This window comes from Sapajus apella, unplaced genomic scaffold (genome assembly GCF_009761245.1).
Source record: "Sapajus apella isolate SASKATOON/1434 unplaced genomic scaffold, GSC_monkey_1.0 scaffold1, whole genome shotgun sequence".
Lineage (NCBI taxonomy): Eukaryota > Metazoa > Chordata > Mammalia > Primates > Cebidae > Sapajus > Sapajus apella.
Window position 1 is genome coordinate 43,000,130 of NW_022436941.1, and position 72,089 is coordinate 43,072,218.

Below are 72,089 nucleotides of genomic sequence, written 5' to 3' on the forward strand. Positions count from 1 at the left end.
CCAAAGCATAATCGTGGGAGACTTTAACACTCCAATGACAATATTAGATAGATTATCAAGACAGAAAATTAACAAAGATATTCAGAACCTGAATTTAGTTCAGGGTCAAATGGACATGATAGATATATATGAACTTTCTACCCCAAAACAGAAGAATATACATTCTTCTCACCAGCATATGGTAGTGCTCTAAAATCAATCACATAATCAGAAGTAAAACACTCCTCAGCAAATGCAAAAGAACTGAAATCATAACAGTCTCTCAGACCACAGTACAATCAAATTAGAACTCAAGACTAAGGAATTCACTCAAAACCACACAATTACATGGAAATTGAATAACCTGCTCCTGAATGATTTGGGGGTAAATAATAAAATTAAGACAGAAATTAAGAAGTTCTTTGGAACCAATGAGAACAAAAATGCAACATACAAAATTTTCTGGACACAGCTAAGGCAGTGTTAAGAGGAAAATTTACAGCACTAAATGCTCACATCAAAAAGTTAGAAAGATCTTAAGTTAATAACTTCATAACTAAAACTAGAAAACGAAGAGAAAAAAATTTTGAAAACTAACAGAAGACAAGAAATGACCAAAATCAGGCTGAACTGAAGTAGATAGAGACATAAAATACCATTCAAAAGATGAGAAAATCCAGAGGCTGGTTTTTTTTGGGGGAGGGAGGTGGGGGAGAATCTAATAAAATAGGCTGCTAACTAGAATAATAAAGAAGAAAGAAGAGAATATTCAAATACACAGAATCAGAAATGATAAGATAGATATTACCACTGACCACACAAAAATGCAATTAACCATGAGAGAATATTATAAACACCACCATGAAAATAAACTAGAAAATCTAGAAAAGATGAATAAATTCCTGAACACTTACACCCTCCAAAGTCTGAACCAGGAAGAAATTAAATCCCTGAATGGACCAATAATGAGTTGTGAAATTGAAGCAGTGGTAAATATCTTACCAAAAACAAAAACAACAACTAAAAAAACCCAGAACAAGATGGATTTACAGCTGAATTCTATCAGATGTACAAAACAGAGTGGGTACCATTGCTGCTGAAACTGTTCCAAAAAATTGAAAAGGGAGGTACTCCTCTCTAGCTCACTCTATGAGGCTAGCATCAACCTGATACAAAAACCTGGCAAAGCTACAAGAAAAAAAGAAAACTTTACTCAAATATTCTTGATGAAAATTGATGCGAAAATCCTCAACAAAGTACTGGCAAACAGAATCCAATAACACATCAAAAGCGTATCCACACAATCAAGTAGGCTTCATCCTCAGGATGTAAGGTTGGTTCATTTGCAAATCAATAAATGTAATTCATCACGTAAACAGAACTAAAACAAAAAAGCCACATGATTATCTTAACAGATGCAGAATAGGCCATCGATAAAATTCAACACCGTTTGGGTTTAAAACTCTCAATAAACTAGATATTGAAGGAAAAAACATAACTCAAAGTGATAAGAGCCATCTATGACAAACCCACAACCTCCATTATACTTACTGGGCAAAAGCTAGAAGCATTCTCTTGAAAACCAACACAAGACAAGAACACCCTCTCTTACCACTACTTTTCAGCATAATATTGGAAGTTCTGGCCAAAGCAATCAGGCAAGAGAAAGGAATAAAGGGCATCAAATAGGAAGAGAGGAAGTCAAATTATCCCTGTTTCAGATGACATAATCCTATATTTAAAAAATCACATTACCTCAGCCCAAAAGCTTCTTAAGCTGATAAGCAATTTCAGCAAAGTCTCAGAATACAGAATCAATGTGCAAAAATTGCTAGCATTCGTATGAATCAACAGTGAAGCCAAGAGTCAAATCATGAATAAACTCCCATTTATGGTTGCCACAAAAATAATAAACACCTAGGAGTACAGCTAACTAGGGAGATGAAAGCTCTCTACAAGAAGTAGAAACCACTGCTCAAAAAAAATCAGAGATGACACAAACAAATGAAAAATCATTTCATGCTCATAGATAGGAAGAATCAATATTGTAAAAATGGCCATACCGTCCAAAGCAACTTACAGATTCAATGATATTCCCATTAAACTACCATTGACATTCTTGACAGAATTAGAAAAACATTATTTAAAATTCACATGGAACCAAAAAAAAAGAGCCTGAATAGCCAAGGCAATCCGAGGCAAAAAGAACAAAGCCAGAGGCATCACACTACCCAACTTCAAATCATACTACAGGTCTACAGTAACAAAAACCACACAGTATTGGTACAAGAAGAGACACATAGACCAATGGAAGAAAATAGAGAACCCAGAAATAAGACTGCACATTCTACAATTATCTGATTTTCAACAAACCTGACAAAAACAAACAATGGGCAAATGGCTCCCTATTCAATAGATGCTGCTGAAATAACTGGCTAGCCATACACAGAAGATTGAAACTAGACCCCTTCCTTACAACATATATAAAAATCAACTCAAGATTAATTACATACTTAAATGTAAAGCCCAAAACCATAAAACCTTGGAAGACAGTCTAGGCAATACCATCCTGGACATAGGAACAAGCAAAGATTTTATAATGAAGACATCAAAAGCATTTGCAACAAAAGCAAAAAAATGGTAAATGGGATCTAATTAAGCTTAAGAGCTTTAAACAGCAAAAGAAACTATTAACAGAGTAAACAGGCAACTTACAGGAGAAAATTTTTGCAAACTATGCATCTGATATATGTCTAATATCTAGCATCTATAAGAAACTTAAACAAATTGACAAGAGAAATAAACCATTAAAAACAGACAAACGACATGGACATACACTTCTCAAAGGAAGATATACATGCAGCCAACAAGCATATGAAGAAAAAAGATCAACATTACTGATCATTAGAGAAATGCAAATCAAAACCACAATAAGATACCATCTACACCAGTAAGAATAGCTGTTTTTTAAAAAGTCAAAACATAACAGATGCTGGTGAGGATGTGGATAAAAAGGAACACGTATACACTGTTGGTAGGAGTGTAAATTAGTTCAATCATTGTGGAGGACAGCATGGCGATTCCTCAAAGACCTAAGGACAGAAATATCATTTCTCCCAGCAATTTCATTACTTAGTATATACTCAAAAGAATATAAATTGTTCTCTTATAAAGACACATGCTTGCTTGTGTTCACTGCAGCACAATTCACAACAGCAAAGCCATGGAATCAACTTAAATGTCCATCACTGGATAAAAAGAAAATGTGGTACATATGCACAGTAGAAATACATATACACACACACACACACATATATATATATATATATATATTTGAAATACATATACACAATGGAATACTATGCAGCCATAAAAAACAATGAGATCATGTTCTTTGTAGGAACAGGAATGGAACTGGAGGCCATTATCCTTAGCAAACTAACACAGAAACAGAAAACCAAATACCATATGCTGTCATTTATAGGTGGGAACTAAATGACAAGAACATAGGCACACATAGAGGAAAACAACACACACTAGGGCTTATCAGAGGGTGGAGCATGATGGGAGGGAGAGGATCAGAAAAAATAACTATTGGGTACTAGGCTTAATACCTGGAGAATAAAATAATGTGTACAACAAACCCCCATGGCACACATTTATCTATATAACAAACCTGCATGTGTACACCTCAATTTAAATAAAAGTAATTTTAAAGACATAGAGTGGCTAAATGGGGAAAAAAAAAAAGTCCCATAGATCTGCTGCCTAAAAGAAACTCACTCCAACTATAAAGACAGACATAAACTAAAAATAAAGAAATGGAAAAAGATATTCCATGAAAATGAAAATGAAAAAAAGGGCAGAGTAGCTATACTTATATCAGACAAAATAGAATTCAAAACAAAAACTATAAGAAGAGACCAAGAAGGTACTATATAATTATAAAGTGCTCAATTCAGTAAGAGAATATAAAAATTTTAAATATGTGTGCACTAAATACTCAACCACCCTGACATACAAAGAAAATATTATTAGAGCTAAAAAGACAGGTAGGCCCCAATACAATAATAGCTGAACACTTCAACATCCTACTTTAACAACTGAATAGATCTTCCAGACAGAATATACACAAAAAAATTGAACTTAATCTATGCTATAGACCAAATTGTTCTCATAAATATTCACAGTTCAACACTTACAGAAAATACATTTTTCTTCTCAGTACATGGATAATTCTCAGTTAGAATGGCAATCATTAAAAAATCTGGAGACAACAGATGCTAGAGAGGATATGGAGAAACAGGAACGCTTTTACACTGTTAGTGGGAGTGTAAATTAGTTCAACCATTGTGGAAGACAGTGTGGTGATTTCTCAAGGATTTAGAAATAGAAATTCCATTTGATCTGGCAATCCCATTACTGGGTATAAACACAAAGGATTTTAAAACATTCTATTATAAAGACACATGCACACACATGTTTATTGTGGCACTGTCTACAATAGCAAAGACCTGGAACCAATCCAAATGCCTATCAATGATAGACTGGACAAAGAAAATGTGGCACATATATACCATGGAATACTATTCAGCCATAAAAAAGGATGAGTTCATGTCCTTTGCAGGGATATGGATGAATCTGGAAACCATCATTCTCAGCAAACTGACACAAGAACAGAAAATCAAACACCACATGTTCTCACTCATAGGTGGGTGTTGAACAATGAGAACACATGGGCACAGGGAAGGAACATCACACACTGGGGTCTCTTGGAGGGTGGGGGGATAGGAGAGGCACAGCAGCGGGTGGGGAGGTTGGGGAGGGATAACATTGGGAGAAATGCCTGAGGTAGGTGATGGGGGGATGGAGACAGCAAACACCATGACATGTGTGTACTTATGCAGCAATCTTGCAAGATCCGCACATGTACCACAGAACTTAAAGTACAATAAAAAAGGAAAAGGTCATTCATTATGACCAAAATGGGATTTATCCCTGGGATGCAAGGATGGTTCAACATATGCAAACGAATGAACATGATGCATCCTAACAACAGAATGAAAGATAAAAACCATATAATCATTTCAATCAATACAGAAAAAGCATTTGATGAATTTCAACATCCATTCATGATATAAACCCTCTAAAAACTGGGTATAGATAAAATATGTCTCAACATAATAAAAACCATATACAACAGACCTGCAACTAGTATCATACTGAATGGGGAAAACCTGACAGCCTTTCCTCTAAGATCTGGAACAAAACAAGGATGCCCACTTTCACCACTGTTATTTAACATAGTACTATAAGTCCTGATTAGAGCAAACAGACAAGAGAAATAAATACAGGGCATCCAAATTGGAAAGAAAAAGTCAAATTATCCTTGTTTGCAGATAATAAAATCTTAGATTTGTTTGAAAAAAACTAAAGACTTAGTCAAGTAAAAAAAGTATCAGAACTGATAAACTCAGTAAATTTGCAGAATACAAAATAAACATAAAAAGTCAACAGCATTTCTATATGCCAACAGCAAGCAACCTGAAAAAGAAATTAAAAAGTAATCCCATTTGCAATAGCCATACATAAAATTAAATATCTAGGAATTAACGAAAGTGAAAGATCTCACAAATGAAAACTGGAAAACACTGATAAAAAACATTGAAGAAGACACCAAAAAATGGAAAAATATTTCATGCTCATAAAGTTGAAGAGCCAATATTGTTAAATGCTCATGCTACCCAAAGCAAACTACAGATTCAATACAATCCCTATCAAAATACCAATAACATTCTTCACAAAAATAGAAAAAAAATCTTAAAATTTACACGAAACTAAAAAGGACCGAGAATAGCAAAAGATAGCATAAGAAAAAAATAACAAAACTGGAGGAATCACATTATCTGACTTCAAATTATACTACATAGCTATAATAACCAAGACAGCATGGTACTGGCAAAAAAACAGACACAGATCAATAGCACATAAGAGAGAACCCAGACACAAATCCACACAATTACAATGAACTCATTTTTGACAAAGCTACCAAGAATATAAGCTGGGGAAAAGATAGTCTCTTCAATAAATGGTGCTGGGAAAACTGGATATCCATATGCAGAAAAAGGAAACTAGACTACCTTTTTCCATATATAAAAGTCAAACCAAAATGGATTAAAAACTTAAATCTAAGAACTCAGACTATGAAACTATTACAAGAAAACATTGGCGAAAATCACCAGATCATTGTTTTGGGCAAATACTTCTTGAGCAATACTCCAAAAGCACAGCCACCCAAACCAAAAATGGACAAATAGGGTCACATCAAGTTAAAAAGTTTCTACTCAGCATTGAATACAATCAATAAAGTGAAGAGACAATCCACAGAATGGGAGAAAACTTCTGTTAACTACGCATCTGACAAAGGACTGATAACCAGAAGATATAAGGACCTCAGACTGTATAGGAAAAAAAATCTAATAATCTAATCAAAAAATGATAAAACATTTGAATAGGCACTTCTTAAAAGAAAACACATAAATGGCAGACATATGATAAACTGCTTAACATCACTGATCATCAGAGAAATGCTAATCCAAACTACAATGAGATATTATCTCACCCCAATTAAAATGGCTTATATCCAAATGACAGACAATAACAAATGCTAGAGAGGATATGCAGAAAAGGAAACCCTCATACACTGTTGGTGGAAATGTATATTAGTACAACAACCATGAAGAACAGTTTGGAAGTTTCTCAAAATCTAAAAATAGGGCTACCATATGGTCCAGAAATTTCACTGTTGATAACATACCCCCAAAAAAGCAAATTAGTATATTGAAAAGATATCTGCACTCCCATGTTTGTTGCAGCACTGTTCACAATAGCTATTAATAAAATCTGGAAGCAACCTAAGTGTCCATTAACAGATGAATGGATAAAGAAAGTGTGGTACATATACACAATGGAGTACTATTTGGCCATAGAAAAGAGTGAGATCCTGTTATTTGAAACAACATGGATAATACTGGAGATCATTATGTTAAGTGAAATAAGCAGGCATAGAAAGACAAACATTCCATGTTCTCACTTATTTTTGGGATCTAAAAATCACAAAAATTAAACTCATGGATATAGAGAATAGAAAGATGGTTACCAGAAGCTGAGAAGGGTAATGGGGGTAGGGGAACAGTGGGGACAGTTAATGGGTACCAAAAAAAACCCAGAATGAATGAATAGGGCGTGGTATTTGATAGCACAACAAGGTGACTATAGTCGAACAGTAATTGTAAATTTAAAACAACTAAAAGGGTGTAATTGGATTGTTCATAACACAAAAAATATTGCATTCTCAATGATGTGATTATTATACATTGCATGCCTGTATCAAAACATTTCATGTACCCCACAAATGTATACGTCTACTATGTATCCGCAAAAATTAAAAATTTTTAAAGTTTTAAAAAGAAATGCTGTGTAATCTTAGTAAAATGAAATTTAGAAAACCAAACAGTAATCATAGAACAAAAATACCAAAGAAAAAAGGAAGAAATATTTGCCTTGATATAAGACTATATCCATAGACCCCACCTGTCTCACATAAACACACATGCACAAAATACACACACATCCCAATTTGGCACTGCCAGTCCGAATGCACAGGTTGGAAGATAATTCTAATAGATAAGCCTTTTTAAACAGGTAAACTGCTTCCCAACTTAAAAGAACTAATTGAAAAGTGACATTAGCAGAAGAAAATGACTGAGACATATGTAATCTAATGTCTGTTCTTTCCTAAGTCCATTTGTGATAGTAGCACGAGACCCATTGATTTATAGTCAAGAACTTAACCTTATCATGTTTCACTTCTTGTAACTCTCTTGGTAATGCTTGTGAGGGTCACTCTGGGTCTTTCAGTTCTATGGTAATTATTTTTTAACACTATAAAGAACTGATTGGAATTACCAATTTAAAAATTCCAAACCTGAATGTAACCTCACCAATCAGGAACCAGTTTCTAATTTCTCTTTATTGAGTTAAATACTTAACTCATGAGGACAGTGAGCAGACACATAAGAGAGAATGACTAAATAGGACAGTTCACTAGGTTATAGATAGACCTTCTGCCTTAGATCAATCTGAAAAGTATACATATGAATCACCTTGTTTAGGTAACAGAAGTTTGTTTTCAAAACGAAAACATGCAACTATGCTTAGAGCATAGTTATGAGGAGAAAAGTCTACCTGTATTACCTGGCAAGGAGAGAAGAGGTCAACTACCAAGGCCAGAACGTAGTCCCTATGACGCCTGTCTTAGGGACTACGTTCTGGCCTTGGTAGGAATTAGTAAGGAAGTACAAGCATTCCTTATTAATTCCTAATTAATAAACCTTAACTATTAATAGATACCCTATGGACTCAGCTTTCAATTATATGAATATTACCAAAACTGTTTTTATAAGTCGGTAACATTCTAATTTATTTGGCTTTTATTTAACAAATATTTATTAAATATCTACTCTTTGCCAAGAATATTGTAGGCAGACAAGAAGCCTTTCTCCCACTTAACTGGGAGTGTTAACGAAGCAATATATAAGTAGGCAGTTATGAACTGGATCCTATCGCAACCCTCAATAACTCAAGACTTTTACTCCTCTTGAGATTGAGAAACCTTGACATACACTCCTTGGCCACATTTTCTTCAGCATACACATTCACTTTCTTGGTTTACTCATCCAGTCTTGGGACTGTAAAATTTACATCTCAGGCCAAGAATACTTGCTGAACTCTAGACCTATATATCCAGCTACCTAATTAACATCTGCACTTGGATGTCTAGTAGAAATCTGTATATATCAAGTCCAAAATCTTGGACTGATCTTTTCTTTCAAACCTGAAATCCCATCCATCTGCCCATAAAACCTAATCATCCTTGACTTTCTCTCTCTCGCTCTCGCTCTTTCGCTCTTGCTCTCTCTCTGTGTCTCTCTCAACATTTAATTTGTCAGAAACTCCTGTTTTCTCTACCTTTAAGACAAATCCGGAATTAAACAACTTCTCACCACCTCCACTGTTACCTTTTTATTTCAAGCTACCCTCTCTCCCTAGTCTCTTTGCTTCTACCATTGCTTCTCTTTATTCTTTGTCTTGGAGCAGACACAGAGATCACTTAAAACTGGATTCAGACCATACCTTTCCAGGCTGTTCCAGCCTTCCAATACCTCCCCATTCCCAGCATCAGCCTTCTCAAATACTTCTCAAATGTGGCAGTGCTGCCTCCACCCTGGGTTGTTTGTGCTCTATTCTCTCTGCCTGGAATGCTCTTTCATTACATAACAGTATGACTGAGAGGAGAGTGAACTCCTCCTAGTACTTCCAGTATTTACTCGAAGGACACTTTCTTAATGAGGTCTGTCCTGAGTAATGGGGTTTTTTTGTTGTTTTTGTTGTTGTTTTTTAATTTTTTTTTCTGCCGCCACTGCCTCCCGAGTAATGCTTTTTAAATTGCCAAGCATACCTACCCTTTGCATTCCCAATCCCCCTTACCCTATCCTTTTTAATCATTTTTTTCCTTAGCATTTCCTTAGTTAAAAGGTGATAACCTTTTAACATACTATATAGGATTTTGTTGATCATCTGCCTCACATTACTGGAAACTAAGCTCCATGCAGGTAGGTATTTTCGCGTCATTTGTTCACCAAAGCACCTACAACAGTTCATAACACATAAGAGGCACTCTATAATTATTTGGTAAATTAATTAATTAATTAATTATCCCCTCTCTCTCCTACAAAATCAGGATTTTTTAACTACATTCTACATCTACAAACTAAAAGTACAAAGATGTTGAGTTTTTATTCCGTATGCGATGGGGAATCACTGAAGGAAGTAATGGCATGACATGAGTTGATCCATATTTTAAATAAACTACTCTGATTTCTTTATAGAGATAAAATTTCTAAGAAGCCTGAAACTGGAGCAGAAAGAGGAAGTCCAGAAACCACTATTAAATAAGCATCAGAATTATGTACATTGAACCAAAAATCCATTTGGAGAATATATTGACAACAGACATAGCACAACAAATGTGACAAGTTGCTTTTATTGGTATTTCGTATTATGCCAAATTTTGAACCATCTTTAACAATAATGATAATAGTACAACTTTAATGCTTATATCTGGCCATTGCTTATTGTTAATGAACATGTAAATATATACCCTTCTATATATTTCTCTCCATAAAGCAGATAAACTCTAGACCAATACAACTAAAAATGGGGCACATGTTACTCTTTGAAATACTGATGACAAAATATTTTCTTATATTCATATTGAAAGTATATTGCATTTTCATATGTCACTAACCTTAGGACTATTTTAGAAGTCAGTCATAAACACGAAAAAACATAAATTCTAATATGGAGAAATTAGTCCTTAAATACAAAAACAAAATGCTAAAAGAGCAATTAATTCTTTTTTTAGTTCCTTCTTTACTTTTTTACTCAGATTTCAGCTTCGAAAAAGTATTTCAACACTTTTAATTATTCCAACACAAAGTGATCATTTTTTCACAGTTGCTAATTATAAAATGGAAGTAGGAAATACTATGTACAGAAGAAATTATTTTATGGTTTCAGTGTCAAAAGATTTCTGGAGTGAAGGAGGGAGGAGAAGGGTTTCATGTGCTATTGTGTATTTTTCCTCATTCACTTATTCACTGACCTTTACTCAAAACCAACAGCAAGAGGAAACAAAGGTGGAAACAACCCCAGGGACACAGACAGCTTGAAAATAAAACCCCTGCATAATCTTTAGATATGCAAGTAACTTTCAAGCTACAAGCACCAGGAGAATAATAAAACATTTTCTATGCAACTATATTATTTAGCTATCAGATACACATATGCCTAATTTACCGAAGCAGACCAGGCAAAGCATCTGAAAGGAATGGCTGATGAGAGCCTGCAACAAAAGAAGCATGTCACAGAGGATGCTCAATCTGGATAAAGACAATTTAAGATGAGTTCAGAATGTTGTCATGTGATTAAGATTAGTCTTTTATGAAAAAAATAAGTCATTATATAAATCATACATACTAGAAAAATACTTTCTGCTATGATTTACACAAATATAGGTGCTCATATTATTTAAAAATTAAGTCTGTTTTATACTAAATGAAAGTAACCTAGTTATCCTTTTGTATATTTTAAATTCATGCACTTAGAATTTCTTCATACAATAAGGGGGTCCTATTTAAACTTACAGAACTTAGAAGGGAGTTAATCTAAAATTGTATAAACAATGCAGGAGTTTGTCTAGTGCCGATTTTTGTAGTTTTGCTTTTCTGTGTTTGTTATCAGACACATTACACAACATTTTTTTTCCTGGCAAAGATAAGATGCATTTTCAAAAGACAGGCAATTTTAGGAAGCGCATTTCCACATCAAGGATTATAACTAAATATGGTCCACCCTAGAAGCAAAATGAGGTCCTCAGTCTCTTGCCGGGACCTTATAAATCCACCTATTTGTCTCCGTAACTTTGTCCTCTTATCCTTTCAAAAACATATTTCACATTGTTTTCCTAAAAAGAACTACTAATACTAATCAAGAACTTATTAAAACTTGGTTCACACTGATTTCACATTCATTGATCTTCTTTCTGAATGACTTTCAAATTGAAATGCCCTGAAAATGGGAGGAAATGAGAACCACATCATCATGGCCATAAAATTAGTAGAAAATGAAGTCATATACTGCTCAGGTGATGAATCCACCAAAATCTCAGCAATTACCACTAAAGAAATTATCCATGTAACCAAAAACCACCTGATCCAAAAAAAATTATTGAAAAAGAAAAAAAAAAAAAACAAGAAGCCCTACATGATCTTAATAAATATATATTTCAAACAGGATGGAGACTCAAAGCAAGACACCAGCTATGTAAAAAAAAAGTCTCTTCACCAGTGCTTTCTCCTCTACACACTCACAGGTGATTTTCAGTGAAGTAGTTAAAGAATCATGAGATATTTTAATATTGTATATGGTTTCATCTCACTCTCTAATTTCACATCTATTGTTTCTGGATACTTAACTGAAACTTATTTTAATTCCCTTCAATTTGAATATCTTCTCTTTCTCTCTCTCTCACACACACACACATGCACATACACAAGTGACTAAGAATGAAGTTATCTTTTGTTTATATCATCCAGAGATGACTACAATTCATTTGAATTAAGATAAATTATTAGAAAATGTTGACTTTTTATACAACCTTGGTACTGAAAGTTCCCTGATGCAAATAAATAAATAAGTTAAAGAAATAAATTGAAGAAAGAAGATAAAGCTTCTTAAAGGACATAGAATTTCATGATAAACTAAAGTGGATTCAAGTCATATTTAATCATTACTTTTCTTGGATAATCTATTATGTCTATTTAAGAATATTTAATAACATTTACACTGGCTGAGCACTATCAGCATATCAGTTTTCATAGTAAATTTATAGAAGACCTGACCAAGTCTTATTCTCATGTCTATTTAATAAATATTGACTTCTTGTTTAGGTATCAGATAAGATTTATTGACATGACAATTCCTTATTTTCTGAGGATTAAAATTCTTATTAAGCCCCAAAACTAGAAGGCAGTATCAATACTAGTCTTGGTCACACTCATTTATCATAAAATTCATTCAAACCACAGATTGAGGTTTCCATAAAACAATTAGTCCTGTTTCTCATTCCATGCAAATAGGACAGACAGAAGCTATTCAAACATTCTTTCTCAAACCAGATATGAACACAGAACTCTTGAATCTAGATGCAATGTTGAATTTAGTAACAGTGCACCTAAAACCAGTCAGCTCTCTCAAAAGGCAAGGTGAGATGGGGGAGAGGCACAGCAGTGCAGTCACTGTGCTGCCAGGTGAGGATGGGGATCATCACCAAATGGCCCACTGTCACATTGTCAAAGTGGAAAACACTAAATTAACTTGCACACATGAAGATTCTCTCTAGATTTACATGCAACTGTCATCTAAGAGATAATAAAGGACAATATGAAGGGATTTTGCTTATGTATCTATTTGTTTGCTTTTTCCCACCTAACATAGAGCAAAAGGAAGAAATCGAAGGAGGCCCTGAAATATAATCTGAAACAATAACCAATAATTGGATTGCTTAGAGAAAATAAGGATCCACAGATGAGTGCACCTGAGAAAAATAAAGCCACCTTAGGCTTTTGTTGATTTGTTTATTTCCTTTAAATAATATATGCAAAGCTTCTACATAACGTCAGCATATATTAAGTAATTAAAAGTATTTAATAATTGAGCACTGTTATTATGATTGATATTATTATAATGAATTTCTAGCAAAAGAATATTTGCAAAGTAAACATTCTTGATAAAGACACTATACGCAAGTATGCTGAAAGAATAAATAATAGTTTGCTCCTTATTGAAACATTATTTTCATTATATTCTCTTGTTAAGAGGGAAGGAGAAGATAGGGACAGGTAGGAAGAATAGAATACCATATGTATATATCATCAGATAAAGACTAAGCTAAAACTAATCCATTTTTACTAATTAATAATTATAGGCTTTCACCAAAGCCAGAAACCAGATATTAAGTGCATATATATGCACTTTACATAAATATATTTGGTTTGATATGCTCCAGATGAGCTCCCATATTATTCAACCCAGAAGCTAAAAATCAAAATAATTATTATGCATTCAGAAATTGTCATGGCCTTAACCTCAGAAAAGTAAAGTTTTACAGAAATCCCCAAAACAATAACTTGATTATCCTAAGTTATCAACACAACAGGTACTTTCATGGTATCCTAACGAAACAATTACTTACCTACAGCACTGCCTGGTATAGAATAAGTGCTCAGTAAATATTTGTTAAATTAATGAATGAACCAGAGGAACAATGTAATGGCATTTTGCCAATGATCAATAAATGTATTATTTTTTGAATAGAATAACTCTGCTTAAACATAAGAGGTATAAAATCAGTCAAGAAAGGGTCCTAACATAGTCTCTTCAAAATACTGTTTAATCTTAGAGGGTCAGAGAGTATTTAACTCTGATATGTTTTGTGATATAAGCAGAAGTATCAAAACACATTTACAAAATTCTATATGAGAACACCTTGGTTCATTTCCCTCTCTCACCAAATCAAGTCATTAAAGATCACTTTTTTTGTATTATGGAAACTTATCCTTATCTAATGATAGATACATATACATAAATTCTTAGAGGAAAGGTGACACGGTTTAATAATTAGTCTTGAAAACTACTTCTCAAACAAGACACAACCCTGAAAAAAAAAAAAAAAAAAGACTAATGAAAAAGATTGCTTTTATTCACTACTTGTGTGTTATCCAAGGAAAATACAGACAGCTTTTAGGTGTCTGGGGGAAGGCTGTTTGCTTAGAAAGGCATTTTTCAGGCAAAAAAGGTAGATAAATGACAGATGTTTTACTTCAAACTCTGTCATTTATCAATTTGGAAAATTAACTTGAAGTATAGGTTGCCATTTTGTACAAACATGATAAGGTTAACATTTGCTGCTAGGTGGCTTCAAAGTTTAGTAATCTCAGAATATGGCAATGTAAGTATACATAACTACAAGAATATATTACTCAATGCAATTTAAAATGTAAATGGTGATTTTATTTAGGTGTATTTAAATGTAAAGAATCAAGTTTACTTCTTTTTTCAAAAGTATCTTTAATGGCTTTAGTCAGGTCAAATCCACTCCATATAGATAATCTATCATTAAAATCAAAGGGTGATAATTTTGGTCTGAAAAATAGCACCTTTGAATTTGAAAAGTGTATCTTGTTTTTGGAATCACTGCTGCTATATCCACATTTTATCTTTGCAAGAGAAAGATAAATATATAAAGATCATATAATAATTTGAAGGTCATTATAAAACAACACACATACAAAATTTGTATCTGTTACTAAGAAGAGTTAAAATTTAAAAATAAAAATTGGAATTCTTTATACTTAAATTTAACCTATAGAAAATACATAAAATTCTTCAAAAGAAAATAAAAAGGGATATTTTGAAAACAGTTTCCAGGCAATGCTGATAATCTTCCCTAACTAGAAAAATCTCAAAATGCTATATAACCACAATATAGTATTGATAATTATATTTTCCTGTTTCATTTGGGTACCAGGTATTTCCTTCTCAGTGTCCAGCCATAGTCTTCAGATCTTACCATATCCATAGCTAAACTTATCTTCCTTCCCCATCTTTAATCTATTGTCTTTCAGATAATCTCTATCAGAGTTAACAGCATGGGAATAGCATTCTCCTAAACTATAAATTTTAGTCTTTCTCAAGGGACTCCTTTCTTCTTAACACTCTATGAATCGGCATGATCTTTCAATGCTCTCTCTAAAATTTCTCTCAAATCTGGCTGAGCTTCTTGCCTTCGTGTTATTAAAATTGCTTCATCATCTTTCAGCAAGACTAATGCAACAATCTCCTAACTGCAGTTCCTGTCCCGACTTGCTTTCAATTTGGTCCACTGCGTAAGGTGCTCCCAGAATTACATTTATTAAGAAGTATTTATTATATAATTATATCTCTTCTCTTATTGAAAACTTCTTTCAGCTCACTACGGTCTTTAAAACAAAGTTTCAAAATCCTTTTTTTTTTCTTTGAGACAAGGTCTCGCTCCGTCGCCCAGGCTGGAGTGCAGTGGCACAATATCATCTCACTGCAGCCTCAACCTCCCAGGCTCAACTGGGGCTACTGGCACACATCATCATGTCAAGTTAATTTTGTTTATTTTTGTAGTGAAGAGGTCTCACTATGTTGCCTAGACTGGTCTCCAACTCCTGCACTCAAACAATCCTCCCACCTCAGCCTCCCGCCTCATTTGGGCACATGAGCCACTTCACACACCCAAGTTTCAAAATCTTTAACATGTCATATATTACTCTTCAAAATTTGACTACGCTTTACAGTATCAACTTCTACTTCCCAAACCTCTATACCTAATAACCTATGGAATTTCTCACTTATGGGTTTAAGGCTTATGGGGGGTTATACATGCTATTTTTTTCTTCATGGTTTGCTCTTTTCTAGAAAATTTCTGCACATTCCCCAATCCCAACTCAATTTTTATTTCCTCTATGAAATCTTCCCCAGTTCCTCCACAGTAAGACACTGTTTCCTTTATAGAGCTTTCATTGAAACAAGGAAGTTCACCATGAAAAAGGAAGACAAGATTCTGAAAATAGGAAATTTAAAATCCAGAGGAGGAAAAGGGAATTTCCAGAAAGATGCTGAAAGGAATTTCCTGGAAGATAACTATGCAGTAAGCCAGCGGGAAAACCAACAACTTAAAAAGCAGGAAATGGACATTGGCTGGAGTCAAAAGAAAAAGCATGCTATCAAATTTTGAGGTATCTCAATCTATTGAGAAGAAACTTCAGGTTTTTTTTGTTTTTTTTGTTTTTCAGATAATTCCGAAGAAAATTAGAGATAGCCACCTAGAAAATTTCCTCCCCCAAAATAATGAGGCTCCTGTTGCATCCAGGATAAATTAAAATTTGTGTAAGAAAAGGAATGTAATCAGTTTCTATGAGACTCAGCTCTGGACAATAGTTACTAATGAGAGTAACATAATCCCTGAATATTAAATAAACAAAAATGTGTTAATCATAGCTATATGATCCCTGAATATTAAATAAACTTAAATGTGTGATATAATTAAATTGGGGGGAATTTATATGACAATTAACTCTTCATCTTCCTTAAGAGGATGGGATGATATGTAAGACTGAAAAATCAAGAAACAGAAGTACACTCACATGCTTTTTAGATGTAGGAGGTGAAGGCCAGAAGAAACTGCAAAAGATCCCTAAGGACCAAGCAGGATCTCTGTTTCACAACTCCAGGGGCATCATTCAGATTAGGTTCTCTGGAAGTGGTTCCCCAGCTTTGTGAAACTTAAGTAAAAATGTAAGCTTTCAATGAAAAGTTAAAATTTAAACTATGACAATTTTGTTTGGATGCAGTGTTTTCCCTACAGGCAGGCTCCTCCCTCAGCCTCAGGATATAAACCTGTATCAGTCTCAATCATTTTAGCAAACTGGTTGAATAATGCCATCATTTAAGGGTGGGCATGTGATGCAATACTGTTCCCTGAGGCAAGAGAAAATCTGCCAAGGAGTTATATGAGGCCCTTCTCCTTGATGATTGGAGAATAAGATATAAAGAGAAGCTGTGCCACCTTCCATTTGCCCAGGATGATGCCACCTAAGAATGGAAATTTGGTTCGATGAGAGCCACATTGCTACTCAGAGAATCTCAGAAAAGAGAAAAGTCCAGAAGACCTGATCATCCTTGACATGTTAATTCATCAAACCGGAAATAGTCTAAGCATAAAATTCTTATGTAAAATAATTAAATACTTTTATTGTTTGAGTACTTTTTATTAAGAAATTATATTCCTTGACTATGAACACATTGTAACTGATACAGACATACTTTAAATTTTAACTTTTCACTGAAAGATTAAATTTTTACTTAAGTGGTCATTTGACACAGGGTTGGGACCTTTCCTTTGAGTACAAGTCTTGTGATTAGAATTCTGCTCAGTCTTTCTTTAACAGGGAACTAAAACATAATGACTTACAAAACAGTCTGAGAACTTACTCTTAGACTTTTACAGTGTTCTTTTTAATCATTAATGTTTTTCATACATACCTACCATAATGATAGTCTTTACTGACTTGCCTTAATCATTTTCCAATGGTTTTAATGTATAATTTTTATTTTCTTTTATCAGAAATATTGTACAGATTATGTGAGAGATATACTCAATCTAAAGATGAATAATTTTTAGATGTCTAATATAACCCATCAAACACACACAAAAAAGAACATTACCAGGAAGTTTGAAGCCTAGGACTAGAATTGCTGGCTATGAAGGTATGCATGAACATCATCAACTTTACCAGATGTGTACAGCTGTTTTTCAAAGTGCTTTTACCAGTTCATAGCCCACCTGCAATGTAGGAGTGGTTCTCTTGCTCCGTATTATTCTCAAGATTTAATGTTGCTAAACATTTTAGTTTGTGTCAATCTGGTGGGTGTGAAATGGTATATACTGTTATGGTTTTTAACCTGATCTTCATAAAAACACAGATTTTTACACTTATTTAGTTGTTTTACACAGCATATAATTATAGAGGCAAGCATAAAAAGGTTTAGGAAAAGATAATATAGACTCTCTTGGTAAACAAACAACTCAACCAATGGGAGAAGTTAAGCAGGCACAATGTAGAAAAGTCTAATAGTTATGGGTATTTATCATGCCATGGACATCAAGTTCTCAGAAGGAATGGAGAATCCTGATTAATCAGATTAGTCCATTAAGTTGAGATCAGTTCAGAGAGCTTCCCCTGTCATTTCCAAACAGAATCCTGCTATAATTGGGATGTCATTTCTAGGCTGATGGAACACTGCTCACATGCAGTGTGCAATTGCTTCTGTTCTTAAGACCATATCTGTCATTTTTGTCTTCTACTCTGGAGAATTCTATTTTTCTTTTTTAAAAATGATGAAATATTTTTAAAATACAGTAAAATACAAATAAGAATAATCTTAATATATGCTATGTTTGCCATGAATCTTTTTTTTTTTTGAGAACCACAACATTACAGATATAATGGAATCCCTGTGGATCCAGAACCAATCACATATTTCACATTTGCCCCATGATAAACACACTATGAATTTAATACTTACTATTCTTTTATTAGTCAACATCATTCAAGAAACAGCACAGTAAGAAGGGCCCACTGAAGAAAAGTTTAATGAAGAGACAATTTCATGGTATGGACAGGGTTTAAATTAATAAAATATGGGAAAGCACCCTAACAGTAATAAGAATAGAAAGGCTTTCCTAATCCTAGACCTGAAAGATAAACATATACAGTTCCTGGGACCCTACACAAAGTTCATCTGTCAGAGAAGACTTCTGACAGAAACTGGTCTGGAGAAATGTGCCACACCCAATGAAGGTCTGGCAGGGCACCGAGTAGGAACTGCATTCCCAATGGCAAAGTGCAGCTGGAAGCAGTAGGATAAAAATAAAGTACTTAAAAGCAGATACTAGAGGTACTAAAAAGCAAAAGAAAAAAAAAAGATTAGAAGAAACAAAAAAAAGATGGAAACCACTAATTTTAAAATTTTGTTTCTAGGAATGGCCAGAAAGTAGGGTAAAAATAACCAAGAAAAGGAATTTTATACTGGATTTGCTATAAAATCAATTGAAATGTTTATGATACACAAGAGGACAGAGTTAATGTGCTATAATAGATTATTCCTCGCTATTTATATTTCATTTAGTCATTTCAATACACTGAGGTTAGAGCTTTAAAGTTAGAAATTAAATTTTTTGTTTAAACAAAAACTTTCATAGCATTAAAGAAAGGACTGTTTACATTATTGTCTCTTTCTGAAACTGAATTTATAATGTTACACATGAACATTTTAAGTTTCAATATAAGTATATACAGCACTATATTATAGTTATGAGTAACCTTAAATAAGTAACTAAATTTTAATAAATAATATGAATAAATAATAAAATTAATAACTTTTCTAAATAATAAAACCACCGACACACAGAGCATTTGTTAGTATAGTTTACTCCAAAAGCAAAGTCTTAGTCAAGGACTTGGATGCAGCTGATTTATTTGAACAACTAATCCCAAGAAGCAGAAGGTAGCAGACAACACAAGATATGAAAAGAAAAAAACTGTAAGGAAGACAATAAAAAGCAAAATAACTTTAGGGGTTCACATTCATTTATCCCACTTATATAAGACACAAATAGCTATAGAACATTTAATTTCATATTTATATCACTCGTAATTTATCTACAAGTTACCCAGAATGCAATGTTCAAAATAAGAAATTCAATTACATAATTTGAAATACTAACTGAAATAAAAATGACATGACGATTTCAATTGATTTTTTAAAATAAATTTAGGTAAGTAAATAGTTGTTTGATAGAAATTTTAAAAGATGAAGATGGCCGTTTAGGAACAGCTCAGGATTGCAACTCCCAGTGAAAGCGCAGAGGGTGAGTGGACGCGGCATTTTTATTGCCCACAGACTAGGAAATTCCCAGGTGGAGGAGCACTACGGGTCGCCAGCGCGGCTGTTTCGGCCAGCGCGGCTGTGCTGGCCGGCGCCACTGCTTTGCCCGGCGCGACTGCTTTGTCGGCGCCCCGGAGCAGCGGTTCTCCATACAAAATACCCCGGTACGGGTGCCCTTTTGGCTGGCGATTGGAGCCATGGGAAGTTGCCCATTTCTCTGTTTAAAAAGGGGACTGAGCAGGGAACCAGGACAGTAGATTCCAGGGCAAAAAAAAGCACCACAAATCTCATTGCTGCTGTTTAAGCCAGCTCAGTGAGTTGTTGCATGGGAAAACACAAAGACCGCGGCACCTCTTCAACAGGCGACTGGAACACCAACTTAGGAAAAAAAAAAAAAAAAAAAAAAGCTCTGAGACAGGGAGCCAGGCGATCAGGCTCAGCTGGTCCCACCCCAACAAAAGAACAGCAATCAGAAACTCTGGATTAAGAGTTTCACAGCAAACGCAGCTGAACTCGGGACAGTCCAGCTCTGTGGGGGAGGGGCGTCCACCATTACCAAGGCAGCCCACCACTACGGAGGTAGTCAGTCAATGCTGAGGCAGCCTGCCATTGCTGAGGCAAAGTGCCATTGCCAAGGCAACCCGCCACTACAGAGAGACTCCACCTTAACAGAGGCAGGCCACCCTTGCCGAGGCAGTTCTAACTACACCCACATAAACAGGACTGCAGGGAAGTTCACTCGGCAGCTGGGCGGAGCCCACAGCAGCTCAGCAAAGCCTCTACAGGCAGACAGTGACTAGGCTGCCTCTTTGCTGGGCAGGGCAGCTTTGAAGGAAAAAAAAAGGAAGGCAGCAGCATAACGGAAACTGATAAAACCCTAAATCCCTGGGTCAGAGCACCTGGGAACAAAAAGCAGTTTATGAGTTCTGCTGCAGCAGACCTAAACCTACCTGCCCAGCAGCTCTGAATGATCAACAGAGCTCACAGCTCAGCATTTGAGCTCCTATAAAGAAGAGACCGTCTCCTCAAGCAGCTCCCTGACCCCTGTATATCCAAAGAGGCACCTCATAAAGGAGAGATCAGATTGACACTAGGTGGGTATCCTTCTGGGACAAAGATAGCAAAAGAAGAAAACTGGTAACAACCCTTACTGTTCAGCAACTGCTGCAGGTGATCCCCAGGCAAGCAGGGCCTGGAGTGGACCTCAGCAGACCTACAGCAGAGGGGCCAGACTGTCAGAAGGAAAACCAAGAAACAGAAAGAACTTCATCATCAACAAACAGAACGTCCACTCAGAGACCCAATCTGAAAGCCAGCAAATACAAAGACGACAGGTGGATAAATCCATAAAGATGGGAAGAAACCATTGCAAAAAGGATGAAAACACCTGAAAACAGAACACTTCTCCTCCCACAAGGGATCACAACTCCTCACCAGCAAGGGAACAAGGTTAGATGAAGAACGAGTGTGATGAAATGACAGAATCAGACTTCAGAAGGTGGGTAGTAAGAAACTTCTGTGAACTAAAAGAACATGTTCTAACCCAATGCAAAGAAACTAAGAACCTTGAAAAAAGATTTGACGAAATGCTAACGAGAATGAACAAAATAGAAAGGAATATCAGTGAATTGATGGAGCTGAAAAACACAACACGAGAACTTCGCGAAGCATGCACAAGTATCAACAGCCAAACTGACCAAGCAGAAGAAAGGACATCAGAGGTCGAAGATCAACTCAATGAAATAAAACGGGAAGGCAAGAATAGAGAAAAAAGAGTAAAAAGGAATGAACAAACTCTCCAAGAAATGTTGGACTATGTGAAAAGACCTAATCTATGTTTGATAGGCTTACCTGAATGTGAAGAAGAGAATGAATCCAAGCTGGAAAGTACTCTTCAGGATATTATCCAGGAAAACTTCCCCAACCTAGCCAGGCAGGCAAATATTCACGTCCAGGAAATACAGAGAACACCACAAAGATATTAGTTAAGAAGAGCAACCCCAAGGCACATAATCATCAGATTCACCAGGGTTGAACTGAAGGAGAAAATACTAAGGGCAGCCAGAGAGAAAGGTCGGGTTACTCACAAAGGGAAGCCCGTCAGACTCACAGCAGATCTCTCAGCAGAAACCCTACAAGCCAGAAGAGAGTGGGGGCCAATATTAAACATCATTAAAGAAAAGAACTTTCAACCCATAATCTCCTATCCAGCCAAACTAAGCTTCATAAGTGAAGGAAAAATAAAATCCTTTGTGAACATGCAAGTACTCAGAGATTTCGTCACCACAAGGCCAGCTTTACAAGAGCTCCTGAAAGAGGCTCTACACATATAAAGGAACAACCAGTATCAGCCACTCCAAAAACATGCCAAATGGTAAAGAGAATCAACACAATGAAGAATCTGCATCAGCTAATGGGCAAAACAGCCAGCTAGCACCAAAATGGCAGTATCAAATTCACACATAACAATATTAACCCTAAATGTAAATGGACTAAATGCCCCAATTAAAAGACACAGACTGGCAAATTGGATAAAAAGCCAAAACTCATCGATGTGCTGTATCCAGGAAACCCATCTCACATGCAAGGATACACAAAGGCTCAAAATAAAGGGATGGAGGAAGATTTACCAAGCAACTGGAGAGCGAAAAAAAGCAGGAGTTGCAATTCTCATCTCTGATAAATTAGACTTTAAAGCAACAAAGATCAAAAGAGGCAAAGAAGGACATTACATAATGGTTAAAGGATCAATGCAACAAGAAGAGCTAACAATCCTAAGTATATACACACCCAATACAGGAGCACCGAGATACATAAGGCAAGTTCTTAATGACTTACAAAGAGATTTAGACTCCCACACAATAATAGTGGGAGACTTTAACACCCCATTGTCAATATTAGACAGATCAACCAGACAGAAAATTAACAAGGATATCCAGGACCTGAACTCAGACCTGGACCAAGCAAACCTAATAGACATTTACAGAACTCTCCACCCCAAATCCACAGAATACACATTCTTCTCAGCACCACATCACACCCACTCTAAAATTGACCACATAATTGGGAGTAAATCACTCCTCAGCAAATGCAAAAGAACGGAAATCACAGCAAACAGTCTCTCAGACCACAGTGCAATCAGTGCAATCAAGTTAGAACTCAGAATTCAAAAACTAACCCAGAACCGCACAGCTTCATGGAAACCGAACAACTTGCTCTTGAATGTTGACTGGATAAATAATGAAATGAAGACAGAAATAAAGATGTTCTTTGAAATCAACGAGAATGAAGACACAACATACCAGAATCTCTGGGACACATTTAAAGCAGTCTCTAGAGGAAAATATATAGCAATAAGTGCCCACATGAGAAGCAAGGAGAGATCAAAAATTGACACCCTATCATCAAAACAAAGAGCTAGAGGAGCAAGATCAAAAAAACTCAAAGTCTAGCTGAAGACAAGAAATAGCTAAGATCAGAGCAGAACTGAAGGAGATAGAGACACATAAAACCCTTCAAAAAAATCAATAAATCCAGGAGCTGCTTTTTTGAAAAGATCAACAAAATAGACCACTAGCCAGATTAATAAAAAAGAAAAGAGAGAATAACCAAATTGATGCAATAAAAAACGATAAAGGGGATATCACCACACATTCCACAGAAATTCAAACCATCATCAGAGATTATTACAAACAACTCTATGCACATAAACTAGTAAACCTGGAAGAAATAGATAAATTCCTGGACACTTGCCTCCTCCCAAGCCTAAACCAGGAAGAAGCCGAAACCCTTAACAGACCCATAACAAGGTCTGAAGTTGAGGCAGCAATTAAGAGGTTACCACCCAAAAAAGGCCCAGGTCCAGACAGGTTCACAGCCAAATTCTACCAAACATAAAAAGAGGAGCTGGTACCATTCCTTCTGAAACTATTCCAAACAATACAAAAACAGGGAATTCTTCCCAAATCATTTTATGACACCAACATCATCCTGATTCCAAAACCCGGCAGAGACTCAACAAGAAAAGAAAACTTCAGGCCAATATTCATGATGAACATAGATGCAAAAATCTTCAATAAAATACTGACAAGCCGATTGCAACAGCACATCAAAAAGCTTATCCACCATGATCAAGTAGGCTTCATCCCGTGGATGCAAAGCTGGTTCAACATACACAAGTCTATAAACATAATTCACCACATAAACATAACCAAAGACAAAACCACATGATTATCTCAATTGATGCAGAGAAGGCCTTTGACAAAATTCAACAGCACTTTATGCTAAAAACCCTCAATAAGCTCGGTATTGATGGAACGTATCTCAAAATAATAAAAGCTATTTATGACAAACCAACAGCCAATATCATACTGAATGGGCAAAAACTGGAAGCATTCCCCTTGAAATGTGGCACCAGACAAGGATGCCCTCTCTCACTACTCCTATTCAATATAGTACTAGAAGTTCTAGCCAGAACAATCAGGCAAGAAAAAGAAATAAGGGGTATTCACATAGGAAAGGAGGAAGTCAAATTGTCTCTATTTGCAGACGACATGATTGTATATCTAGAAGACCCCATCGTCTCAGCCCCAAATCTCCTGAAACTGATAAGCAAGTTCAGCAAAGTCTCAGGATACAAAATCAATGTGCAAAAATCACATGCATTCCTATACACCAATAACAGACTTAAAGAGAGCAAATCAAGAACAAACTTCCATTCACAATTGCCACAAAGAGAATAAAATACCTAGGAATACAACTAACAAGGAATGTAAAGGACCTCTTCAAGGAGAACTACAAGCCACTGCTCAGCAAAATAAGAGAGGACACAAACAGATGGAGAAACATTCCATGTTCATGGTTAGGAAGAATCAATATCGTGAAAATGGCCATACTGCCCAAAGTAATTTACAGATTCAATGCTATCCCCATCAAGCTACCAATGACCTTCTTCGCAGAACTGGAAAAAACCACCTCAAACTTCATATGGAACCAAAAGAGAGCCCACATAGCCATGTCAATTCTAAGCAAAAAGAACAAAGCGGGAGGCATCACACTACCGGACTTCAAACTATACTACAAGGCTACAGTAATCAAAACAGCATGGTTCTGGTACCAAAACAGAGCTATAGACCAATGGAACAGAACAGAGGTCTCGGAGGAAACACAACATATCTACAACCACCTGATCTTTGACAAACCAGACAAAAACAAGCAATGGGGAAAGGATTCCCTGTTCAATAAATGGTGTTGGGAAAGCTGGCTAGCCATGTGCAGAAAGCAGAAACTGGACCCCTTCCTGACACCTTACACTAAAATTAACTCCAGATGGGTTAAAGACTTAAACATAAGACCTAACACCATAAAAACCCTAGAAGAAAATCTAGGCAAAACCATTCAGGACATAGGTGTAGGCAAGGACTTCATGACCAAAACACCAAAAGCATTGACAACAAAAGCCAAAATAGACAAATGGGACCTAATCAAACTCCACAGCTTCTGCACAGCAAAAGAAACAGTCATTAGAGTGAATCGGCAACCAACAGAATGGGAAAAAATTTTTGCAGTTTACCCATCTGACAAAGGGCTGATATCCAGAATTTACAAAGAACTAAAACAGATTTACAAGAAAAAAACTAACAAGCCCATTCAAAAGTGGGCAAAGGATATGAACAGATACTTTAAAAAAGAAGACATACATGAGGCCAACAAACATGAAAAAATGCTCATCATCACTGGTCATCAGAGAAATGCAAATCAAAACTACATTGAGATACCATCTCACGCCAGTTAGAATGGCGATCATTAAAAAATCTGGAGACAACAGATGCTGGAGAGGATGTGGAGAAATAGGAACACTTTTATACTGTTGGTGGGAGTGTAAATTAGTTCAACTATTGTGGAAGACAATGTGGCGATTCCTCAAGGACCTAGAAATAGAAATTCCATTTGACCCAGCAATCCCATTACTGGGTATATATCCAAAGGATTACAAATCGTTCTACTATAAGGACACGTGCACACGACTGTTCATTGCAGCACTGTTTACAATAGCAAAGACCTGGAACCAACCCAAATGCCCATCGATGATTGACTGGACAGGGAAAATGTGGCACATATACACCATGGAATATTATGCAGCCATCAAAAATGATGAGTTTGTGTCCTTTGTAGGGACATGGATGAACCTGGAAACCATCATTCTCAGCAAATTGACAGAAAAGCAGAAGATCAAACACCGCATATTCTCACTCATAGGTGGGTGTTGAACAATGAGAACACATGGACACAGGGAGGGAAGCACTACACACTGGGGTCAGTTGGGGGGAAATAGGGGAGGGATGGGGGGGGAGCTGGGGAGAGATCGCAAGGGGAGAGATGCCAGATGTAGGTGATGGGGAGGAAGGCGGCAAATCACACTGCCACGTGTGTACCTATGCAACAATTTTGCATCTTCCTCACATGTACCCCAAAACCTAAAATGCAATAAAATAAATAAATGGGAAAAAAGAAAAGAAATTTTAAAAGATAATAATAGAAAGTTATTTGTTCAACATAAAAAGCAGAATTAATAAAAAACTTACTCTTATTAGTATACCTAAAAGGCTTCTCGAAAAATTCCCTTTAGAGTGGGAATACATATTAGTACCCATGCATAAAGTTCCTAGCCTAAGCAATAATATAAAAAATAGAAATTAATTTCAAGAATTTTAAAAACAGGCCGGGCGCGGTGGCTCAAGCCTGTAATCCCAGCACTGTGGGAGGCCGAGGCGGGTGGATCACGAGGTCAAGAGATCAAGACCATCCTGGTCAACATGGTGAAACCCCGTCTCTACTAAAAAAATACAAAAAAAAATTAGCTGGGCATGGTGGCGCATGCCTGTAATCCCAGCTACTCAGGAGGCTGAGGCAGGAGAATTGCCTGAACCCGGGAGGCGGAGGTTGCGGTGAGCCGAGATCGCGCCATTGCACTCCAGCCTGGGTAACAAGAGCGAAACTCTGTTTCTAAAAAAAAAAAAAAAATGAAAAAAGAATTTTAAAAACAGAGCTAAGGCTGTTCTGTTTTTCTTCAAATGTTTTCATTTTCTACGTGCACATAAAATTCAAGAGAATTAACAGATAAAGTGATATAGCTATAATGCAAGTTCAGTTTGGTACAACAATTATTAGGAAAGCAGAAATAATGCTTTCACTGAAAAGCAGAAATAATGCATTAGAAAATGTAATATTAGTTTATTCAACACATTTTAAGAGCCTACTATGTGTCAGATCCTATTCTAAGTATTAGAGATACAGCAGTGAACAAAAGAGACAAAAATGCCTGCCTTCTCAAAGCTTACATTCTAGCTAAAAAGTAGAAATTACAGCAACATTAGAAAAAAGGAAATATCTAATTCACTATAGCAACAAAAACTGTGAGGTACCTAGCAATGCACCAAACAAATATAACACCATAATAATGGAGAAATATGACGTGTTCAGAGATTGAAATAGTATCATAAAGATGTCAATTGTTCTATACATGAAATACAATTTCATTCAAAATACAAGTTGGAAGGGGAGGGGTGACTTTAAAATTCCTGTGAAAGATTTAAAAGTGCTGAGAATAAACAAAACAATGTTTGAAGAAGAAGTCGGGTATCACTTCAAGAAATCAAGGCTGATATGGTTTATATCTGTGTCCCCACCCAAATGTCATGTTCTATTTTAATCCTCCATGTTGGAGTGGGGCCCAGTAGGAGGTGACTGGATCATGAGAGCAGTTTTTCATGATTTAATGCAATCCTCCTTGGTGCTGTCATCACAACAGTGAGTTCTCGTTTGGTTGTTTAAAAGTGTGTGGCAACTCCCCCATCTTACACTTTCCACTTCTGCCATGATTGAGGTTCCTGAGGCCTCCCCAGAAGCTGAGCAGATGCCAGCATCATGCCTCCTGTACAGCCTGCAGAAATATGAGCCAATTAAACCTCTTTTCCTTATAAATTACCCAATCTCTGGTATTTCTTTAAAGCAATGTAAAAACAGACAAATACTAAGACTTTACTGAAAAAATTATAGTTGCAAAAACAATATTGCTTTGGTCAGGGATACAAAAATGAGCCAATTGAAAAAAATAGAAAGTACAGAAATAGACTCACATATACTCAATAAATGGCTGAAGTTATATAAAAATCAATGGTGGAAAGATTCACTATTCTATACATGGATCTGGGTGAAATAGACTGATCTACATGGGGGAAAAAATGCCTGTAAGGGTCAAATGTTTATTATCTTGAGGTAGGAAAGAATTTCTTACACAAGATATTAAACACCCAGACAACAAAGAGAGATACTTGATACATTTGACTTCATTAAAATTACAAACTTGTGCACAACAGACATTATAAAAAGAGAAAAAGACAAGCCCACCTGCCAAGAGAAAACATTCACAACATTCAAGTCATTGGCATGCAGCATATTTAAAGTACTCAAATCAACATAATAAACAATTCAATGGAAAAATGGGGAAAAGATATAAACAGGCAATTATCAGAAGAAACATAAATAACCAATAAAAGAAAAGATGCTCATACTCACTAGTAGTCAGAGGAACAGGAAATAAAATAGCACATCCGACTGGCAACAACAACAAAATAACTGTTTAAGTATCTCTCAATAGCAAGTGCTGGTGAGGATGTAAAGCAAGAGGAACTTACAGTCTGCTTGAAGAAGTGTCAGTTGCTAAAACTACTTTGGAGAGAAAGTTGGTATTATCTAGAAAAGTCATAAATATTCATCATCCACAACCCATAAATGCTAGTTCTAGGTACAAAAACTAGGAAATCTATTACCGAGGTTCACAAGGAACCACAGATAAGAATAATTATTTTAACTTGTTCATTCAAATTGTTTATACAGTTTGGGTGTGTTGGCTCATGCCTGTAATCCCAGCACTTTGGGAGGCTCAGACAGGAGGTTCACTTGAGCCCAGGAGTTCAAGACCAGCTCTCCATTTTAAATACATTTGTGTAAAATACACATCTCTTGTGAGTATGATAATGCCTTTGTTGTTCCCACATCCATTCCCACAAACATTTTCCCACCCCTCAAATTCACATTTTTGTCTTTGTGAGCTCTTTGTATCCATGCCTGTTAACTCAGCAGCAAGGTTTTAAGATATGACATAAAAGCATTGTGTCAACTATGAAATAAGCAACAGTTGGAGCCAAACTACAGTAGATACTGATCTTTCTTCAGGGTAAAGCCCCGCCATTCCCAGTCCAGCTATGAATGCCCTCTGCTGATAAAGCCCTTGGCCACAAAGGCCTCACCCAATAATGTTAAGATATAAAGGCCAAGTCTCTTGTCCCAGCTTGTAACAACTCTAAAGAGCCAACACAGTTCAAGGATACCCCAGCCTCAGCCTCATTGGATCCAATCAGGTCTCAGTTGCTAACATGTTCTCCTGCCTAATTTGACATCCCTCACTTCTTTACACATCTCTTTCCCAAGGGCACTCACCAATACATCTAGATGCAACTCTATCTCAACATCTAAATTTCAGCTAATCCACTCTAAGACAAAAGTTCTCCAAAATAAATACCGTCTTCTTAAGAAATTACATTAAGAAGAAAACACTTGAAAGAAATGTGCTTAATATATATCAACAGGTTCCTTATTGAATGCTATTCTAACTTTTTCAAAAGATATCTATGGTTCTTCAGTGATATAATGATAACATACTAGCATCTAAGCATAAGTCTATCTAACCAAAAATCTGGGATTGAAGAAATTTCTAAATAGTTTGAGAAAACTCTCCTATTCATTTATGTGAAATTCTCCATTTCAAAAGCCTAAAAATTTTACATTTTGTCAATAATTGTATATTTAGGAAATGAAGTATTGAATATCTAGCCCAGCTTTTTTATATAAACATACTTGTTTAAACTTTCATGAAAATTAATATTTTCTTAATTACAGTATTTTTTAAAATTTAAAATTTGAAATGAAAATAGCACTTTAAATCTAATAGTATTGATATAGGAGTTAAGAAGGAATTACTTAGGCAAATAGCAAGGGCATGGGAGCCCTCAGTAAGGTTTTTTTGTTTGTTTGTTTGTTTTTTTAATGAAAAGCAGCCCCAAATCATTTTCTAACAAAGAGTACCCTGTAAAGTCAGGCTGCAGACATAGACAAGCAAGCTGGGAGCTTGCAGATATGAATACCAGCAGGAACTAGGGACTAGACATGTTCAAGATGGCAGCTTCATCTTCCCTTTTCTTTGTCAGCCAGGAGTACAATAAAGAGTAGACAAGATGGTGTCAATCAACTGGAAAGCCTGTTGGCATAAAAAGATTATGGTGGGGCAAAACATCAGTCTTCCCTTTGCACTATGTAAATGTCATATCTGATAGAACCAATCTGTGAGCCCTACTTACATTGGACACTGCCTTCTCCAGTCTGCCTATAAAATTTGCTGCAATCCACCACCTCCCCAGTTTTTTCAGACATGTCTCTCTTTCACAAGGATCTGCTCTCCTCTCTCCTTTCTTGTGTCTACTAAACTTTCCATTCCTTAACCCACCTACATGTGTCTTTGTCCTGAATTCTTCCTCAGCACGAAACAATGAACCACAGGTATATATCCTAGACAGCATAGCCGCTTCAGTATTAAATATCATTTAATAAAAAGTTTATGTGTTAGAGAGACAAAAGAAGGCACAGCAACATGGCCAAATAGAACTCTCTAGTGATCACCCCCTGCAGGAACACCAAACTAAAAAACTACTCCCACAAGAAAGCACCCTCATAAAAACCAAAAAACCAAAAAACCTGGTGAGTGATTACTGTACCTGGTTTTAACAAAATATCAAGGAAAGAGGCATTAAGGAGGGTAGGAAAGAGAGTTTTGCATTGCCTATACCACCCTTCTGCCACTTCGTGGCTGCACAGTGCAGAGAATTAGTATGCTTCGGGGAGGCAGAGTGGAATGTTGGAATTTGCATTGGAACTCAGTGCTGTCATAGCAAAACACAATACAGAGCAAAGAACTTTGCTGATATCCACAGAGGAAATATTTAGACCAGCCCTGGACCAGAGGGAAACTCTCAGCCCCAGCAGGAGGAACCCAAATCACAGCTGATTCCACCACTGGCTGACTAATGTTACCTAGGGCCTGGAATAAAATTGAGTGAACATCAAGCCAAAAGGACTACAGTCCTTGGCAAGGCCTGGTGCTGCACTAGTCTCAGAAGCAATCAGACTTGGGGTGCATGTGACCCAGTGTGACACCAGCTGTGGCAGCTAAGAGATTACTCACGTTATCCCTCCTAGAACTCTTCGCAGTACAGCTTGGGGAGAGATTCCTGCTTGGGGAAAAGAGAGGGAAGACTACAGAGGACTTTGTCTTGCAAGTTGGGTACCAGTTTACCACAGTAAAATAAACACCAAGAAGAGCTCGCCCTGACTCCAGGCCCTAGCTCCTCAACAGCATTTCTAGACCTATGCTGGGCCAGAAGAGAACTTGCTGACTTGAAGGGAAAGACACAAGCCTGGCTAGGCTCACCATCTGCTCACTAAATTGCCCTTGGCCCTTGATAAACATCAGTGTTAGCCAGGCAATAATCACCACAGACCTTGAGCAAAACCCAGTACTGTGCTGGTTATAGGTCAGACCCAACAGAGTCCTAGTCATGATGCCCACAGGCATGCTTGTGACACCCCTTTCCAAACTCCAGGCAGTTCAGCACAGAGATTCCATTTGTTTTGGGGAAAGTAAGAGAATAGGGAACTCTCCCAGATGTTACCCAAACCACCAAAGCGGTACCACTAGGAGTCTCTGTGACTCTTGTCACAAAGGTGCCTCTGTGACTCTTGTAGAGTCACAGCATTACTGGGTTTAGGGTGCCCCCTAATGTAGATATGGCTGCACTGACCTTAGATCACAACACTCAATTCCCTTTGAATACTTGGAAAGCCTTCCTAATATGGATGGATACAAACAAGTCCAAACTACAAAGATTGGAACAAATACCTAGTTCTTAAATGCCTAGACATCAATTAGTGTCCACGAACATCAAGAGCAACCAAGAAAACATGACCTCACCAAACAGACTAAATAAGAAATTAATGGCCAGTCTTAGAATAACAGAGGTATGAGAACTTTCAGACAGAGAATTCAAAATAGCTGTCTTGAAGAAGCTAAACAAACTCCAAGATAACATAGACAAGGAATTCAGAATTCTACCAGAGATACTTAACAAAGAGAGTAATTAATATTTTAAAATATCAAGCAGAAATTTTGGAACTTAAAAATTAAACTGACAAACTGTAAAATAAATGCAAAGTCTTTAGCAAGCAGAATTGATCAAGCAGAAGAAAGAATTAGTAAACCTGAACATAGGCTATATGAAAATACAGTCAGAGGAGAAGGCAGAAAAAAGAATAAAAAAAGAATAAAACATACCTACAAGATCTAGAAAACTGCCTCAGATGGTCAAATCTAAGAATTGTTGGCCTTAAAGAGGAAAGAGAGAGAGAGAGAGGCAGAGAGAGAGAAAGAGAGAGAGAGGGAGAATATCAATGAATATGAATCAGGGTAGAAAATTTATTCAAAGAAATAATAACAGGGAACTTTTCGAACACAGAGAAAGATATGAATATCCAGGTACAAGAAGGCCATAGTTCTTGACCTTCTTGCTAAGATTTAACCCAAATAAGATTCAATCCAAATAAGACAATCTCAAGGTATATAATAGACTCTCAAAGGGCAAGGATAAAGAAAGAATCCTAAAAACAGCAAGAGAAAAGAAGCAAACAACATATGAAGGAGCTCTGATATGTCTGACAGCAGGCTTCTCAGCAGAAGGCTTACCAGCTAGGACTGAGTGAAATGACATATTCAAAGTGCTGAAGGAAAACAAACTTAACCTAGAATATTACGTCCAGCAAAATTATCCTTCAAACATAAAGGAGAAATACTTTCACAGGAAACAAAAGCTGAGAAATCTTGTCAAATACCAGATCTGTCTTATAAGAAATACTCAAGTGAGTTCTTCAATCTGAAAGAAAAAGATGTGACTGAACAAGAAATCCTCTGAAGGTATAAAACTAAATCACTGATAATAACAAGTACACAGAAAAATATAAAATATTTTAAAACTAATTGTAGTGTGTAAAATACTCAGATCTTTAGTAGGAAGACTAAAAGACAAACTTACCAAAATTTAATAACTACAATAACTTTTTAAGAGATTGACAATATAAAAAGATATAAATTGAGATGACAAAAAATCAAAAAGCAGGAGGATAGAGTTAAAGTGTAGAGTTTTTTAGTATTCTCTTTGCTTACTTGTTTTACTTCTTTGTAATCAGAGTTAATTTGTCATCAGTTTAAAATATTTGGTCACAAAATGTTATTTGCAAACCTCATGGTAACCATAAAAAATCTGTAATAAGTAAATACACAGATATTTTTAAAACAAGAAATTAAAATATACTATCAGAAAAAATTACTTTTACACACTAAGTGCTTTTCTTTCTTCCTTTCTGTAATCTTTCTGTCAGTGAAGGAACTGAGAAAGAAATTTTTAGTTTTTTGAAATAAATAAAAATGGAAACGCATGTACCAAAATTCATGGGATGCAGCAAAAGCAGTAATAAAAGGGAACTTTAAAGCAATAAACATATACTTAAAAATTAGATAAACTTCAAATAAACAATATAACAATGCATCTTAAAGAACTAGAAAATAAAAGCAATGAAAATCCAAAATTAGTGGAAGAATATAAATAATAAAGATCAGAACAAAATTAATAAAATTTAGACTGAAAAAATATAAATATCAATGAAACAATAAAAACCAAAATCTCTTGTAAAAAGATAGACAAAATTGACCTGTAGCCATGTTAACTAAGAAAAATGGAGAAAAGACTCAATAAATGAAACCAGAGATAAAAAAGGAGACATTACAACTGATATCACAGAAATCCAAAGGATCACTAAAAACTATTATGAACAACTATATGCCAATAAATTAGAAAAACTAGTAGAAACAGATAAATCCCTAGGCACATTACAACGTGCAAAGTTTCAACCATGAAGAAATTCAAAACCTGAATAGACCAATAAAAAGTAAAGAGCCAGAACAGTAATAAAAAGTCTCTTATTAAAGACAAGCCCAGGACCCAATGACTTCACTACTAAATTCTATCAAACATTTAAAGAAGAAATAATACCAATTGTACTCAAACTACTTCAAAAAACTGAGGAGGTGGGAATACTTTCAAACTCATTCTACAAAGCCAACATTACACTAATACCAAAACCAGACAAATCTACAATAACAACGACAAAAAAACCTACAAGCCAGTATTCCTGATGAACATAAATGCAAGAATTCCCAATAAAATACTAGTAAACCAAATTCAACAACACATTAAAAAAGATCATTTATCATGATCAAGTAGGATTCATCCCAGAAATGTGAAACTGGTTCAACATATGCAAATTTTAAAATGTGATACATCAACAGAATGAAAAACAAATATCACATGATCATTCTAATAGATACAAAAAAAACATTTGATAAACTTCAGCATCAGGCCTGGCACAGTGGCTCATACCTGTAATCCCAACACTTTGGGACACTGAACAGGAGGATCCTTTGAGACCAGGAGTTTGAGACCAGCCTGGGCAACATAGCAAAACCCTACCTCTATCAAAGAAAGAGACAAGAGAAACATTTTTAACAAGGCAACCATTTGCATAAAAAATTCCACATCACTTTATTCCAAAAATTGGGTAGATGGAACATACTTCAACATGATAAAACCCATATATTACAAACCCACAGCTAGTATCATACAAAATGGAAAACTGAAAGCCTTCTCTAAGATCTAAAACAAGAAAAAGATACTTACTTTCACCATTTTTATTCAACATAGTACTAAAGTCCTAGCTAGAGCAATTAAACGGAAGGAAGAAGGAACGAAGGCAAGGACATGTGAATTGGAAAGGAAGAAGTCAACTTATTTTTGTCTACAGATAATAAGATCTTATATTTGGGACAACCTAAATACTCCATCAAAAAAAAAAAAAGCTATTAGAACTCATAAATAAATTCAATAAAGTTGCAGGATACAAAACCAACATACACAAATCAGTATATTACTAAATGCCAACAATGAACAATCTGAAAAAGAAATGAAGAAATTAGTCCCATTTACAATAGCTACAATTAAAATGAAATGCCTAGGAATTAACTTGACCAATAAAGATCTCTACAATGAAAATCATAAAGAATTCATTAAAGAAATTGAAGAGGACATAACAAAAAAACATGAAAAGATATTTCATGCTCAAGAATTGGAAGAATCAGTGTTACAAAGTAATACTACTCAAAGTAATCTACAACTTCCATTTAATACCTATCAAAGTGAATACATTATTCAAAGAAATAGAAAAACAATTCTAAAATTTATCTGGAACCACAAATTACCAGGAATAGCCAAAGCTATCTTGAGCAAAAAGAAGAAACCTGGAAGCATTACATTACCTGACATTATATTACAGAGCTATAGTATTCAAAACATCATGGTGCTGGCATAAAAGCATACACATAAACTCATTTTTGAGTAATGTACCAAGAACATATATTGGAGAAATGAAAGTCACAAACTGAAGTTTGTGTTTACCACTACTTGGTATCAATTTATCAAAAAGATACCTGCACTTACATGTTATCACAGAATTATTCACAATAGCAAAGTTATAGAATCAACCTAAGTGTCCATCAATGAAAATCTGGGTAAAGAAAATGTAGTATACATATACAATGGAATATTATGCAGTCATAGAAAAGAATGAAATCATGTTTTTAGTAGCAACATGGATAAAACTGAAGCTCATTATCTTAAGTGAAACAAGTCAGACATGGAAAGTTAAGTATCACATGTTGTCACTCATAAGTGGGTGCTAAAAAACCATGAGCACATAGACTTAGAGGGTGGAATGATAGATAATGGAGACTCAGCCAGGTGGCGGGGTGGGAGGGGTGAATGATGAGAAATTACTTAATGAGTATAATGAATAAAATTTGGTGGATACATATCTGAAAGCCCTAACTTGACCACTGCATAATCTATGCATGTAACAAAATTGCACTGGCACCCCATAAATCTATGCAAATTTTAAAAATTAAGTAACAACAACATAACACATTTTAGAAACAGAAGCTTAAGGGGCCTTGCTAAATAATTTTCTTCATTAAGTTAGATGTATAAAACTTATATTTTTACCAAGCATGTATACAAAGCTCCATTGTAAGACTATATTTTAAAAAATCTTTTCAAAACTATATATTTATCAGAAAAATGGGGTCCAGCTAGAGCTGGGCAAATTAGGTGAGGTTTTACCTCCACTTCAGGTGCAATTATTGTTACAATTCTGCACTAAAAAGTGTGATAATTGAAATACTTTAAAAACTAAGATATCATTGATGATAATGTAATCTTAAGGTCAGGAGTAAAGGCTGCCAAAATTCTCATGTCTCTCCTCTCCTCATGTATTTATTAACATCCTTTTGTCAAAAAAGTTTCCTCATAAACAGTCATAAGACTTATATGCAGGTTTCTTTCTACAATATTAATGGTAAACCCATTTTATTTCATTGCTGTATTTCTTTAAGGAGTTTAAAGAATTTCAGAAACACTATGAAACAACCAGGCAGAGGCATTCTCTTAATTTACAAAATGAGATTACTTTTCCCAAAATTTCTATCTTTTTTAAATAAAGCAGTCTCAAACAATTCACAAAATAGTCATCCATATTATTAAGGACATTTGTGTGGGATTTTAATTAATATTTAAGCTAATATTGCAGTTAATCCACTCTGCACACATAGTTAATGCCAGATTCTCCATTGATTTTACACGTATAGTTTACTTCCACTAGTAGAAATAGCAAGCATCTTAAAAAACACAAAAATTAATTAACTCATTTTTCTATTTGAAAGACTGGTAAAATTGATATAAAACTGACATCATGTAATTGGGAATTTTTTCTTCTACTGATGGATTAACATATTAATAGGTTTCAGTTCCTTTATTGTACAGGCACAAAAAAATCTTGGAATTAAAAATGTATACCTTGGAATTATATTTCTTTCTTTCCCATTTAAAAAAAAAATTGGATGAAATTAAAGCAATGTGAAGAATAAAAGATCTTAACCCTCCTCTAAATTTACCATTTTAATGCAGTCCTAGATAAAGCCAAAGATGATATGAGGTTCAGAAACTACAAATATTTTAAAACAAAGAATTTTCAAATGTTCCCACTCATAAGTGGGTGTTGAACAATGAGAACACATGGACACAGAGAGGGGAACATCACCCACACCGGGGCCTGCTGGAGGGGAGGGATAGCAGGGGGTGGGGAGATTGGGGAGGGATAACATTAGAAGAAATACCTAATGTAGGTGACAGGGGGATGGAGGCAGCAAACCACCATGACATATATATACCTATGTAACAAACTTGCAAGATCTGCACATGTACCCCAGAACTTAAAGAAAAAAATACATAACTTTATCTGAAAAATTAAACTTTATCTGGAAAATTAATAAAAACTAAAGTTTAGAAAAGATAAATGAATTGTGGTCAATATTAAGGCAAGAATTTGGTTGTTGTGGTAATAAACAAGATATGAAAAACCAACATGAAGCTATTAACAATTAAAGGCAGTACTCTGTGTAAAATAAGGTTATTATTCCAATCTGTCCAGTATTAATTAGAACTCCACTTCTAGTGGTTAGTTGGGGAATGATCTGACGCAAGGGATAAGGAAGATCAAATGGCTCAAGACCTAAAAACTAAAACCTCAAATGGTTTAGTTTAGTAAGAATTAAATCTCAGCGATTATATTCCACAAACACGTTAGATGAATTAGGTGACCAGGACTAAGACTTGTTTAGAAAACTTGCCATGCATGGAGCTGCATATCCTTTTTCAGTGGATGCATTTATGATAAACAGTGGGAGGATGAAAAGTTTAGTAATAAATTCCCATTTGTTGTAAAGAATACAGAAATTTCGTGTGTCATCAATTTGAATACTACAATTCATTTAAAAGTAAGAACATTTTATAAATTTGTATGACACAAATGGCATAGGTGATAAATAATATCCAATTTTCAAATATTTATTTATGAGAGTGTTTCATTGAGGTAAAAAAATGATATCTGATAATTTATCTCACACTAAAACAAATTTTTTTCTCCACATATTTCATAAATTGGATGCTTTGCCTAAAGTAATTTTACTCAAGAATTACACCCGTATAAGTTGTAATTTATACTTAACTCATAGGCTGAGTTTGGTTACAAACTAAAAAGCTTTGGCACAGCAAAATAAACTATCATCATAGTCAACAGACAACCTACAGCATGAGAGAAAATGTTTACAATCTATCCATCTGACAGAGGTCTAATATCCAGAGTCTACAAGGAACTTAAACAAATATACAACAAAACAAAACAAAACAACTCCCATTAAAAAGTGGGCAAAGGACATGAACAGGCACTTCTCAAAAGAAGACATACATGCAGCCATCAAGCATGTGAAAAAAGCTCAACATCATTGCTCATTAGAGAAATGCAAATTAAAACTATGATGAGATGTCATTTGACACCAGTCAGAATGACTCAATAAAAAATCAAAAAACAACAGATGCTGGCAAGGTTGAGGAGAAAAAGGAAAATTTTTATATTGTTGGTGGGAGGTGAGAATGTAAATTAGCTTAACCATTGTGGAAGAAAGTGTGTTGGCTCCTAAAGGACCTAGAGGCAGAAATACCATTTGACCCAGCAATCCTGTTACTGGGTATATACCCTATGTTTTTCATTTTTCATTACCTGAAAGTCTTTAAAAAGAATAATCTATATTCTATTGCTTTGATTTTTTACTTTTTATTCCTTACCCTTTACAATCTTCCTTTTGTCATTTTTTATTTAATTAGATCACATTTGTCAATTTTTGCTTTTGTTGCTTTTGCTTTTGGTGCTTTCGTCATGAAATCTTTGCCCATGCCTATGCCCTGTGTGGTATTGCCTAGATTTTCTTCCATGGTTTTTACAGTTTGGGGTTTTACATTTAAGTCTTTATCTTGAGTTAATTTTTGTATATGGTGTAAGGAAAATATTTTCTATGTGTCAGGCAACCAAGTCCTTCAAACTCTATAATAGAAGTAGTAACAACCATAGAGAAATAAATGGTCACTTCAGCAATGCTTCAAACAAGTGGAATGAATAAAGACCAAAAACAGCCCCCTAGCCTTTTAGGGAAAGTACAGGCAGCTGGGGTGGCTGAAGCAAGGAATAAGAGCATAGTGAGAGCTCTGGATGGAGAAGCAGGCAGGAATCAGACCAGAGTGACTCAGCTACAGTGAAAACTAGTTTGAACTTCATCCTCAACGGGAGCCATTAAAGAGTTTTAGCCAAAGAATTACATGATCAGACCTGCACGTTTTTAGTGACTTTGCCAACAGACTGCAGGATAGACTGAAGGAGACAGGAAGCAGAAATACTAGTTAAACTATTGCAATCATCCTCAAGAAAGATAATGAAGAATTTAATTTTCCTTTTAAGGAGTTTCCCCATCAGCGCTTCATCAGCCTGCAGTGGCTCTAGTGGCTCAATTGTGGCCACTCCCTTAGTCTCCATGAGTCAAAAAGATGCAAAAAAAAAAAAAGATTTTGAATATATAAAGAAACTGGAGCATGGAGTGATCCCGTGCCATACCAAATTAGCCTCTATGAGCCAGATTCTTAAGCTTCTTTGAAGAATCTGATGAAACAAGAATGCATAGGCATAAGTCATTTTGAAACAGTTTTAGGTAGACCCAGAAGCCTGCCGATGCACTTCAATGCAATCCAATAACAACTATATATTAAGTTCTGTATGACTGTAACTTATAGCAGAGGGTGGCAAAGGGTTAATGAAAAATGAATGGGAGATTGGACAGATGCTTGTAATTAAGGCTAAGAGGCTTAGACTTTGGCCTGAGTAAAGCGAGAGGCACTAAAGCATTTTAAGAAGAAGAATAGCATGATCAGATTTTCATTTTACAATATAGCAAATTGATTGGAACTGGGAAACCTAGAGACAGAAAATCAATTAGAATATTTTTCCATAAACCAAGAGAGAGACGACAGTTGTCTAGCCTAAGTTCACGACAGTGAGGATAAAGGAATATGTACATTCTAGAAATGTTTAGGAGGCCGAATTGGCAAGGCTTTGTGACTGATGGAAAGTAAAGTCAAAGTCAAAGATGATCCCCAGATGTCTGATTTGGCAAGAGGAGTGAATGCCTTCAGCCAAACAGGAAGTGGAGGAGTGGAGCAGGTTGGGAGTTAAGGAAAGAGGGTTGAACTCCATTATGATTATGTTGGGTTTTTAACGCCTAAGAAACATCAAAAGGAAAGATCCATCAGGCAACCCAACATTGGAGTCAAATGTTCATGAGGGTTCTGGATTGAAGAAAACTAGAAACTATTTTGAGTAAGTGTGGAGATGGTAACTGAGGTCATTGTAGTGAGTGAGGTCACCCAGAAGAGTGTGCAGAGTTGGAAGAGAAAGAAGCCTAAGAAAGTACATTTAAGGATGGGCAGAAGAAAGAGAAAAAGAAACAAAGAATAAGCAACCAAGGAAAGCCAACACAATGTGTTACCAAGAAAATGAAGTATTTTGAAAACAGGGAAGTAGTTAGCAGTGTCAAATGCTGCTAACGGTAAGTAAATAGAGATTGTAAATGTCCATTGAATTTTAATTACAGATATATGAGATATATTCGTTTTTACTACAGTTCACTGATGTGCTGCTTTTTTTTTTAATTCTCTTTTCTCTGTGTTTCTGTTTTAATTATTTCAATTGCGATGGCTTCAAGTTCACTAACCTTTTCTTCTGAAATGCCTAACCCATTGTTAATCTTATCTGTGACAGGTTATTTTATGGTCAACTTTAGGCTATGATGCCCAATTAGTTGGTCAGACAGCACCTTGAATGCTCCTGTGAAGGTAATTTTTAGGTGTTCTAACATTTAAATCGGCAGACATTGAGTAAAGCAGACTATGTTCCATAACATGGGTGAGCCTCATCCAATAAGCTGAAAGCACTAAGAGAAAGACTGAGGTCCTCCATGGAGAAAGGAATTCCGTCTACAGGCTGATTTTGTACTCAAGACAGAGTACAAAGATGAGCACACTGAGTACACTAACTCCCACTAGAATTCCCATCCCCCCATGGGTCTGCCCTGCAAATTTCAGACATACCAGTCCCCACAATTGCATGAAGCAATTCCTTAAAATAAATATCTCCTTCCCTCACTCTATGTGTTTGTGTATACCTTTCATCTATGTGTGTGTATATACACACATGGGGGAAGAGATTTATTTTATGGAATTGGTATACATACATGCACACACACACATATACATATATACATAAATGTACATCACATCTATGCATCCTATATATATACACATATCACATACATACATTTGTGTATATGTGTATGTAGATGCTATTGATGAAGAACCCTGACTAGTACACTATTCATTGTATTTTTCATCTCAGACATTGTTTCTTTCATCTCTGAGAAGTTCTATTCAGGTATTTTCTATACCTTTCATCTACTTAACTTTTTGAACATATAAAATACAGTTATAATCATGGTTTTAATTTTAATGTCCTTGTCTGGTAGTTATAACATCTATATCAGTTCTGGATTGGTTTTAACTGACTTCCTTTAAGGTCTTTTTTTTTTTTCCTGTTGCTTTGCATGTCTTGTAATCTTTTTAAAAATTGACATATAATATTTGCACATATTTATTTGGTACATGTGATATTTTGTTACATTCATAGAATGTGTAAAAATCAAGTCAGGGTATTTAGAATAGCCATCACCTCAAGTACTTATCACTTCTATGTGTGGAAACATTTCAAGTCCTCTCATCTAGCTATTTTGAAATATACAATACATTGTTAACTATAGTCACCCAATTCTGCTATTGAACATTATAACTTATACTTTCCATCTAAGTGTATGTTTGCACCCATTAAATAACCTCTCTTCATTCCCTCTCTCATACATACACCTTTCTGGTATCTACTCTACTCTCTACCTCTACAAGATGCCTTATAAGCTTTAGTTGGATATCAGACTGAATTTTATCTTGTTGAGTGCTAGATATTTTTGTATGTCTATAAATCTTCTTAAGGTATGTCCTGGGATGGATTTAACTTTCTTGGAAACAATTTGATCAGTGGCAGATAGGGACGCTATGCTGTTAGGAGCCTTTGGCAGGGCCCTGCAGGTGAATGCTGGGGCAAGGAGGGAAAACTGTAAAAGATGATACTAAAGAGCTGACATAGGTGAGTGGGAAATTAAAGTTCCAGAGAGATGATAAGAAGGATTTGAGAGCAAGGCCCTGCATCATCTCCAGATAACTACTCTCCTTTGAGACATTGCTCTCAGCCTTAGTAGAGACTGAACACTTGACCATGGGCCACCAAGTTACTATGTTACCTGAGCTACCCATCATGAACTATGTGTTATCTGACCCACCAAGCCATAAAATTGGGCATGCACAGCATCATTCTGTCATCCTGTAGAAGTAGTATATAGATGAACAGGCCCTGAGCAGGCTCTGAATATACAAGTAAGTTACATAAAGAAGTGGCCCCAACGCCCATGGTCCCCACTCCTACTATAATACCTTCTCTTCCTGGCCTGCACCTATTATCATATATAATCAGTTGACAGAGGAAGGGAAGACTTGGAACTGATTTACCAGTTATTCTGTCTGCACAATATGCAGGACTACCCAAAAGTGGACAGCTGAGGCAGTTTAGACCTTCTCTAGGACATCCCTGAAGGACAGAAGTGAAAGGAAATCCTTCCACTGGGCAGAACTTTGGTCAGTGTACTTGGTTGTACACTTTGCTTAGAAGAAGAAATGGTTAGATGTCACCCATTTAAAAATTGGTGACAAAGAAATTTGGAGTAGAGAGGTATGTGAAAAGATCTCTCTGAATGGGTGAACAATGTGAAGTTATTTGTGTCCCATGTGAATGTTCACCAAAAGCTGACCTCAACTGAGAAGAGTTTTAAAAATCAAGTGGATAGAATGACTCATTCTGTGGATACCAGTCAGCCTCTTTCTAAAGCCACCACTGTCACTGCACAATGGATTTGTGAACAAAGTGGCCATGATGGCAGGAATGGAGTGTGCATGGCTCAGCAACATGGACTTCCACTCAGCAAGGCTGACTTGGCTAAAGTCACCATTGAATGCCCAACCTGCCAGCAGCAGAGACCAACTTTGAGCCCCCAGTATGGCACCATTCCCCTGAGTGATCAACTACCTGGTGGCAGGATGATTATACTGGACTGTTTCCATCATAGAAGGGACAATTCTGTAGCCTTAATGGAATAGATACTTTCTCTGGATATAAATTTCCCTTCCCTGAAAATAATGCTGCTGCCAAATCCATCATTAGTGGATTTACAGAAAGCCTTATCCACCAACGTGGTATTCCACATAGCATTGTGTCTGATCAAAGAACTCAATTCACAGCAAAGAAGTACAGAAATGGGCCCGTGCTCATGGAATTTATTGGTCTTACCATGTTCCTGTAGGAGCTGGCTTCATAGAATAATGAAATGGCCCTTGGAAGATACAGTTACAGTACCAGCTAGGTAGCAATACCTTACAGGGCTGGGTCAAAGTCCTCCCGAGGAAGGCTGTATGTACTCTGAATCAATGTCCAATATATGGTACTGTTTCTCCAATAGCCAAGATTCCTAAGTCAATGAATCAAGGAGTAAAAATGGGAGTGTCACCACTCACTATTATCCCCAGTGACCCATCAGCAAAATTTTTGCTTCCTGTTCTTGAATCTGCTGGCCAACAGCTCTTAGATTCAGAGGAAGGAATGCTTCCACTAAAGATACAACAATGATTTCACTGAACTAAAAATTAAGACTGCCACCCAGCCATTTTGGGATCCTCATGACTTAGTTAACAGGCAGAGAAGGAAGTTGTGAGGTCAGCTGGGGTGGACTGCTACTCCCAATAGAAGTAAGAGTATATCTGGAATACCAGAGATTCCTTAGGGTATCTCTTAGTATTATCATATGCTGTGATTAAGGTCAATGGAAAAGTATAACAACCCAATCCAGGCAGAACTACAAATGGCTCACACCCTTCAGGAATAAAGGTTTGGGTCACCCCACCAGCTAAATAACCATGGTCAATTGAAGGCAACAGGAAAAACAATGAGTAATAGGAAAAGATGGTTATAAATGCCAGCTATGACCATGTGACCAGTCACAGAAATAAAGACTGTAAATGTCATTAGTATTTTCTCCTTATTTGGTTAAAAATACATTTGCATGTATATATACATATATTCAACAAATCTTTGCTTTCTTTCTTCTGTTTTCCTTTTCATTTAACATAACATGTATTGACTTTATAACAATATTTTAAGTGTTGTGCGTTTCTTATCACGGTATTTTAGTTGTAGGATATCAGAAGAAAAGTAAACATCACTCAAGGACTTAACCACTTTTTTAAACTTACTTATTTATTTATTTATTGCAACAGAGTCTCACTCCCTCACCCAGGCTGGAGTGCAATGGCAATATCTCAGCTCACTGCAGCCTCTGCCTCCAGGGTTCAAGTGATTCTCATGCCTCAGCCTCCTGGGTAGCTGGGAATATAGTTAGGTACTACCATGCCCAGCTAATTTTTGTATTTTTGGTAGAGATGGGGTTTCACCATGTTGGCCGGGCTGGTCTTAAACTCCTGACCTTAAGTGATCCACCTGCCTCAGGCTCCCAAAGTGCTGGGATTACAGGTGTGAGCCACTGTGCCCAGCCAACTTCACCTCTTCTTTTAGGGAAGGAATTAGTTCATTTCTGGTTGTGCCCAAATATTACCTAATCTATTATTATCATATTAAGCTTTTTTTAATCCTTATTTGAAGATTAAATATGGCTTAAAAAGATATGCATGGGTGCCAAGCTGACAAGCAGTGGACTTAAAATGATTAATTTCACATGTTGACTGGGCTAAGGGATGCCTAAATAGCTTGTAAAACATTATTTCCAGGTATGTCAATGAAAATGTTTCTGGAAGAGATTAACATTTGAATTGATAGAGAAAGAATAGCACCCTCACTAGTATGGATGGCCATTATCCAATTCATAGAGGGCTCCAAAAAGAACCAAAAGGCAGAGGAAAGGTGAATTCTCTCTCTGTTCTTGAACTGAGACATCCATTTTCTCTTGTTCATAGACAGCACTTCTGTTTCTCTGATCTTCAGATTCAGACAAAAACTTATAACATTAGGTCTCCTTGGGCCTTCAGCCTTGAACTCAAACTATACAACAAGCTTTTCTGGTTCTCCAGCTTGCAGAGAGCAGATCATAGGACTTATCAGCATTCATATTGTAATAAACCAATTCCTGATAATAAATCTTTTTCTATATAGCTATAAATATCCTGTTATTTCTGTTTCTCTGAGGAACCTTGACCAATACATATACAAATGAAAGAAAAAATAAACTAGGATTTTTTTTCTAAATCTTTATAGTTTTGGTTGGAGTTCAATAATGGCAGCAGTTTTGGAGTAGCCATTATGAGCAATCTTCCCAAACTTTGCCCAGTTAACCTTTTTTAAAAAGTATTCTGTTGGGGGGGAAATAGGGAGGGGACAGTGGGGGTTGGGGAGTTGGGGAGAGATAGCATGGGGAGAAATGCCAGATATAGGTGAAGGGGAGGAAGGCAGTAAATCACACTGCCACGTATGAACCTATGCAACAATCTTGCATGTTCTTCACATGTACCCCAAAACTTAAAATGCAATAATATATATATATATATATATTTTTTTTTAAAGTAATCTGAAACTCTCCTAAACACAATAATATACTGAAGTGTTACACTACCCTAGAACTTCTAATTCACACCCTTTAGTTCAAATCTTCCTGAAATTTCTAGAAATGAAGAAGAAAAGGAGGGAAATTTGGGGGCAAGATGGCTGACTAGATGTAGCCAGGTGGAACAGCTCCCACCGAGAGGCCGAGACAACTGACACACTGACATATTCTTCACAGATCTCCAGAGGGAAATCATCAAGAGTGGATGAAGGGAAGACACAGAAGTGGAGCTGAAGAAGGAGAAGGCCAGGAAACCTACACACCTGGACTCGTTCCTGGACCCCAAGTCTCCAGAGAAATGGGTGAGTTGAACTGGCAAGGAGCAACACACTCTTGCCACAGGCCTTCGAAACTAAGGCAGGAGACCCGACAACCATCATGGACATGAGTTGGCAAGGAAAGTTGCTTAGAGAAGTGGTAGGGACAGCAAGCCAGCTTATGTAGAGCCAAGAAGGTTTGGTCCAGGAGCATCTGTAGCAAACCACAGCCAGGGATGGCTACCACCCCAGACTCAACTTACTCCCATAGGAGACTTTGCCTTAGGAGAACTGTCAGTTGTGAACTCTGCAGGGCAGTCTTGCCCATCAGATAGGGATGGTCTGACTTGAGCACTCCTTGGTCACCCCTCTCCCAGGTCCCCAGCCTGGCCATGCCTGTTTGCAGGGCAGCCTCGGGTATCTTGGGAACCCACATCATAGCTTCTACACTGGTGGACTGTGCTTGACTGGTGGAGAGCTCCAGCAGGGGCCACACCCCTGGCCATACACTATCTCACATGCTCCTTTCCCACACTGCAGCTTCCCTCAGGTCCATAGCAATACCCCACATTGTTTTGCTTGCACATGTCTGCATGGGTGGGTTTTGCTTTCCTTGCTTCACCAGCACACGAGTGTGCATGTACTGCACCCTGCCACTCCTGTGGTGGGAGTCAGTCCACCCCTGCCCCTGCCAACCATCACCAAAAACTGAGCCTTGGAAGGCACAGAGCCAGCCAGCCTCACCCCCACCAATTTCCCACAGTTGTACTAACACTGGGGCAGGAGTGAGACTAGGGTCAAAGAACAGCAGATCCTCCCACACCCTGAGCAAGCACTCCTGCTTGCAGTGCACAGAGAAGGCAAACAGACCTGTACCAACCAGCTCCTGGCACCTGAGCCAACACCACCACCAGTGCAACCACATACACAGTTGCCAGCAGGGGCACACCCCATGTTACCCCAAGCTGTGTTGCCTCCACCACTGTAGTGAACACATGCAGGGAGGAAGGTATCCCAGCACCCACTAGCACTCTGCTGCAGTCAATAAGTGTGCACCCCATTGCATTGCACTGCCACTACTGCTGCTGCTGGCACGTGCAAACAAGTCACTGTCACCACACTACAAAACACTTTGGCTAACACCACCCATCAGAGTATAGTGACCAGCAGCCCAGGAGCACCTTAGCTCCCCTACTTCCCAACACAGTGAATTCCTAACTTCAAGGAGCCGGAGAATGAAGTAAGAGCCAATACAAGTCTCCCAGAGTTAGTTTTGGGAACTGAGTGTCAGCCCCCTAAAATCTTCCAGAAATGAAGTTAGTTGGCTGAAACTACCTTATACCACAATCAAACCCTCAAATATTGAAAGAATATAAGCCACAAAGATAAGGAAGGACCATCACAACAACACTGACAAATCAAAAAGCCAGAGTGCTCTCTTTCCTACAAACGACCACATTACTTCTCCAGCAAGGGTTCTGAACCAGGCTGAGATGGCTGAAATGAAAAAAATAGAATCCAGAATATAGATAGGAACCAAGATCATTGAGCTACAGGTACAGATTGAGACCCAACCTAAGGAAGCTAAGAATCATGACAAAACAATGCAGGAGCTGACATATAAAAAATAGGATAGAAAAGAATGTAACTGACCTGATATAGCTGAAAAAACACACTACTAGAATACTTATGATTATATTACATTACATTTCATAATGTAATCACAAGTATTAATAGAAGAATAGACCAAGTGGAGGAAAGAATCTCAGAGCTTGAAGATTGGCTTTTTGAAATAAGACAGTCAGACAAAAATAGAGGAAAAAAAGAATGAAAAGGAATGAACATCTGAGAAATAAGGATTATGTAAAGAGGCCAAATCTATGATTCACTGGTGTCCCTGAAAGAGATGGAGAGAATGGAACCAACTTGGAAAACATATTTCATGATATCATCGATGAAAACTTCCCCAATCTAGCTATAGAGGCCAGCATTCAAATTCAGGAAATGCATAAAATCTTAGTAAGATACTTCACAAGAAGATCATTCCTAAGACACATAATCACCAGATTCTCCAAGGTCAAAATGAAAGAAGAAAATGTTAAAGGCAGCTAAAGAGAAATGTCAGAGGCAGCCAGATTCATACAGCAAGCCAAGTCTCTCGGCTTTCTCTCTAGCTGCATTTAACATTTTTCTCCTTCCTACAAAGGGAAGCCCATCAGACTAACAGCAGACCTGTCAGCAGAAATCCTACAAGCCATAAGAGATTAGGGTCAAATTCAACATTCCTAAAGAAAGGAAATTTCAACCCAGAATTTCATATCCAGCCAAACAAAGCTTCATAAGCAAAGGAGAAATAAGATTCTTTTTAGACTAGTTAAGTGCTGAGGGACTTCATTACCAACAGACCTTCCTCATAAGAGCTTCTGAAGAAGCACTGAGTGTGAAAAGGAAAGACTATCCACTACAAAATACACTGAAGTACACAGACCACTTACATTATAAAGCAGCCACACAAATAAGTCTTCAAAATAACCGTCTAACATCATGATAACAGGATCAAATCCATACGTATCAGTTCTAACATTGAATATTAATAGGCTAAATGCCCCAATTAAAAGACATAGAGTGGCAATTTGGATAAAGAACCAAGACTTGTTGGTATGCTGTCTTCAAGAGACCCATCTCACACACAATGACACACATAGGCTCAAAATAAAGGGATGAAGGAAAATATACCAAGAAAATGGAAAACATAAAAAAGCAAGGGTTGCAATCCTAGTTTCAGGCAAAAAAGATGTTAAACCAATAAAGATCAAAAAAGACAGAAAAGGGCATTACATAATGATAAAGGGTTTAATTCAACAAGAAGACCTAATTATCCTAAATATATATGCACCCAACACAGGAGCACCCAGATTCATAAATCAAGTTCTTAGCTTCAAAGAGACTTAGACTCCCACACAATTATATTGGGAGACTTCAACACCTCACTGGCAGTATTACATAAATCATTGAGACAGATAATTAACAAAGATATCCAGGACCTGAACTTGGTACTGAATCAAATGGACCTGATAGACACCCATAGAACTCTCCACGCAAAAACAACAGAATATACATCCTTCTCACTGCCACATGGCACATACTCTAAACTCAGTCACATAATAAAATGCAAAACATTCCTCAGCAAATGCAAAAGAACTGAAATCATAACAACCGCTCTCTCAGACCACAACACAATCAAAGTAGAAATCAAGACTAAGAAATTCACTCAAACCAGCAATCCCATTACTGGGTATATATCAAAAGGATTATAAATCGTTCTATTATAAAGACACATGCACATGTATGTTCATTGCAGCACTGTTTACAATAGCAAATACTTGGAACCAACCCAAATGCCTATCAATGATAGACTGGACAAGGAATATGCGGCACATATACACCATGGAATATTATGCAGCCATAAAAAACAATGAGTTCATGTCCTTTGTAGCGACATGGATGAATCTGGAAACCATCATTCTCAGCAAACTGACACAGAACAGAAAATCAAACACGGCATGTTCTCACTCATAGGCGGGTGCTGAACAATGAAAACACATGGACACAGGGAGGGGAGCATCACACACTGGGGTCTGTTAGGGGGTACTAGGGAAAGGGCAGTGGGAGGTAGGGAAGTTGGGGAGGGACAACATGAGGAGAAATGCCAGATATAAGTGACGGGGGGATGGAGGGAGCAAACCACATTGCCATATATGTACCTATGCAACAATCCTGCATGATCTGCACATGTACCCCAGAACCTAAAATACAATCAAAATAAATAAATAAATAATTGTTTCTAGGGAAAAAAACCATATAGTTACATTAAAATTAATAACCTGCTCCTGGATTACTTTTGCACAAATAATGAAATTAAGACAGAAGTCAAGAAGTTATTTGAAATGAATGAGAACAAAGATACAACATACCAGAATCTCTAGACACAGCTAAGGCAGTGTTGAGAGGGAAATTTATAACACTAAATGCCCACATCAAAATTTAGAAAGATATCAATTTAACAACCTAGTATCACAACTAAAAGAACCAGAGAGCCAAGAGAAAACAAACTCAAAAGATAGCAGAAGACAACAATTAATCAAAATCAGAGCTGAACTGAAGGAAATTGAGATGCAAAAATTCATTCAAAACATCAATGAATCCAGAGCTGTGTTTAAAAAAAAAAAAATCAATAGGCTGGTGCAGTGGCTCACACCTGTAATCCCAGCACTTTGGGAGACCGAGGTGGGTAGATCATGAGATCAGGAGTTCAAGACAAGCCTGGCCACGATGGTGAAACCCCATCTCTAATAAAAATACAAAAATTAGCCAGGTGTGGTGGTGGTCTCCTGTAATCCCAGCTGCTTGGGAAGCTGAGGCAGAGAATCACTTGAACCCAAGAAGCGGAGGTTGCAGTGAGCCAAGATTGGGCCACTGCACTCCAGCCTGGGCAGCAGAGGAAGATTCTGTCTCAAAAAATAATAATAATAATAATAATAACAAAATAGACCACCAGCTAGACTAATAGAGAAGAAAAAAGAGAAGATTCAAATAAACACAATTAGACAAGGGGGTCTATTGCCACTGACCCCACAGAAATACAAATAACCATCAGAAAATATTATGAACACCTCTGTGCACATAAACCAGAAAATCGAGAAGACATTGATAAATTACTGGGCACATACATCTTCCCGAGATTGAATCAGTAAGAAGTTGAATCCCTGAACAAACCAATAACCAGTTCTAAAATTGAATCAGTAATAAATAACCTACCAACCAAAACAGCCCACAACGACACAGATTCACAGCTGAAGTCTTCCAGATGTGCAAAGAAGAGCTGGTACCATTCTTACTATAACCATTCCAAAAAATTAAAGAAAAGAGACTCCTCCCTAACTCACTCTATGAGGCCAGCATCATCCTAATATCAAAACCTGGCAGAGACAAAGCAAAAGAAGAAAACTTCAGGCCAATACTCTTGATGAACACTGATGTAAAAATCCTCAAGATAAAACTGGCAATTCAAATCCTGCAGCACATGAAAAGGCTTATCCACCCTGGTCATGTGGCTCTATCCCTGGGATACAAGGTTGGTTCAACATATGCAAACCAATAAATGTGATTCATCACATAAACAGAACTAAAGACAAAAACCACATGATTATTGCAATAGATGCAGAAAAGGCTTTAAAAAATTCAACATTGTTTACTGTTAAAAACTCTCAATAAACTAGGCACTGAAGGAACATATCTCAAAATAATAAAAGCCATCTATGACAAACCCATAGACATTTTACTGAATGAGCAAAAACTGAAAGCATTCCCCCTGAAAACCAGCACGAGACAACGATGCTCTCTCTCACCACTCCTATTCAACATGGTAGTGAAAGCCCTTGCCAGAGAAATCAGGCAAGAGATAGGGCATCCAAACAGGAAGAGAGGAAGTCAAACTATCCCTATTAGCAGTCAACATGATTCTCTATAAAGAAAACAAATTAGTCTCAACCCAAAAGCTCCTTAAGCTGATAAACAACTTTAGCAAAGTCATAGGATACAAAATCAATGTACAAAAATAACTAGCACTCCTATAACCAGCAACAACCAAACCAAGAGCCAAATCAGGAATGCAATCCTATTCACAGCTGCTACAAAAATAAAAAATAAAAAATAAAACCTAGGAATGCAGCTAGCCAGGGAAGTGAAAGATCTCTACAATGAGAACTACAAAACATTGTTCAAAGAAATTAGAGATGACACAAACAAATGGAAAAACATTCCATTCTCACGGATAGAAATAATCAATATTGTTAAAATGGTCATTCTACCCAAAGCAATTTATAGATTCAGTGTTATTCCTATTAAACTACCATTGAGATTCTTCACAGAACTCGAAAAAAATACTTTAAAACAAAACACATTGAGATACCATCTCATGCCAGTTAGAATGGCGATCATTAAAAAATCTAGAGATAACAGATACTGGAGAGGATGTGGAGAAATAGGAATGCTTTCACATTGTTGGTGGGAGTGTAAACTAGTTCAACCATGTGGACACAGTGTGGCGATTCCTCAAGGACCTAGAAATAGAAATTCCATTTGACCCAGCAATCCCATTACTGATTATATACCCAGAAGATTATAAATTGTTCTATTATAAAGACACATGCACACATATGTTCCTTGCGGCACTGTTTACAATAGCAAAGACTTGGAACCAATCCAAATGCCCATCAATGATAGACTGGACAAGGAATATGCGGCACATAAACACCATGGAATACCATGCAGCCATAAAAAAGATGAGTTCATGTCCTTTGCAGGGACATGGATAAAGCTGGAAACCATCATTCTCAGCAAACTGACACAAAAACAGAAAACCAAACACCACATGTTCTCACTCATAAGTGGGTGTTGAACAATGAGAACACATGGACACAGGGAGGGGAACATCACACACCAGGGCTTTTTGGGGGTATAAAAGAGCTAATGGAGGGAGAGCAGGGGGTGGTGGGAGGGGTAACATTAGGAGAAATACCTAATGTAGGTGACTGGGGGATGGATGCAGCAAACCACCATCTCATGTGTACACCTATGTAACAATCCTGCACGATCTGCAAATGTACCCCAGAACTTAAAGGATAATAGTAATAAAATAAAAACTTTTTAAAAATTCATATGTAACCAAGAAAGAGCCTGAATAGCCAAAGCAATTCTAAGGAAACAAGAACAAAGCTGGAGGCATCAAATTACCCAACTTCAAACTATACTACACAGCTACAGTAACCACAATACCATGGTGTTGGTACAAAATCAGAGACATAGACTAATGGAAAAGAATAGAGAATCCAGCAATAAGGCTGCACACCTACAACTATCTGACTGTCGACATAGCTGACAAAAACAAGCAATGGGGAAAAGACTCCCTATTCAATAAATGGTGCTGGGATAACTGGCTAGCCATATGCAGAAGACTGAAATTAACCCTTTCATACACTATATACAAAAATCAATTGAAGATGGATTAAAGATTTAAAAATTTTAAACCTAAAATTATAAAAACCCTGAAAGACAACCTAGACAATACCATTCTGAACATAGGCATGGACAAAGATTTTATGATGAAGACTCAATAGCATTGAAACAAAAACAAAACTTGACAAATGGGATCTAGTTAAACTAAAGGTCTTCTGCACAGCAAAAGAAAAAAGATGACCTCTAAAATTGGAGAAAATTTTTGTACTATGCATCTGACAAAGGGCTAATATCTAGCATCTATAAGGAACTTAAATGAATTTTCAAGAAAGAAACAACCCCATTAAAAAGTGGGCAAAGGATATGAACAGACACTTTGTAAAAGAAGACATACATGTGGTCTATAATTATATGAAAAAAAGCTCAACATCACTGAGCATTAGAAAAATGCAAATGAAAACCACAGTGGAATATCATTCCACACCAGTCAGAGTAGCTGTTATTAAAAGGTCAAAAAATAACAGATGCTGGCAAGGTTGTGAAGAAAAAGGAATGCTTATACACTGTTTATGGGACTGTAAATTAGTTTAGCCATTGTGGAAGACAGTGTGGAATTCCTCAAAGACCTAAAAACAGAACTACCATTTGACCCAGCAATCCCATTACTGAGTATATACCCAAAAGGATATAAATCATTGTATCACAACAACACATGCATACATATGTTCATTGCAGCACTATTTGCAAAAGCAAAGACATGGAATTAACCTAAATGCCCATGAATGATAGACTGAATAAAGAAAATGTGGTGCATACACATCACAGAATACAAGGCAGGCATAAAAAAGGACAAGATTATGTCCTTTCCAGGGACATGGATGCAGCTGAAGGCCATTATCCTTAGCAAACTTACACGGAAACAGGAAACCAAATACCACATGTTCTCACTTTTAAGTGGGAGCTAAATGATGAGAATACATGGACACACAGAGAGGAGCAACATACGCTGAGGCCTATCAAAGTGTGTAGGATGGGAGGAGGGAGAGGATCAGGAAAAATAACTAATGGGTAATAGGCATAATACCTGGGTGATTAAATAATCTGTACAACAAACACTCATGACACAAGCTTACCTATATAACAAACCTGCACACATACCCCTGAACTTAAAATAAAATTTAAAAAAAAAAAGTGAGAGAGGGAGGGAGGGAAGGGAGAAAAAAGAAAGGAAAATAAGACAAAAGGAGGAAATAAATAAATATAGCAGGTTTAAATTCTTAAAAATAATTATATATATAATTATCATTATATGATTAAATATAGAGAGTTATGAATAATAAATAGTTTTAAACGTTTTCCTCTAATTCAGAGTGACTTTTTGACCACACAGCACTTGGTTCTCTCAGACAAGCACTTAGCTTTGAGTTAAGAGTTTTTCACTGTAAGCAGAGCTGGAATACCAGATATGTACTTGTAATAGATTCTGCAGTTAACCTAAATGAAAGGGAGTTAAAGGCAATATCCAAAATGATAGTGGCAAGCAAGGATGGATAAGGAGTGTAACAAACAACAAACACAGCCTAAGCACACAGCCAAACTGACATGGTGAACTGGTCAAAAGCGAACATGGAAACAAAACCCAAATCTGTGCTCAAAGGCAGAATGAGGGCTCAGTCAGGCATAAAGGAGGTATGGGCTAAGGACTTGTAGGAATATGGACCAGCCTGGGCTTCCTTCCTCCCTTTGTAAGAAATAACAATCTTTCCCCTGGCCGTGGACAAGTTCAGCTTGAATGGCAGGCATAGGTTACTTAGATATTGTAAGTCTAGGATCTAGTTGCTGGTCAACCTCCTTTAGACAGATAATTCATATCTTCTACATTTATTCATAATGTTATGTTTATTCATATCTTAATGTCAAGAAAAAAAATCAAAACTATTTAAATGCTGAGTAGCTCTCCAAAGTCCCAATATCAGTCAAAGTTGAACCACAGCATAAGACCCATTTCCTCACTCCTGGCATCATTATATCTGCCTGTTATGCTATTTTTCATCAAAATAATTTAAAGTTATTCTTTTTCCCCTAATGCTATGCCCCAATGATGCCACATAAATCTCAAAGTAATATTAGAGTTATATTTCTTTTCAGAACATAAAGGCAATCCAGTTGATAGGGAACAGAAATCCTACATATTACCTTTTATCAGAACAATGTATGTATTTTTAAAATGTGAGCTCTTAGGAACAACATCTGGCTCCCTGCATAGACACAAATATGCATAAATCACAGCATAAAGGTTAACACTATAGGCTTTAAAGTCAAACACACAAATATTTTAATCACAACCCCAACAAACCATGTGATCTTGGGCTAGTGATAACTTCTTACATCATAGTTTCTTCATTTATAAAGTAGGGATAATAGCAGTAATCCTCTCAGAGAGCTGTTCTGAGGACTAAATAAAAAATGCACTGAAGGCTTAGCACAATTCTTAGCATAGTGTTAGTGTTCAATTAATGTGTGCTAATAATAATAACAATCCTCCTAAAATTTATGGCAGGAAGCTCACCAGAGGGAGCCTAAGACTCCCATCTGGGCTCTTGGGTTATACTTGTATCCATGACATGAAACTTATGTCATATTTGAAAGCATGTCAGAGAGAATGGTGTGCCTCCCAGTGTTTTCAAGAGCACTGGTGTTACACCACACACACACTGCTCTGAAAGTCTAAGTAGATTTCAAAGTTGCTTAAATAACTTTCTTGGCCAAGAGTCATGCAAGTTGCCAACTGGCAATGGAGTGATTTTCCACTCAGGCTTGGCAGCAGCAGGATTTAAACAGAAAACTGGGAGAAGGGCAAAGGAAGTAATATGCTTCCTTCCTCAGAGTAGTTTTAGACTCTTTGGCACCACAGAGAAAAATTGTAAAGAGAGAAATTTTGTGTGAGGACTACAGTATTTTTTCATCAAAAATAAATTGAAAAGAAATTTCTAGCTACCATCATAAAAATGTCTTTTCTACCATTTATTTTCATATTCTGTGAACTCTATTTTAGAAGATGTTTAGAATTTCATTTGGTTGCTCTCACTCAATAATCATTTGCTTAAGAAAACTTTTATCTAATATAAATTCCTCCTGTTAGAGCCTGTAACAATTTCCTTATGTTTATTTGTAAAATAGAGCACTATTATTTGGGTCATGGGGGAATGCACTTATATTTCAGTGATCCTTACTGATACATTTTGAATAAAGATGTCATGATACAAGCAAAAATAAACAAATATAGTTAGTTATGACAGAGAGAGAACAGCTAGTAAGCATATCTATAATATTCACCTGTATAATTTTTAGCAGTTGGTGCTCCTCAAAAAAATGTGTAAGAAAAATTATTTGGTTTCTAGTGATGACGTTGATTTACCATAAGATACCTTAGCTCAGAGATGAGCAGTTTTATAATTTTTTGTACTATATGACTCTGGAGGACAGAATAATGCCCCCTCCAAGAATGTTCACGTCCTAATCCCCAAAAACTGTGAATATATTACTGAACACAGCAAAAGGGACTTTGCAGATGTGCTTCAGGTAAGGACCTTGAGGTGGTGAAAATATTTTGGGTTGAGTGGATTCAGTATAATCACAAGGGTCTTTATAACAGTGAGGCAGACAGCTCTGTGTCAGAGAGAGAGGAGAGATAATGACAGAAGCAGAGGTTGGAGTGAGGCAAGGAACTAACCATGAGCCACAGAATGCAGGTGATCTCTAAAAGCTGAAATGGCAAGAAATAGATTCTTCCTAGGAGCTTCTAGAAGCAATGCAGCCCTACTGACACCTTGATTGTAGGACTTCTGACCTTCAATACTGTTAAGACAATAATTTTGTTGGTTTTACGCCAATGTGATGTAATAAGAAAGATTTATTCTCTGCCCCCCTAGTTCTGAAACAGAACTCCTAAATCCCTTGGAATTTCCTGTGTGATAGAATAATGTTTCATTGTAATCAGGAGACTCTCGGTGGCACCTGGATAACTCAAGATGGGGGCTGATTGTAGAGAAATTTACTGTGTGATTAGAGGGTTAGAACTTTGAGCACCACCTCCTGACCTCTGGGGAAAGGAGAGGGTTGAGTTGATCGCCAATGGCCAATGTGTAATTAATTGTGCCTATATAATGAAGCCTCCATAAAAAGCCCAAAAGATAGGATGTGGAGAGCTTCCCAGTTGCTGAACACATAGAGGTGCTGGGAGGGTGGAGCACCAAGAGAGGCATGGAAGTTCCTAATCCCTTTCCACAAACTTTGCCCTGTACCTTGCCCTTTCACATACCTTGTCTATTTCATCTGGCTATTTATCTGTATCCTTTGAAATATCTAAAGTGTTTCCCTGAGTTCCAAAAGCCACTCTAGCAAATTAATTGAACCTGAGGAGGGGACTGTGGGGAAGTTGATTTATAATCAGTTGTCCAGAAGCATGACAACCTAGTACTTGAGACTGGCATCTAAAGTTGGGGACAGTCTTGTGAAACTGAGCCCTTAATATGTGGTAGCTAACCCTACTTTCAGGTAGATAGTGTTGGAATTGAATTGAATTGTAAGACACCCATGGATAATTGCTTGGTATATGAGGAAAATTTCTCACACATCTAGTGTCAGAAGTGTTGTGTAGTGTGCAAGTAGCGAAAAATGCATTTTTTCTGTAGCCTCCACATTTGTGGTAATCTTTTTCATGGTATTGAAACTACAGTAACTATAAACTAAATATGTTACTTATTGACTCATGAACATCTAGGCATCAAAAGTAAAACAAGGTATAAAATTTTTAGAAATAATCCTCATTTGAAAACGTATCTCCTGTATTTTAAATAAACCACAAAATTAGCCCCAGGAATATTTAGATACTTGTAATACAACAATTTTCAAAGTGTGCTTTTAGTATCCTGGTACTCTTGGTGTAAATAGGTATCAGGCATGAAAATTCTATGATGAAATAACATTGAACTGTACTGTTTAATTGTGCGATAATTGAAATTATTTTTGTATTAGCTCAGGAGTCTAGATTTAGAAAGAAACTTTCTGAGATATCCAAAGGATCCCCATATGAAGTTAATTCCACTATAAGGGGAAGGCAGAAGATAAAGTCATAGTGTAGAATAAACGTATTAAAAACATTTCTAAATGTCTTTATATATAGTATGTATATATACTATGTACATACACACACAACAAAGTATGAAAGTGTCATTCCAGCCTTAGAACATCTTGCTTCTCAGCCCTCATCACAATTTCACACTCCTTAGCCCATGCCCATGTGGCCATCTCTGTAGACCCTGCTCATAAAGCATAAGGCTGACTCAGAAAACAGACTCTCAGATGGCATAGCTGGTTCTTAGTGTCTCTTCCACCTGCCACTGATCCCAACCATAAGATATTTCCTATGCTTTTATTTGGAGAAATGACAAAAGGAGTATCCGCCGAAGTTAAAAAAGCATGCTATTTATCTCACTTATTTAATCCAGCCCCTTATAATTCACTCAACCTGCTCCTCCATCCCTTATCTAATGTTCTCTAGTAATAACGAAAACAAAACTTGCAAAGAATATCATTTTAGTGGATCATAAAACTGAAACATGGCCATTAAAGAAGTTTCAGGACTACCCTAAAGTATGAGATTACAATATGCTCAAAGCTCCTAGGGCATAGGAAAATGGCTTCAGATCTTACCCACAATAGCAGAGTAAAAGCCTTGTCTCCCATAATAATGCTGCATTGGAAATTTTAACAGATTATTTCACTACATGACTAACAAGCACCATAAATCAAGAGAAAGGAAAACTACACAATGTTTTTCACATATATATAACCTAAAAACTTTCTTCTCTGAAGCATCTACAGTACAAAATTTTGAAAACAATTTACTAATTACATATGAAATGTCCTGCAAATCAGCCAACATCTTTTAAAATTGTCATGTGAAAAGAAAATAAAAAGAGCCAACATTGAAAAATTCAACATAGGTAATTTGAGGACTCATTTTGGTCAAATAACTAGGTAAATTAAAGAAACTTGTTTCTAGATATCAGGGAGAAGGTTTGGGCTCTTCCTGCTGAACAGTTGTAGCCAAGATAATTGAATTTATGATAGAGGAGGAATGCCCAATTGTCAGGTGCACAATTATATCAGAAATTGAGGTTACACAGCCAAAACAAGATCACAGTCAAGGAGATCAACATATGACATAAAATTAACACAGTTCATAGAAAGGTCACCAAAAGTCTTCCCTACGTGCCATTTCAAACACAAAGATCAGAAGCTACAATAATCTCAAATTAGTACCTCAACATAACCCTGAGTCCTAAAAGTTAAAATGTAGGGAAAAAATACTTCCAGCAAAATAAATTATACCCTGAAAACAAAACTGTCATAATTTTTTAAAAAATCATCACACAAAATGGCCATATTATCTGACAAAGAGATGATCATTTATCAGCTGGGAATTCCATAGGCCTTAGTCCCAGAATAATTTCCTTACTTATAATCCCCTTACTTGTCCTTAAAAACTGGGGGAGAAACATCGTTTTGAGAACTTTCCAAAAAAATAAACAAGAAACAACCACTAACTTTTTTCCTCCAAAAGAAAATTATCTACTTAACTTCTCTATTGCAAAATATTTTTAATTAAAAATTAGTCACCCTCAGAAGAAAGGCATAATTATAAACACAGTTTGTTTTAACCTGGAAAAGCCTATAAATAGCCAAAACTGCACACATGAACACACAAAACCTAATTTGTATAACATCGTATACCATGTTTTGGAGAGAAACTTTACAGCACATGACAGCTGTGTGTCAGGTTATTGTCTTAGATAAGCTTACCTATCTTCTCGTAATCAAAATGGTACAATTAATTTTGAAAACAAAAAAAGGCATATTCAGCTTATATTACTTATATTTTTATGAAATAAACTTTAAATATAATCACAAAAATTAATATATTTTCTCTTAAAATTCATACATTCATTAAGTAGATACACAAGGACTTTGAAAAGTTTGTGGAAAATTGAATTAGAGATAAAAATAAAAAGTACAGACTTTACTTCTCAATATAAGCTCCATCAAGTTTAAGACACTTTTGTAAGTGATACCAGCACTTTAGTCTATCCCTGAAGAATTGAGGGTCCTGTGGACTTAAACATGTCAATGCAGTCTTTTTTTATATTATTAACTAAAGAAAAATTAGTACAATTTTTTAAGATTAGGGGGAAAAAGACAGAAGGAGCAAAATAAGGACTGTAAGCTAGATGCCTGATGATTTCCCACTGAAACTCTCCTGATGAGAGGAATGAACAGGAGTACTGTCATGGAGGTGAAGGATCCTGTGGTGAAGCTTTCCCAGCTAAAGCTTTGGCTAATTTTCTCAAAACACTCTTATAGACAGTTTTTTCTTTACCCCTCCAGAAAGTCAACAAGCAAAATGCCTTGGCCATCCCCCAGAAAACTGCTGTCATGACTTTTGCTCTTGATTGGCCTGGTTTTGCTTTGACTGGACCACTTCCACTTCTTGGTAGCCATTGTTTTGATTGTGCTTTGTCTTCAGGATCATATTGATAAAGTCATGTTTCATCTCCCTTTACAATTCTTTGAAGAAATGCTTTAGGATCTTCGTCCCGCTTGTTTAAAATGTCCACTGAAAGCTCTACTCCTGCCTGCAGCTAATCTGTACACAACAGTTTTGGTAGCCACCAAGTGAGAAGTTTACTCAGCTTTTTCAGTCAGAACTATGTAAGCCATACCAGTCAAAATGGCTGTGGTGTTGGCTATTATTTTAGTCAGTCCTCTTCCATTCAGGCACAAACAAGATAAATTTTTTCCTCACAAATTAATGTGAATGGTCTACTACTGTGGGTCTCATCTTCAACATCATCTCATCCCTTAAAATGAGTTATTTGTTTGTAAACTGATGATTTCTTTGAGGTATTGTTCCCATGGCCTTTTTGTAAAACATCAATCATGTCACCATTCCTGTCTTCAAGCTTACTAATTCTTTCTTCTGCTTGATAAATGCTGCTATTAAGAGACTCTGATGCATTCTTCAGTCTGTCACTTGCATTTTTCAACTCCAGAATTTCTGCTTAATCCTTTTTTATTAATTCCATTTCTTTATTAAGTTTATATGATAGAATCTAAATTCCATCTCTGTATTATTTTGAATTTCTTTCAGTTTCCTCAAAGCAGTTATCTTGAATTATCTGTCTGAAAGGTCACATATCTCTGTTTCTCCAGGATTGATCCCTGGTGAGTTATTTCCTTCATTTAGTGAGGTCATGTTTTCCTGGTTGGTTTTGATTATTGTAGATATTCATTGTTGTCTGTGCATTAAATAGTTAGATATTTATTGTGGTCTTTGCAACCTGGGCATCATCATCTGTGCCTATCCTTCTTGGGAAGGCTGTCCACGTACTTGAAGGGACTTGGCCCCAAGCCCAGTAATGCTGTGACTCTTGAAGACTCCTGGAGTTACCATCTTAGTGGTCTCAGATAAGATCTGGAAGAATTCTCTAGGTTACCAGGCATAGACTATTGTTATCTTACCTTACTTTTTCCCAAACAAATGCCATCTCTATACTGAGCTGCCTGCACCTAGAGGTGGGGTGATATAAGCACCTATGTGGCCAGCACCATTGGATCTTCCTAGAGTTAGACCTGAAGCCAACACACCACTGGGTCTCACTCAAAGCCCACTGTAATCACTACCTGGTTACCATCTATACTCACTCAAGGTCCTAGGGCTCTTCAATCAACAGGTGCTGAAGTCAGCCAAAGTTTTGTGTCCTTCCCTTCAGGGCAATGAGGTTTCCCAGGCCCCAAGCAGGTCCAGAGATGCTGTTTTGGAGCCAGGAATTAGAGTCAAAACCGTTAGAAACTGGCTGAGTATGGTGGCTCACACTTATAATCCCAACACTTTGGGAGGCCAAGGTCAGACGCTTACTTGAGCCCAAGAGTTCAAAACCAGCCCAGGCAACATAGCAAGACATCATCTCTACTGAAAATGAAAAAAAATTCACCAGGGCATGGTGACATGTACGAGTAGTCCCAGCTACTTGGGGGGCTGAGGTGGGAAGATTGCTTGAGCCCAGAATGTAGAGAACGCAGTGAGCCCTGATTGTTCCATTGCACTCCAACCTGGGCAACAGAGTGAGACCCTATCTCAAAATTTAAAAAACTTAGAAATCAACCTGGTATTCTGCTGCGGCTAAGCTGGCACTCAAACCACTTCCCACTCATCCCTCCCTTTTCCACAGGCAAAGTATCCTCTTCCCAAGGCCACCACCACGACTGGACCATGGGGAGTTCTGCCAGGCCACTACTGATGTTCACTTAAGTCCCAAGGGCTCATCAGTCAGGTTGTGATGAATACTACCAAGCCTGGGATTCACCCTTTAGGGCAGGGGCAGTGACTTGCCCTCCGGCCAAAGGCAGGTCCAGAAATGTTATCCAAGAGCCTATGACTGTACTTGGGGACCCAAAGAGCCTGTGTGGTACCTTTCATCAGACATAGGTCTCACTTGCACATGATTCTTATGAGTATTGAATGATGTTTGCCCAAAGTAAACCCTCTTGACCATTCAACATGGGTCAAAGTGGTAAGCTTCAGGACACCACAGCAAGGAAAACCTTCTTTAATAATATTCTTAGCTGAATTTTTAAATATTAAAAAGAAATAGAAAGGCATTCAATATATAAATGTGGCAGAGCTGATACCTCCACTGTGGCAGAGCTAATACCTGTAGCCAGCATGTATCAGAGTCTCATCCAAGGCCCATGGTGTACTACCTTAAGTATTGCTGTTGGTTATTCAGGGCACAAGGGCGCCTTAATTAGGAGGTGATGAATTGTTCCAGGACTGGTTCCTTCTCTTCAAGGCAGCAGATTCCCTTCTTTCCCAAAGTATGTCTAAAAATGTCTTCCAGGAGCTAGAGCCTGGGATGGAGGTTCCTACTGTGGGTGAGCTGTTATTCAACATGTAAGACAAAGTCCTCTTTATTCTTTTCTCTCCTCTTCTCAAGCAGAAGGAAGGAATCACTTTCGTTGCTGCAAGCTGCACTGCCTGAGGTTGTAAGGAGAGGTAGCACAAGCCTCCCCCAGCCACCCTATCTGATGTTTCACTAGGTCACGCACTGCACCACTTCACTGGATCTAAGCCCAACACAGCATCAGGACTTGCCTAAGAATTCCAGTCCTTGTATTCTAGATTGCCTTTCAAATTCACTTAGCAACCCAGGGCACTTTAGCCCACAGTGGCGAGTCTTGCTTAAACTCAAGTTTTCGGCACTGTGATCAGCACTTCCTTCCCCTCTGGCTAGGGCTGGTCCAAATGCCCCCTGCATTAGTAGGTACTGGCTGAGTTCAGCACAGTTTTGCTTTCCACTGTGACAGGGCAGCACTGAGTTCAATGCAAAGTCCCCCAGTAACTGTACTCTCTCTACAAAGCGCAGATACTCTGACTTTACCATGCAGCTGCTGCTGGGGTGATATATACAATCCAACTGTCTTTCCTACCCGCTTCAGTACATATTTCAGTGAAATGAAGTTAAAACAAGGGACTTTGAGTGTTCACCTGATTTTTGGTTCTTATGAAGGTGTCTTGCATACAGATAGTTGTTAAAATTTGATGTTCGTTCATGGCGGGACAATCAGTGGAGCCTTCTATTTCTTCATCTTGCTCTGTCCTCTCTGTAGCTCTAATTTTTAAAGTTAGGCATTTGTTTTGAAAAAAAAATCCAACTAAATGAGAAGATTTTTTTGTTTTGTCTAAATTATGCTTATTTTCATTTAGTTTTAGGATTTAATAGCATTTCCACTTCATAAAATACTTTAGCAGAAACACCATAAAAGCAGCCATGAAAACTTACATGATATTAAACAACCTGTAATATTTTACCCAAAAATTGCCTGAACAAAACATTTTTCAATAGCTAGATGAGTAACTATATTTATAAGAAAAAAAAACTGTTTCCCGAAGTAATAATAGTACTGAACTCTAGTTTATTATGATTGAAAATTTCTTTTCCAAAAGTGTTATGGTCTTGACCCTAATGCAGTGATTAGACTCTATACTTATTTGAAAACAGTGTAACTTGATTTAATAGAATCATGTTTCTCACAACCAGTGGTCCCTTTAATGTCATGTCTTAGATTACATAAGTAATTTCAATACACAAAGACAGAGCACTGCCATCATTGTTTACAGGAGTAAAGATAACACATAATTTAAGCATCATTCTCAGGCAAATCTATTAACAACCAACGCAGCTATTTCTCACTATGTAATCACCATTGTATTAGAGATAAAAAATATTATCCCTACTCCTGTGAATCTTAAGTACTAAGTAGCTAAAGCTAGCAAGTTTCGTGTTTTGCTTTTTTAATATATTGCCTTAGAAGAAGTTTCATTTTTCATGTTTTCTGTAAGTAAAATTATCTTAATTCCAGAATTACTCAGTTCAAATAACTGGATGCATTGGGGTAACATTCTTTAAAATAAAGTTACTTGGACATAGATTTTAATAGCCACAGTTCATTCAGTCTAGTAATCTGCAAACAAGATGCTATAAAAAAAGGTTATCATTTTTCTCAACAGTATTATTCACATGAAGAAACTGATATTGAGAGATATGAAATAACTAGCCTAAGGCCATGGATTTTTATGAATGGCAAAACCAGGCCTTAACCACCATCGATAGCTAAAATCACCACCTGGGCCTTTCCAACAGATTGAGACCACCAAAATTGCCTGTTTCTTCTCACACTGAACTTCCAATTTTAATGTACTCTGTAAATAAATGAAAACACAGAATACATTCTATAAACCAGCTCTGCTCGGCCTTATAAAATCACAATCAGAAATATGTATGTTTTCTCAGACTAGAAAAATATTCCATAACTCATTTAATTTCAATTTTAATAAACAATGTTTTATGTGCTTTTTTTTTTCCAGGACAAATATGCACACCCTATTTCATATACATAGGAAAGGCAAGTTAAAAGAACTAATTGTGCTCCCAACAAATATTCCCAGGGACAGACTCTCTAATTCCATTTCTAAGCTTCCCATCAGACACAGGTCTCACTCACATATGATTCTTATGTCTATTGAATGATGTTTTCCAAAGTAGACCCTCTCGGCCATTAAGCATGGCAAGCTTCAGGGCGCCACAGCAAGGATAACTTTCTTTATCAATATTCTTGGCTGATTTTTTTAATTAAAAAGAAATTGAAAGACATTCCAAATATAAAGAATAACTTCCCTTTCCTTTATAATCAGGTTTGTCGTGCTTATTCCCAGCACAAATTAGGCATTCCATTATAAAATCGTTAGGGCTTCATTTTAAATTGTTTTTTGTGGTTGTAGTAGGTGATATTCAGGCATGTGTCAGGACCTCAAAGCCACATGAACTCATTCTTAAACCAATTTCCTTGTTTTGCAGAAAGACAAAGAAGATCTACCTGCTTATGTAATAAGATTTTTCTCATTAAAAAGGCTTTTAAATAAACTAAATCTATTTGTGTTTTCCTAGTAATACTAAAACTTTTAATATTATGCTACTTACATTTCTGAATAATCTGATGCACATGTTATGTGGGTTCAACATACTATAGCCTCTTTTTACCTAGTTAGATTCTCCTATTTAAGACTGAGCTCCTCATCACCACCTCCCAAAGGCCTCCACCAAAACCTCCAGACTGACAGGTATAGTTCCAGTATGTTGCTTCAGCACCCACAAAACAGCACTGTGTTAGCAAACTGATATGGTTTGGATCTGTGACCCCACTCAAATCTCATTTTGAATTTTAATACCCAGTGGCAGAGGTGGGACCTGGTGGGAGGTGACTGGATCATGGGGAGGGAATTTCCCCCTTTGGTGCTATTGTCATGATAGCATTTTCACAAGATTTGGTTGTTTAAAATTGCATAGCACCTCCCACCACCCCACCCACCGCACCCCATACACAGCCCCCTCTTCTCTTCCTCCTACTCCTGCCATGTAAGATGAACCTGCATCCCCTTCACCTTCTGCCATGATTACAAGTTTCCCAAGGCCTCCCCAGCCATGCTTCCTGTACCAGCCTGTGGAGCCATGAGCCAATTAAACCTCTTTTCTTTATACATTACCCAGTCTCAGATATTTCTTTACAGCAGCATGAGAGCAGACTGATACACACACTGTACTCTCCTATCTTTGTATGTTTGTCCCCTTTCCAGAATGTAAACCTCTGGAAGGCAAAAGCCTTATCTTATTTGCCTTTTAATCACATCTAATAAACTCATTTGGGAAAAAGTAAGGTACAAAAGTCAATCACAGCTCTTTCACTTCTTTTTTTCCCATCCCTTGTTTTCTGAACAATTCAGACCATTGTTATGTGGGGTAGAACAAGGCAGATGTCTAGGTGCAAAACCCTAGCAGGGTAAGAAGGGTGTCCAGGCAAGAGGGCTGCCCAGCATGGAGAGTTAATATCTGAGTGGGGTGAGGAGAGCATTCATATGAGGAGGCCACCTAGTGCGGGAAGCCAAGTGGGTGTGATCCAGGGAATATGACCCAGGGCAGGCTATCTGAGTCAGAGCAGGCTGAGGAAGATGTTCATGGATTGTGGCAGCACTGTGCTGTGTGGAGAGTCAGGACCCAAAGAGAGTGAAGAATGGAGGTGACCCAGCCTAGGGTACCAGACCCATGCTGGGTGTAGAGAGTATGTGTGTGGGAAAGGACCTAGAGTAGAATGCTGAAGTCCAAGCAAGGTAAGAAGATCGTCCTCATGGAGGGGCACTCTGGCACAGGGTATCATGTCAGAGCCCATTTGAGGGAGGAGGACATTCCCACAGAGGGTCCGAGCTCCAGTGCAGTAATGAGAGCATCTGCACAAGAGTGCTGGCCTGGTGTGGGATCAGTGCCTGTGCTAACATGAAAGGCAAGAGGAGTGGCAGTCAGAGACGGAGTGGGGGAGGAGGAACTGCCAAAAAGGGAGATGGCCTACTGTGAGGTACTGGCCAACCAGGGTGAGAAGGGCTTTGCCATGAAGGCCAAGGGGATGCTGGCCAGTCCCAGAGTGTCATTGTCAAGCTATAAGAGCTGGCCTGGGGTTCTGGAACATAGGGATGGTGGGCAAGGCATCCACTTGGGAGCCATGACATTGGTTACATTTACAGGATTGAACAAGCAAGTAAACCTGACCAAAGACTTTCTGTATTGAGTTGGCTTTTTTTTTTTAACTTTCATTTTAAAATCAGGGGTACATGTAAAGGATGTGCAGTTTTGTTATATAGGTAAACATGTGTCATGGGGGACTGCTGTACCAATTATTTCATCACCCAGATATTAAGCTTAGTATCCATTAGTTATTTTTCCCGATCCTCCCCCTCCTTGCACCCTCTACCCTCGGATAGGCCCCAGTCTCTGTTGTTCCCCTCTATGTGTTCATGTGTTCTCATCACTTAGCTCCCACTTATAAGTGAAAACATGTGGCATTTGGTTTTCTGTTCATGTGTTAGCTTGCTAATGATAATGGCCCGCAGCTGCATCCATGTCCCTGCAAAGCATATGATCTTATTCCTTTTTATGACTGCATAATATTCCATGGTGCATATGGACCACATTTACTTTATCTGGTCTATCATTGATGGGCATTTGGGTTGATTCCATGTCTTTGCTATTGTGAATAGTGCTGCAGTGAACACAGGCATGCATGTGTCCTTATGATATAAAGAATTATATTCCTTCAGGTATATACTCAGTAATGAGACTGCTGGGTCAAATGGTGTTTCTGACTTTAGGTCTTTGAGGAATTGCCACACTGTCTTTCACAATAATTGAACTAATTTACACTCCCATCAATAGTGAAGAAGCATTCCTTTTTCTCCACAACCTGGCCAGCATCTGTTATTTTGTGATGTTTTAGTAATAGCCATTTTGACTGGTGTAAACTGGTATCTCATTGTGGTTTTGATTTGCATTTCTCTAATGATCAGTGATGCTGAGCTTTTTTTCACAAGCTTGTTAGCCGCATGTATGTCTTCTTTTGCAAAGTGTCTGTTTGTGCCCTTTGCCCACTTTTTAATAGTGTTGTTTGTTTTTTTTTCTTGAGAGCTGGATTTATTACTGACAAATACTCTTGGAAAGAGGCTAAAATTCAATTGGACCCTAAGGATTTGATATTTGGATTCTATATTCATCTGGGTTTGAAACTACTCTAAAATTCAAAATAATTTGAAATATACTAATAGCCAGTTCTTCTGAATACTTTTAAAACATAGTAACCAGGAGAGTTAGAACATATTTTAACGAGATAACATTTTAAATGCTATATAGTATACCAGTCTTAGTATATTTAAATTTTTCATATAAAGCCTCAAAAGAATCAGTGGGGAGAGAGGATAATTCATTGACAGTGGCAGATTCTGACCTGAGGCACTGGCAGAATGGCATAAGCTTACTTGCTGCCATGGTGTTTACTACCCCACAGAAAGCTCACACATCCCTCCACACCAATCCACAGGAATACAGGCTGACTCCTGAGGCCTATTTCTGTCCATTGTTCTACTCAAACAGATATGGGTTTAGATCAGCCAGTAAGCTATATACGCAAACTTCAACCTGTTCTTGCAAGAATTCTCAATCTCTCCAAGTAATTCACTTGGAAACCAATATTCATTCTCTCTCTCTCTCTCTCTCTCTCTCTCTGTCTGTCTCTCTCTCTCTCTCTTGCCTTCTTCCCCTTTTTCCTTCTCTCTGTCCAACTCCTGCTGGAGTTCTCTTATATAAGTGGAAGGGGCCTAGAGTTAGAAGGAGGGGCTAGTATGTGATTGGGAACTGCAGACCCTATTTGAGCCCTTGAGGGATGGTCACACCACAGCTCTCTTTAGAACATGAGGTGCTGCTGGGTGTCCCATATGTCCTTAGTTTTGTCCCTTATTCTAGAGCAACAGATGAAGTCCAACTTAATAACCTAATATTTATATTAATGCAAATGAAAATGTTAGGAAAGATGAATACAAAACTAGAGACCATGTTAAATCCAGTTGGGGACTGAAATGGGGAACTGGAAAAAAGGGAACATACACATGTACTGTCTCAATATTTTCCAAGACTATGTTCCTGTATTACTTATGTAATTTAAAATAAATTTTTTAAAAATCAAAAGCAATTAAGAATTTCAAAACGAATTACAGTCTGCTACACAATAGTAGTGAATATAAATCACAGAATGGAGATTGGCCATATAAGTAAATATATATGCATATCTTATACAAATACATTTTCAAACATTAAAACTTTAATGATTTAATAAGCTACAAACATAAATTAACTACTCATAAAGGAAGAGAAATAAACTTGAAAACTAATTAATATCTATTGATTGCCTTAGGGTGTTAGATTCCTGGTGGCATGATTTTCTTTATTCTAAAATTTCTATAATGAACATCTACCTAAAATTAGGAGAAAAAAAGCTGAAAAAAGCCCCTCTCATCTCTATCTTCCTTCTTCCCAAAGAAGTATATATAAGTATACATATGTGTGTGTGTGTGTATTGTGTGTGCATGTGTGTATATGTCAAATAGACACAGCTGGTAAAACTGAGTCTGAATATTAGTAAAATAAAAAGACAAAAAGAAGTACAGAAACTCAAAGCCCAGTAAGGAAACCTAATGATTTATCCTTTTTCCAAAGGGACAAATGTATAAAAACAGCTTTAATTATCTGATATTTTATCATTGCTTCTATATTTTTAAAAAGTCAGCTAAATTTTTAATATGGCATTCTTTTGAAAAGTATCAAGACAAAGAAATGTAAGTTCTTGAGTTAAGCAATAAATATATGACTTTTTATAATTTTAATACTTTCTATAAACAATTTCCTATAGCTTGCTGGCTTTTTCCTTTTCTTTCTTTTTTCTTCACAAAGAAGTATGCTAAAATTCTTTCTCGGCAAAAAAGAACATTTCTGTCCAGGCACAGTGACTCACACTTGTAATTCCAGTACTTTGGGAGGCAGAGGTGGGTGGATCACAAGATCAGGAGATTGAGATCATTCTGGCCAACATGGTGAAACCCTGTCTCTATGCAAAATACAGAAAATTAGCTGCGTGTGGTGGCTCCTGCCTGTAATCCCAACTACTCAGGAGGCTGAGACGGGAGAATCGTTTGAACCAGGGAGTTGGAGATTGCAGTGAGCTGAGATACCACCACTGCACTCCAGCTTGGTGACAGAGCGAGACTCTGACTCAAAAAAAAAAAGAAAAGAAATGAAAATTTCTGTCCTCTGGCCTTAAATAATTCTGACATTTAATACAACTCTTTTTTTTAAGTTTATAATGTATTGTCCTTCAAAAAGAAAAGTGCACTAAGCTTGTGAATTAACATTATATCTAAAATTAACCTGTGAATCAACCAGCCAAATATACAGCTGTAATCTATATGCATAATAGACAATTTTCTTCAAGAAGTTAACTAACCCACAATGAAATCAAACACCAAGACACTCGCATTTGGGCCATCATTTGGGCCAGCTCTCTGATGAAATGGAAGGAGGCAATAATCCAACGGAAGGTACAGGAACACTCCTATGAATAGGAAGGGTGAAGGCTGACTTACTCCCAAAAGCAGTCTTTGACAATTCAAGGACAGGAAACCTGCCAGTGCACTTAATCTTTCTATCCTTGCAACTGGTTGCACCCTATCAACTGAAAAAGAAGCTGTAAATTGCATATTTCCTGAATCAAAGAAGAAAGTCAATGGAAGTAATGTAATTATATGATTATCGTTTTTAGCACTTAAAACAATCTTGAGTTATCCTTATAAGTTATATCAAAAAGAACAGATTTTTACCTAATCAAAAAGAAGATTGTTTTATAAAATGAAAACATACGATGTAACAGATATACTGACACATTACTTCTTAAGAGAGTGGGAAATTTTACTATTTTTCCACATTTGAAAGTATTGCTTTTATTATTTTACTGTGGACTCAACCTCACTAAAACTGAAGCAATAAATAGGGCAGTATTAAGCAAAAGCTTCTTGGTGAACTGGTGACTATTTCATCCAACCCTACATAAGAGCCTGTTAAAGGGGAGTTGTTGGGATTTTAGCAAGCTAAACATTTGTCAGACAGAAAATCGTAGGCAGTCTTCCCTGGAGATCTGGGGTCACTGGACATTTATGCGAGTGAGCAACGTACCCCTGATCACAGCAGGAAGGCTCGCAGACCTGACACATTCAGTGACAAAGCAAGGGCTCTAATTAGCGAAAGGTTCCGGTCTGACAGTAAAGGGCTTAACCTTTCTTGGGAAATAATGAGCCAGACAATGTTTGAAGCCTCCATGTAAGTTTCAGAGAAGAATGAAGGATGCTGAGAACTGCCTTACATGTGCTAAACTGACAGACACAGGTGACCGAACAATGAACTGTATGTACACTTGGCAAAGAACGAGAAAACACTTGATATATGCTAGTGTCCTCCAGAGCAGCATTCCTCTTGTGTCCCTGAATTAAGATGAAATAATTTGATAGGTCACATTATTTGGCTCAGTTGCTTAAAAGACAATAGAAGACTTTATGGAGGGGATGTATTTTCTGAAAACTTTTCCCAAATACCGACTTTTTGATAAGGTAACATCTGTTAACTTCACTGAAGATCAGAGACAAATCTCAGTAA